General features: G+C 41.7%; 1 protein-coding gene across 1 annotated transcript; it reads left to right on the forward strand.

Annotated features, from left to right (window-relative positions):
* The first annotated feature begins 38,218 nt into the window (after nt 1–38,218).
* On the forward strand, nt 38,219–58,515 carry IFNGR1 (interferon gamma receptor 1). Its single transcript, XM_037148805.2, has 7 exons — nt 38,219–38,411; nt 47,968–48,082; nt 49,265–49,428; nt 51,002–51,171; nt 53,028–53,208; nt 55,790–55,917; nt 57,350–58,515. The coding sequence occupies exons 1-7, from the start codon at nt 38,330–38,332 to the stop codon at nt 57,920–57,922; spliced, it is 1,413 nt and encodes a 470-aa protein (XP_037004700.2). The 5' UTR covers nt 38,219–38,329; the 3' UTR covers nt 57,923–58,515.
* The last annotated feature ends 659 nt before the right edge of the window (nt 58,516–59,174 follow it).

Genomic DNA, 59,174 nt, shown 5'->3' on the forward strand with positions numbered 1-59,174 from the left:
TGTGTGGAATCTAACAAGCAAAGTAAACTAACAAACAAAATAGAAATAGCTCTGGCTGGTGTAGCTCAATGAATTGAGCAGTGACCTGTGAACTGAAAGGTCGCCAGTTCAATTCCCGTTCAGGGTACATGCTTGGGTTACAGATCAGGCCCTAAGTTGAGGGTGTGTGAGAGGCAACTGCTCAGTGTTTCTCTCCCACTCTATCTCCCTCCCTTCCCCTCTCTCTGAAAATAAATAAATAAAATTTGTTTAAAAATAGAAATAGACTCATAGATACAGAGAACAGACTGACAGCTTCCTGAAGGGAGGGGGTTGCAGGGCTGGGTAAAAACGGTGAAGGGAATAAAGGGAAAAAAACCCTCATAGCCACAGACAACAGCATGGTGATTCCCAGACCTCCTCTCTCCTCCCAGAGACAGGAGGTGGGGGAGGTAAAGGGGGATAAACAGCGAGGAAAGGAAATCTGATCGGGGGTGGCGAACATGCAGTACACACGTGTTATAGAATTGCACACCTGAAACATATCATTTTATTAACCAATGTCGATCCAAAAATTCAATTCAAAAATTGTTTAATTTGCCTTAAAAAAGAAAAAAGAAATCATTGATTAGCCCAAAGTTGCAAAGATTAATCCTATGTCTTCTTTTAGGATTTTATAATTTTATCCCTCCCATCAGGTCCAGGGACGGTTTTGAGTTAATTTTGGTACATGACATGAAATGGAAGTCTATGTTCACTCTTTTGCATACAGATATTTGATTGTCTCCACACTGTTTTGTAAAGATTGTTCTTTCCCCACTGAATTGTCTGAACACCCTGCTGAAATCAATGAACTATCAATGTATGGGTTTATTTCTATACTCTCCAGGGTATGCTTTCCTGAGACCAGCACAAAACTGTTTTGATTACTATAGCTTTGAGGTAAGTTTTGAAGTAAGTATAAATTCTCCAACTCTGATTTTTTTCAAGACTATTTAGCTGTTCTGGTCCTTCGCATTTTTACATGAATTTTAAAATCCAACTATTCCTCTGGACATTTGTTACTTATGTGTTATTTTTATTTATATCTTACAAGTTTTTAATTTTTTTAGTCATGATTTCCTTTTCTTTATATATTTTCTCTGTCGTTTAAGATTTTAAAAAATCTGGGGGATGCTGGGAAGATGGCGACGGAGTAAGATGGAGCGGATACTAGCTCCTGTACTCATGGGTGAAAATCCTGGCAGATCTATGGAAAAACAGCACAATAAACCATCGGTTACCCAGCATTTATGAAATTAAAAGACCAGAGATTGTGACCGACGCTGAAACACCAGACGGCGGCAGAGTCAGCTACCGGAGCTGGGTCTCACGCGGCCCCTGTACTGCCGCCAGAGCAACAGGCCTGGGAGCCGGGGCCTCAGGTACGGAAGCCGGACACTCCAAGCCCCTGTGACGGTCCTGGGAGACAGAGGAGTCAGGAACCAGAGCGGGGACACCCTTGTGCCGATGCCATAGCTACTAGCCTGGGCAACGGAAGGGTCAGTTGCAGGAGCTGGGACACCAAAGGCCCCTGTGACGCCGCCATAGAGACAGGCCTAGACCCTGAGGAGCCATCTACGGGAGCCGGGAAGCTCTCAAATCCTGTGTCGCTGCCATAGCGACGAGACTGGACGCCGGGGAGCCAGGTACGGAAGCCCGGACACTCCAAACCCCTGTGACGCAGCTGAGGAGCCAGCTACGGGAGCCGGGAAGCTCTCAAATCCTGTGCCGCTGCCATAGCGACGGGACTGGACGCCGGGGAGCCAGGTACGGAAGCCGGGACTCTCCAAACCCCTGTGACGCAGCTGAGGAGACAGCTATGGGAGCCGGGAAGCTCTCAAATCCTGTGCCGCTGCCATAGCGACGGGACTGGATGCCGGGGAGCCAGGTACGGAAGCCCAGACACTCCAAATCCCTGTGACGCAGCTGAGGAGCCAGCTACGGCAGCCGGGAAGCTCTCAAATCCTGTGCCGCTGCCATAGCGACGGGACTGGACGTCGGGGAGTCAGGTACGGAAGCTGGGACTCTCCAAGCCCCTGTGACGCAGCTGAGGAGCCAGCTACGGGAGCCGGGAAGCTCTCAAATCCTGTGCCGCTGCCATAGCGACGGGACTGGACGTCGGGGAGTCAGGTACGGAAGCCTGGACACTCCAAACCCCTGAGACAGCCCGGGGTGGCAGAGGATCCCTCTACGGGAACTGGGAGGGTCACAACCCCTGTGCTGCTGCCATAGCAAGGGGATTGGACACTGGGGAATCAGGTACGGGAGTTGGGACTTTCTAAGCCTCTGTGCCACTGCCATAGAGACAGGACTAGACGCCGGGGAGTCAGGTACGGAAACCGGGACACTCCAAGCCCCTGTGACGGCCCTGGGCGGCAGAGAGAGCCAGATACGGGAGCCAGGACATTCCTAGCCTCTGTGCCACTGCCCTAGTAACGGGCCTGGGTGCTTGAGGAGGCGGCTACTAGAGCCGGGACATTCAGCAGTGGTAGGCGACCAACGCAGAGACCAGTGCGAGGACCAGCGTGAGTGTAGGTGGAGACGAAGAACATCAAGAAACTTCAAGGAGTCTGTACCACTGAACTTCACAAGGAACATACCACAGAAGTTTACACCATAAAACCAGTGTTTCAGAACAGATCAATTTTGGAAGCAGAGACTAACAAGAAGAGTCTCAAACAATGGGAAGACAAAGAAACAATCCCCAAATGAAAGAAAAAGCAGAAACTTCAGAAAGAATGTTAGATGAAATAGACGCTGATCAACTATCAGACAGTGAATTCAAAGCACTGGTTATTACGAAGTTCAAAGAGCTCAAAGAGCTCACAGTGAGCTACCAGAAACTACAGGGAAATTATAATGATCTCTCTGCAAACTACAGCAACATCAAAAAGGAAATGGAAACCATCAGCAAGAGACAAGAGGAAATGAAGAATACAATTTCCGAATTGAAGTACACAGTAGAAAGTTTCCAAAGTAGGATAGATGAAGCGGAGGATAGGATTAGTGAGTTGGAGGACAGGGTAGAAAGCATCTCACAGAAAGAGCAAGAAAATGAAAAGAGGCTCAGAAAGAATGAAGAGGGATTAAGAGAAATGCAAGACAATATGAAACGTAATAATATCCGAATAATAGGAATACCAGAAGGAGAAGAAGAAGAACAAGGGATAGAAAACGTATTTGAACGAGTAATGAGAGAAAATTTTCCTAATTTGATAAGAGAAAAAGTCTCACAAATCCAGGAATCACAGAGAGTCCCAATCAAGAGGAACCCAAGGAGGCCCACCTCAAGACACATCATCATCAAAATGGCAAAATTCCAAGACAAAGAGAGAATCTTAAAGGCAGCAAGGGAGAAAAAAGAAATAACATACAAGGGAGCCCCAATAAGGTTAGCTACCGACTTCTCAATGGAAACACTTCAAGCAAGAAGAGAATGGCAAGAAATATTTCAAGTAATGAGAACCAGAGGCCTACAACCAAGGCTATTTTACCCAGCAAGGCTCTCAATCAAGATAGAAGGCCAAATAAAGAGCTTCCAAGACAAAAGAAGTCTAAAAGAATATGCCTCCACCAAACCAGCTCTACAAGAAATACTAAAAGGACTGCTTTAAGGGAAGGAAGGATAAGAGGGAGACAGAGAGGAACACAGGTACAAAAATGGCAATGAATAAGTACCTATCAATAATAACCTTAAACGTAAATGGATTAAATTCTCCAATCAAAAGACACAGAATAGCTCAATGGATAAGAAAGCATGACCCTCACATATGCTGCCTACAAGAGACTCACCTCAGGACAAAAGACCATCACAGACTAAAAGTGAAAGGCTGGAAACAAGTTTTCCAAGCAAACGGACAAGAAAAAAAGCTGGGGTAGCAATTCTCATATCAGACAAAATAGACTTCAAAAAAAAGGCTGTAAAGAGAGACCCAGAAGGTCATTTCATTATACTCAAGGGAAGAATCCACCAAGAAGACATTAACATTGTAAACATATATGCACCAAACATAGGGGCACCCAAATATATCAAGAAAATCTTAGAGGACTTCAAGAAAGATATTGACAGCAACACAATCATAGTAGGGGATTTGAACACCCCACTATCAAAAATGGACAGATCTTCCAAACAAATTATCAAAAAAGATATTGTGGCATTAAACAACACCCTAGATGAAATGGACTTAACTGATATATATAGAACCCTTCATCCCAAAGAAGCTAAATACACATTCTTTTCAAATGTACATGGAACATTCTCAAAGATAGACCACATGATAGGACACAAAAGGAGCCTCAACAAATTCAAGAAAATTGAAATCATACCAAGCATCTTCTCTGACCACAAGGCACTGAAATTAGAAACCAACCCCAAAGAAAAAAACCCAAAGCACCCAAAAACATGGAGACTGAATGGTATGCTATTAAACAATGAATGGGTCAAGAATGAAATTAGGGAAGAAATCAAAACATTTCTGGAAACAAATGAAAATGATCGCACAACAACCCAAAACTTATGGGACACAGCGAAGGCAGTCCCGAGAGGGAAGTTTATAGCAATACAGGCCTACCTAAAGAATATAGAAACATTTCAAACAAACAACCTAACCATACGCCTGCAAGAACTTGAGGAACAACAACAAAGACAGCCTAGAGCAAGCAGAAGGAAGGAAATAACCAAGATTAGAGCAGAATTAAATGACATAGAAACTAAAAGCACAATTTTAAGGATCAATGAATCCAGGAGTTGGTTCTTTGAGAAGATAAACAAAATAGACAAGCCTTTAAGTAGGCTCATCAAGAAAAGAAGAGAGAGGACACAAATAAACACAATCAGAAATGAAAAAGGAGAGATTACAACTGATACCACAGAAATAGAAGAGATTGTAAGAAATTACTATGAAGAACTGTATGCCAAGAAATTTGAAAACCTAGGGGAAATGGACACATTTCTAGAAAAATACAATCTTCCAAAACTCAGTGAAAAAGAAGCAGAAAATCTAAATTCACCAATAACAGCAAAAGAAATTGAAGCAGTAATCAAAAAACTCCCATCACACAAAAGCCCCGGACCAGATGGTTTCACAGGAGAATTCTACAAAGCATTTAAGGAAGAGCTAACCCCTATTCTCCACAGACTATTTCAAAAAATTCAGAAGAATGGAAAACTCCCAAATTCTTTTTATGAAGCCAGCATCATCTTAATTCCAAAACCAGATAGAGACACAACAAAGAAAGAAAACTTCAGGCCAATATCGCTGATGAACATAGATGCTAAAATCCTCAACAAAATATTGGCAAATCGCATCCAACAACATATCAAAAAGATCATACACCATGATCAAGTAGGATTCATCCCAGGAATGCAAGGATGGTTCAATATTCGCAAATCAGTAAATGTAATACATCATATAAACAAAAGCAAAGACAAAAATCACATGATCATATCAATAGATGCAGAAAAAGCTTTCGATAAGGTACAACACCCATTTATGATAAAAACACTCAGCAAAGTGGGAATACAAGGAGCATTTCTCAAAATAATAAAGGCCATATATGAGAGACCTACAGCCAATATCATACTCAACGGGAAAAAACTAAAAGCTTTTCCACTAAGATCAGGAACAAGACAAGGTTGTCCACTTTCACCACTTCTATTTAATATAGTATTGGAAGTTTTAGCCACAGCGATCAGGCAAGAAAAGGAAATAAAAGGCATCCAAATAGGAAAGGAGGAAACAAAACTGTCACTGTTTGCAGATGACATGATAGTGTACATGGAAAATCCTATAGACTCTACCCAAAAACTCCTCAAACTAATTGATGAGTTTGGCAAAACAGCTGGTTATAAAGTCAATATCCAGAAATCAAAGGCATTTTTGTATACCAACAGTGAATCAGCAGAAGCAGAAATAAAGAGAAAAATCCCATTTGATATAGCAAAAAGAAAAATAAAATATCTGGGAATAAACCTAACCAAGGAGGTAAAAAACCTGTATGCAGAAAACTACACAGCCCTGAAGAACGAAATCAAGGAAGACACAAACAAATGGAAACATATACCTTGTTCATGGATTGGAAGAATTAACATTATCAAAATGTCCATACTACCCAAAGCAATATACAGATTCAATGCAATACCTATTAAAGTACCAATGGCATATTTCACAGACATAGAACAAACACTTCGAAAATTTATATGGAACCATAAACGAGCTCGAATAGCAGCTGTTCTTTTGAGAAAGAAGAACAAAGTAGGGGGGATCACAATACCTGATATCAAACTGTATTACAAGGCCACTGTAATCAAAACAGCCTGGTACTGGCATAAAAACAGGCACATAGACCAATGGAACAGAACAGAGAGCCCAGAAATCAACCCAACTCTCTACAGTCAATTAATATTCGACAAAGGGGGCTGTAACATAAAATGGAGTAAAGATAGCCTCTTCAACAAATGGTGTTGGGAGAACTGGACAGCTACATGCAAAAAAATGAAACTTGAGCACAGACTTACACCATACACCAAAATAAATTCAAGGTGGATAAAAGACTTAAATGTAAGTCATAACACCATTAAAGTCCTAGAGGAGAACATTGGCAAGAAAATCTCAGATATTTCACGCAGCAACTTCTTTACTGATATGTCCCCTAGAGCAAGGAATGTAAAGGAAAGAATAAACAAATGGGATCTCATCAAAATAAAAAGCTTCTGCATGGCTAAAGAAAACAGTATTAAATTAGCAAGACAACCAACTGTATGGGAAAACATATTTGCCAATGATACCTCAGACAAAGGTTTAATCTCTAAAATATACAAAGAACTTACAAGACTCCACTCTAAGAAGACACCCAACCCAATTAGAAAATGGGAAAAGGACTTGAACAAACACTTCTCCAAGGAGGACATACAGAACATTCAGAGACACATGAAGAGATGCTCAATATCATTAGCTATCAGAGAGATGCAAATTAAAACCACAATGAGATACCACTTTACACCAGTCAGGATGGCTATCATAAACAAAGCAACAAACAACAAATGTTGGAGGGGTTGTGGGGGAAACGGGGTCCTTAGTTCACTGTTGGTGGGAGTGCAGACTGGTACAACCATTATGGAAAACAGTATGGATTTTTCTCAGAAAAATAAAAATCGACCTGCCTTTTGACCCAGCAATTCCACTGCTAGGATTATATCCTAAGAATCCTAAAACATCAATATCAAAGAACCTATGCACCACAATGTTCATAGCAGCACAATTTACAATAGCCAAGAGTTGGAAGCAACCTAGGTGCCCATCAGTAAATGAATGGATCCAAAAATTGTGGTACATATACACAATGGAATTCTATGCTGCAGAGAGAAAGAAGGAGCTACTACCTTTTGCAACAACATGGTTGGAACTGGAAAGCATTATGCTGAGTGAAATAGGCCAGGTGCTGAAAGACAAATACCATATGATCTCACCTTTAACAGGAAGCTAAACAACAAAACAAACAAGTAAGCAGAAAAAAAAAACCCAAAAAACAAAGACACTGAAATAGAGAACAAGGGGATAGTGACCAGAGGGGAGAAGGAAGGGAAGTTAAGGGGAAAAAGGGGGGAGGGATTTGGAGGAACAAATAGGAAGGACACAGGGACGAGAACTAAGGGGGGGGGGAGGAAATGGGAGGGGGGTGGGGAGCAAGGGGCAGGGGGAGGCTGGGATGGGAAAAATAGACAAAAAACTGTACTTGAAAAATAACTAAATAAAATTTAAAAAAAAAAAAAAAAAAACAAAAAGACAAAGACATGGCCAGTATAAAAATTTTTGAAATTTATTGTAAAATGGTATTTATGAATCTGTCAAACTTATTCTAGGCACAATATTTTTCTTAACCATCTGTATACCCATTGAGTTTTGTAAAAGAAAATTTTTTTAATTAAAATAATTAAAAAAAAAAAGATTTTAAAAAATCTTTCAGGTAAGTAATTAATGTTTCAACAGTGACCATCTTATCTTTTAATTTTTTAGTTTAAAACCTTTTGGTTCTAGATAGAAAGTTTTATGTGTGTGTTTTGTCACTGAATCTTCTTGTGTTTCCTTACTATTTTACTGACTAACAGCTTTACTGAGACATAATTCACAAAACATAAAATTCATCCTGTTAAAATGTGAAACTCAGTGGGTTTAAGTATATCTCCAGAATTACGAAACAATCTAATTTCAAAGTGTCTAATTGCAGAATGTTTTGATAACCTCAGAAGCCTGTAACCAGTTCTTGACAATTTCTTGATAAACTTGTTTCTTTTATCTTCTTTCATTTTAGTATAACCACCACTTTGCCTTGAGCTATTTGTTTATTCAAAACTAAAGTGTATTTAGGTTACTTGTTATGATTCATCTTGTCTCTGGAGAAATCTTAAAACTTTTACAGGGAAGTGGTCAAGTATTTGCGTAGAGTTGAAGAGGCTTTGCTTCTCATCGTTTAAAACCCAAGTGTTTCCTTTCTTTTAAGGTCACCCCAGGCTACATGGCAAACCTGTACCTTTGCTATACATTTCAGCATTTACATTTTAGGAAGTGTTTGGGAGGGGAAAAAACAACTTGCTTTCTTGGCCCTGTGTTTTGCCTCTTTCCTTTTATATAACAATTGCATTAATAAACGACTTCCAAAAGTATTGTCAGGGACATTGGAAAAGGAATTTAAGCAAAGTGTATCTGTGTCAATAATGAATAAGCCTCTTGTCCATCCCATCTGAAAACTGCTCTGAACTCAGCCATAGCAGCTTTCTGAGTTGCTCCGGCCCGCGGAGCAATCAACTGGAGCTCGACCACCTACCTAGAACAAATGGGTTGGGCGGACAAGAGGCACGAAGAATGGCAGCAAGACAAAAGATTCTGATCAAGCTGCAAACTTTATTTTTCCGAACTGGGTATATATAGCGGGGGGAGGGAGAGATTAGGTTGCTTGCTATTGGCTAGCTTGAGACAAAGAAGGGCCCGCTTATTGATTACTTGGGTGCAACTGGTACTCGTGGACACCTCATGTGCCTGTAGCTGATTGGCTTGTGGAGCGCATGCACACCTCATGTACCTGTAGCCGATTGGCTTGTGGAGCGCACAGGTTCCTGTAATCAATGCAATGTTTTTAGCTAGAAGCCAGGTGTAAGGTTCCCAACACTGAGTTAAGTCCACGGCAGCTTTGGCAAGAGCAAACAAAACAATGAATTCAAACTTGGAGAATGTCCTACTCTCTGATTATTTCCAAAATCTTTAGAAGAATTTTGAACCTCTTTATCATGTGGAAGCACAGTAGCAAAACCTCAGTTTTTGAAGTTAGGCAAACCAGGTTAGAATTCCACTCAGCAGCTGTGCTATGTCAAACCCATGAGCAAACAGACGTAGAGTCTGTGAACCTCAGCTTCCTCTTCTTGATGCTTGTAACACAATTTCTTCCAGAGCTCACCAGCTGGACAGGCGGATGAAGTCACGTCAACAAGAATGACATATGCTTCCTGGCAATTGTTCCCTGCAGCGCGCACAGGACTTAGGCTCCCCTGTGAAGTTCCTGTGCCCAACATGCCTCCAGGTGTGTGTCTCACAGGTACTTACTTGCAGACAAATGCTGCTCACTAACACCATGAAGGGCACTGCCTCCACCACTGCACTGGGGCTCGGATCCATCCTTCTGCTCCCCAGGGGGGTTCAGAACGGGACTCAGAAAAGGCCTCACGATGGCCCCTGTTGCTGCTTCTCCAGTGAATGCAGACAGCAGTTGAGGGTCTCCAGGAACCTGATATCCTGATTCTCAAAATCTCTACCCTGATCTGAGTTTCTATCTAAGGTCAGGAAGTCTATGCAAACCACCTTTAGAGATGTGGGTTTCCTGCCCCAGGGTGCATAAGAATCACCTGGTGAGTTACGGAAAATGTAGACTTCTGAACCTTACCCAGGTCTCTGAAATGCATGCGCAGTTTTCAAAGTCCACAGGCCACCTGGAAAACACCTCTCCGGTGCAGTGCTGATTGGACAATGTCAGACTGAAGCACCCACAACATGTTCTCAAAGTCATTTCTGCACCTTCCCTCACACAGCAGGGTGCTGTCCACACTCCAGGTTAGCCTCTGAAGGGCCAGTCTGTCATCAGGGGCCCATGTGGCTCAGGCTCTCAGTTTATCAGCCATGATTTAAAAAATATATTCAGCCCTGGCTGGCATAGCTCAGTGGATTGAGCGTGGGCCTGCGAACCAAAGGATCGTGGTTCAATTTCCAGTCAGGGCACATGCCTAGGTTGCAGGCCAGTTCCCAGCAGGGGACGCACCAGAGGCAACCATACATTGATGTTTCTCTCCCTCTCTCCTTCCCTTCCCCTCTAAAGGTAAACAAATAAAATCTTTTTAAAAAATACATTCAGTAGTGAGCAGTCTGAGATGCAAATGGACTGGGTCGTGCATTATCATCTTTGTTCTCTTAACTTTTTTCTCTTCCCGTATTCCCTGGACATCTCTGCTCACTATGCATTTCTGTTCAAAGCTCCCTGCAATTCTGCCCCTCCTGTCCCCTGCCACTGCAGCTGCCCAGCTCAGGCAGCGTCACCTCTGGTCCAGACTTTTAAAACCAACTCCCTACTCTTCTCTCTGCTTCCAATCCCTTCCTCACAGTTGAAATGCAACCTCTAGTCGAGTGATTTATTAGAAATGCAAATCTACCACCCCTTCCTCACTGTCTCCCCGTAATACTGTTAGAAACTCTCATATATGAAACTGACGACACAGGAGCTGCTCAGCAGAATGAGATGGATTGGTGGGAAAAGGAGGAGCAGATCTCAGCCTTCCTGGACCCCCCCCCCCCCCCCCCCGCCAGCCCCGGGCAGCAGCTCTAAGTAACCACAGAACCACAGGGCTCCACGAACACAATTGGAATACCACATCTCTGAATAGTAAGTCTGTAATTACCTGCGTGGCAACAAAGGCCCCCAGTAACCTAGCCTCTACCCCCCTCTCCAGCTTCATCTCCCCCCATTAATCCCTCCAAGATACATAATTTTTTGTGGCTGGGCTGACATGATGGCAGTCATCAGCTATATGCAACTTTTTAAACTTAAATTAATTGAATTAAAAAATCTAGTCTTGCTGTCAACTAGCCACCTCTCCAGCACTCAAGAGCCACTGTAGCTGGTGGGAGCCAGGATGAGCGTCATAGATGCAGGTCTCTAGGACTCGAAAGTCCTAGAGAAGCTAAACTGATAGCAGTTCCCCAAGCCTGCACACTTTCTCGCAACCTAGAGCCTTGGTACGCTCCATCCTCTCCACCTAGCACCTTCCCCTCTACGTGGTCTGTTTGGTAAATTCCACACACTCTTCAAGATTCTGCCTGAAGGCTCCTGTTAGAGGCTTTCCCAGAACTTTGCAAGTTCCTGTCTGACTCAGGAAAAACTGGAGCACTCTTCCTCTCTGATCCCTGGTACTCAGAAATTCTTTTAATACAGTACTTTTCACACAACTTCGTAATTATTTGTTTGGCTGTATGTATTTGATATTAGACTGACACTTTAACTCATCTTTATAACCAAAGCAATAGGTATCTATTATATTAATGAACTGATTGATAAGGAAGGGGAAGTAATCAGATGTCCATGCCCATTTAGGTGAAAAATGACAGTAATCACGGCCATGGTGGATGTGGTAGGCAGCGCAATGCTCACCCCAAAGGTGTTCCCATCTTAGCGGTCAGAACCTATGCTGCGTATATTACCTTTCAGGGCAAAAAGGACATTGCAGATGCCACTAAAGTTAAGGACTTGGAGATAGGGAGATTATTATGGTTTATTTAAGTGGGCCAAGGTAATCATTACAAGTGAAAGAGGGAGGCAGAAGGGAAGATTTTACTAATACAAAGTAAAAAGGATTCAACCTACAGCTCCTGGCTTTGATGAAGAAGAAGAAGACAAGGATCCCAGGAATGTGAGCAGCCTCTAAACAATTGGAAACGGGTAAGTGAATTCTCCCCCAGAACCTCCAAAAGGGGGCACAGCCTGACTTCCTCTTGCTTTTAACCCCCTGAGACCCGTTTCAGACTGCTGTCCTCTGGCACTGTGAGGTCAGAAATCTGTGTTGTTTTAAGCTGATGTGTCTGTAGTCATTTGTCAGAACACCAAAAGGAAACTAATACAGTGGAGTTGGAAAGGGAAGGGTGTTAGAACAGAAAGAAAATACATTTAGCGAGGAGACTTCTAAGTGCTGGGACCCTGGGGTCCAGGGAAGGGAGAAGACCCTAGTGCCACAGAGCAGGGACATCATCGCTGACCCCCAGGTGGAGAGGCTGTGCCCCGAGCTCGAACACAGGTGTGAGGAGGTGTTTCACGGGCCCCTGCAGCTGGTGAGCTCACTGCAGGCAGGAAGACAGGTTCGCTTGACAGGCCCAGTGGCGCCACGACCTTGTCTAGGCTTTCTCCTCTCTGAGGGAACAGAAAATGAGCAAATGCTTTTTATGAGCCCACAGGTGTCTAGCACATTACACGAGCTAAATAAATATTGACAGTGTGTCGCCCAATCACTGGGGAAATTTTACTTTGTGTAGTGTCAGTGAAGTTGCATTATTACTCTGTCTGTAAATGCAACAGATGACCTTCTGTCCAGAGAAGCTATAACTATATACTGCCTATTTCCCAATCAGAGTTTCAACATGAACTGAACAGTTTTCAGTGATCTGACTGTATTTAAAGCATCCGTCTAGCAACTACCTTCTATTCCAAACAATCCCTTTGGATGCAGACATGAAAAACCAAGTCACAGTCCAGCCGAACATCCAGGCTGTAAAGCGTCAGGGTTTTCTGACCGAAATGTCGAGGGCAGGATCGTTCCTATGGCCACACCTTACCCTGGGGGAAAGTCTCACAGGATCAGGTGATAATTAACCACGTCTTGAAGGCTAAGGAGGTGTCCGTCAGGTAAAGAAGGTGGAGCAGGGGTGGTTTCGGGAATGTAAAGAAAGGGTGGCATTGTGGACAGATACTCACCGGAGCCACATTCCAGGTGTGGCTGTTCCAGGGACCTGTGAGTCATTCTCCCTGTGGGGTCAAGAGTGTAAGCGATGGGAAGGAGGGAGGTGCGGAGAGTTCCCTGGAAGGAAGGTGGGGTGCAGGTGTGGGAGGGACTCTATTCAATGCTGCTCTCAAAACCCCCTGGAGGATTTCAAGCAAGGAAGAAACATGATTGAATTTGTATCTTAGAAAACACAAGCGGCCATGGCTGCTGTGGCTCAGTGGATTGAGTGCCAGCCTGTGAACTGAAAGGATGCCAATTCAGTTCCCAGCCAGGGCACATGTCTGAGCTGCAAGCCAGGCCCCATTTGAGGGCATGCGAGAGGCAACCCAATCAGTATGTATCTCACACATTAATGTTTCTCTCCCTCTCTTTCTCCATCCCTTCCCCTCTCTCTAAACATAAATAAAATCTTTCAAACGAGCAAATGAACAAATACAAGCTGACAGTCATGCACCCAAGAGAAAGCTGAGGCCGGAACTGACAAAGATGAAGAGGAGCGGTCATGTGGTCTGGGTGGTAACAGGGTATAGCTAGGCGGGTGGGAAGCCCAGAGCTTGGTTATCAGTTTGCTTAAGGAGAGAGAGGGAAACAGTTCTGTGTCAATGACAAGAAGGTGGGGACACTCGGAGATAGGAAGCTGGATTGTGGACAGGTGGGGTCACAGGTTGAGTCACAGAGTGGCCTATGTGCCCATGGCAGAGCCTTCGTTGGCGGTCAGGTGTCTGTGCTTGAAGCTCAGCAGAGAGGCCTGGGTTAGAGCTGGCGACTGGGAAGATGCCAGTGAGTGAGCACCAGTGAAGCCATACTCAGCAAAATGAACAGCTACCAGCGATTGCTTCTTCAGTACCAAGAACCGCAAGAAGGAGGCCGTCATATTCATTACCAAATTTGATCTTTACAACAGTCCTGTGGTGCATATTGCTATCACATTTTACAGCTCAAAAATCCAGTGCTTGGAGAGGTCATGTCACTTGATTTACCCACATCACAATGCTTACAAATGGCAGAGGTGGGACCCATGTCTTGTTCAGCGATGACTCGTACATTGTGCAATCAGATCCCAGTGATGGCCACTAACTAGGCTTTTTGTGGTGAGCGTTTTGCAGCGTGTGCAAATACTAAGTCGCTATGTTGTACACCTGAAACTAATATAATGTTACATCTCAATTACATCTCAATTTTTAAAAGCATTTTAACTCGTCTTTATAACCATTATTATATTAATGAACTGATTGATAAAGAATGGAGAATAATCAGATGGCCATGCACATTTAGGTGAAAAATTTTTTCATTTATTGAAAATATTTCCTTTGCTGTCAGTGAATTTTAAATGGTAGATTTATATGCAGAAACCATCAGTGGCCCAAGAATCAAGAGATCTAGGTTCTAAATACTGTGTTATCTTGGTTACTCACTTAACTTCTCTGGGTCTCAATTCCCTGATTTGTAAAACAAAGAGGTTAGACCGTAGGACTGCTGTGGAAATGTCTCCCTGCTCTAAGTCCTCCACATCTGTGCAGGTTCTAATCTTTAAGGCTTGAACAGGCATTGGAACAACGAAATAAAAAAAGTAGAGTGAATTATGACATGCTTCACATTCCAGTTCTGCTGCCTTGGAAAAGTGACTTAACCATAGTTTCTGAATATAATAATATCTATCCTGCAGAATTACAAGAAAAGCATACATGAAGCACCTTCAGTTGTTATTGCAAATGAAGTTTACTTTTTACTTCTGATGGGTTCTATGACCTTTCTTTTAAAGAAAATTGTAAAATAATACATAATAGTCTCAAGAAAAGTGAATCTTTGTCAGAGTTTTTCCAGGGAATAATAACTTACCCTCCACAGATGTCAGGTTTTGTCGTTCATTGGTGTCTCTCACTTAGCCCCACCCAGGCAGGCAGAGAGCCACATTTACTAAGATTTGCCCTCTTGCAGAAAAGAACGTTAAGTTGAGAATTTGGGAGTCCTTTTGGCTCATCAAGTAAGGGCTAAGAGGGGCAAAGAGAATTACTATCAGTTGATAATTTATATCTACAATTTCATAACTTTTGTTTCAGCTTCCATTCAAAGAGGCATTGTCATTAAGGTTTAGGGAACCAAATGTGGGAAGTGAACCCATTAATATGATAGGCTACGAGAAGGCTCATCTCAGAGGGTTTTGCTATTGATTCAGTGCACTTTTAGAAAAATGGCATGGGAGAAATAATTTTCCCAGATATTTTCCCCACGTGGACTCTAAACCCTGAAGTCCCACACACATATAAGCCTGCTCCCTTCTGAATAACTGACAGCAGCAGGGGTAATGCTTCTACTGGAATAGGGAAAACTAGATTTTTGAAGACAATATTTTCCATTCCACTGCAGAAAATACAGGTACAATTTTTCCAAATTTTGAAATCAAACACTTAAATCAGAATTTTTCACTTAAAAATTTTTTTAAATTTTATTTTTAGACAGAGGGGAAGGGAGGGGAAACAAGGGAGAGAATCACTGATGTAAGACAGAAACATTGACCAGTTGCCTCTTATAGGCACCCTGACCGGGGACTAAACCTGCAACCCAGGCATGTGCCCCAACCAGGAATTGAACTGGTGGCATTTGGCCTTTGCAGAGTGATGCCCAACCAACTGATCCACACCGGCCAGGGCAAAACTTTTCACTTTTTGATTGCATTGCTTTTACTGAAGTTTCCAAAATACTTCATTATTTATTCCACTCTTAGTTTGTTATAGCACTAGCAGAGCCAAATTCTAACCACCAAGAACTGCAGTGGAGAAATACTGGCAATTTTATTAAGAAAGGTGCCACCCAGGAGAATGGGAAGCATGTGGGCTACAGAGTGTTCAGGGCAAAACCACAAGACCCCTGGGTTAGGAGGTTGGGAGTTGTGCTGCAAGCTGAGTGTTCAGAGGTGAGGTAAGGGTGAAGAATCACTGCTTCAGGTCTGGAGGAAAGCTCTGAGGTCACTGTACCTTAGGGCCTAGGTAGAAACTGAAACATAAATTAGGTCAACGCGTTATCTTTAGCCCATCAGAGGTCTGAACCACTTCGTGACCATTGTCAGGTTCCGGCCACTGCCCTCCTCTGCCTTTGGGGGGTTGCTGAGCATCAGGGGCAAAGTCCAGGTCTCTGAGGGGGATAGAGAAAGAGAGAAGGGTACAATTTCTAGGACTAGATTTTAAAACTCTAGATTATACCACAATTATATACAAAGGCATAATTAGGCAATAGTAATAACCGACAATTACTGAGTGGGTTTCTTTGTCAGACAGTTATCTCAGCTCCATATACGTATTCAGTCATTTAATCATTACTGGAAACCTACTAGGTAGGTGCCTTTTCCAGATGAGGACACTGAGGCATAAAGAAATCAAATCACTAGACAGCGGAGCTAAGCGCATGTTCTTCAGCACAGTGTCTGAGGGGCGGCTGCAGCTGACCTGGCCAGAGCTCCATCCCTGCGCTCTGGTCCCTGAGCAACGAGGCACCTTTGAGAGAGACCGTGGAAGCCCCAGGGCTGGCTGCACAGAACAGGGTTTGAAATTTACAGAGCAGGAAACACACTAGCACATTTGGGGGAATATTAGAATTGAGGATTTCATTTGATATAGGTTTTCTTAAAATCAAGAAAAATGGGGGTGGGGGGATACCATGGTTTAGGTCAGGAGTTCTTAAACTTCAGAGTTTTTATTGAAAACTCTGAAATCAAAGTTACACTCTTGGGCATATGTGTCCTCTGAATGTCCCAGATGTTTTTGCCTGTGAAATCGAATTCCCCTTTTATGTCCAATTAACAAGGGCTCGGGTGTCCATGTTACCCAACGTGTTTGGCTAACCAAAGACCAGTCTTTTCTGACTGCCTGGCATAAGGCGCCTTGGAGTTTCCAGGCAGTTTTGCACGTGCCACAGATCGTCCTGGTTGTGGCTTGCCACTTCAACCAGAACTGTAGCTCCAGAGCAAAGCTCCTCCCTTCTGCAGATCACCCCTCGCCATTTTAAGAGAATAATCGATGAGTGGAATCCTTCTCTTAGGGAAACTGGGCAGCTTAATAACAGTGCAAAACATTGTTTAAAGCCACAGACTTTGAGATCAAACAGACCTGGATTTGAACCCTGCGGTTTGAATTATTAGCTGTAGACAAGTTGTTTCAGTTGGACTAGGTTTTCTCATCTATAAAGGGAAGATTACAATCTGCACTTAGCCAGATTATAGTGAGAATTAAATTCAGTAAAGCATGCACCTGAAACATAGTGTACTCTCTGAAATGGCCATTCTTGCTCAATTATTAATCCTTGCAACAGAGACATCTAAAGTGGTGCAGAAACTGAAATTCCACAGGACCATTTCTTTTACATCTACATTCAAGAATGCCAAAGACAGCAATAAAGTGACATTAGTAAAGGCAATTTTAATTTCACAGAGTTACACTAATTCAGACCAGATAGTTTAATTTATGGTGACCTAATATGATAAAGGCCTAGAACTGAAGTCAGACAAAGTGTGGATGGTTAATGTTTTACTTACACTGTTGTCACCTATCAGTTACCTGCATTGCATGTTTTTGCATGAGTTAATTAGGTGGACTCCAAACTGAGCTTCCTGGTGACTTCATAGGATACAAATATTCTTCATTGTTCACTGAGACTAGATCCTCAGATTTAAGGTTCCAGATGTGCGCATGGCACGCTTCACTCCGTATTTGGAAATTATGGAGGATGTTTTGCTTGTCAAATACACAGGGACTTATTTCAATCTTGCAAGGAGGTAGAAAAGAAGGGTAGTGAAAGTTCACTTCTGGAGAGCACTTCTCCTATTTCTTTCTAGAATATCACCGAGCGGGACTGTACATTTTCTTTAACACGGGCTAAGAGAGTTTTCGCTTCGTGATAAAAACTTCTGCATTCAATTTTGCAAAGCTCACTCACAAACACTTGGTGATATTTTGGTCAAAATTGAGAAGTTAACACATTTTTTGAAATGACGAATCCCAAACAACTACTAATTGTTTTTTAAGATTTTTATTTATTTATTTTCGGAGAGAGGGGAAGGGAAAGAGAAATAGAAGGAGAGAAATAGCGATTAATTGATTGCCTCTCACTCACATGCCCCCAGCTGGCGACCCGGCCCCGCAACCCAGGCACGTGCCCTGACTGGACTCGAACCTGTGACCAGTCTTCAGTTTGCAGGATGATGCCCAACAGACTGAGCCGCACACACCCAAACAATTGCTAATCTTGTTAAAAGACTTGGTGAACATTAACCTGAAGAAATCTCTTCTCTCCCCACAGAGCACAACACTTCAGCAACAGGAAACAATGCTATCCACGGGGCGTGGGGCCTGCTCCGACTGCTCATCAAGTTAATATTTAAACCGTGGGCATTTACTCAGTAGTTCTTATATGGTACCTCATACTAGTTTAAGTTAGTGTAGTATATGTTTTTACTGATAATTCTCAAACATAAGTGTTCCTCCTAAGAGGCAGGTGAGACAGTTCAGATCAAGGTTGCTACAAACATAGCTTAAGCCACTATTACCTATGAGGAAATTAAGATGCATAAGGTATTCTAGTTCCTCGAAAGATGATAAACTAATGTCGACACCATCGTTCCACCCTAAACTGAGCTCAGAAAGGCCATAGTGAAAAGAAGAATTGAGTGGGCAGTCCACAGAGTCTGAGGAACCCCAGGTGAGACAGAGGGGCTTGACCCACGGGGTGGAGCAGAAAACCACGTGCCACCAGCAGAGGACTGCCCGCTGGGAACTTTCCTGTGGCGCCTCGTTCTGTGTCCCATGTTCGTTGGCTGGATATCACTAGTCAGGGTCCAAAGATCTTGTCAGGGGCTGTGACGTCACATCAGGACAGGTGAGGAACCGGTTGCCATGGGGATGATAGGCAACAGGCAGACAGGATCCTTGCCTTCTGATCCTTGTCCCTCAGCCCTGCCCAGGCCGCCCCTGAGAGCCAGGAGAGCCAGGGAGGCAGCTTTGGGACAGGTAATGCTGGGCCGAGGTTCAGAAAGGTCCCCTGAGAGATGAGGTCATGGGATTTGGAAACACAGTAAACAGAGCCTCACCTCAGAAGTCTCCGTGCTGAGGGAAGTCCCCCCTTGCTCACTCCTTAAACGCACTTGGAAGGGCAAACGCCAGAAGCCCAGCCGTTGTTTCCTTCCCAAATGCACACAACTAGCTCAGGGCAAATAAATAGCAAGAGGGCTGATAAGCCTTAAGCATTTCTCCCCACTGGTCAATTTTCCCTTATGTATCTTGATGCTAAACTGAGTTTCATAGCTTCTTGAGCTTTTCTTTTTACCAAGTGTAATGTCTCTATTTTGACACTTAGATATTTGTTGCTCTAAATTCTCAACCTAAAATTGCTACCTTTGGGTCCTTGTTTTCCTGGTATGTCTCTTTTCATTTATTCCTTTCAACTTTTCTATATTCTTTTTTTCCTACAAATTTTGTGCATTTCAAAATATAAGTTTGAGCCTATTAAATGAAATGTAATTACTATTGTATTGTTAACTCACATAATTCTGTAATTGCATTTTATATTCTCTATGAGTCATACTTTCTGTTTTTTTCTGTTATACTTCTCATTAGAGAGTTCAAACCTTCTTGTCTTAAAGTTCACACATTTTAAATCTGTCCAGTGAGTACCTCTTATTTTCTAACATTTGTGTTTACATTTATTTTTTTCTTTCAATTTCCCCGTAGAGATCTATTTATTTTCCTAGAACAAGTTACTCCTCTCTCCTCTGGTTCTGCCTCTATATTCTACTTCTTCTCATTGGTTTTACTCTACAGTTAACAGAAAAATAATGGAGCAGAATGTTTTTGCACACTTAGGGGAGGAATGAATACTTTCAATGAGATCCAAATACTAAAAGTCATAAGGTTAAAAAAAGATAGATTAACTTACAATTAAATTCAAGACTTCTTTCCAATGAAGAATATCACAGATAAGATAAATTCATTGGTGACAGATTGGGAGAAAATATTCATGCTACTTAAAGTCCAAAAGGGATTTGTGTCTACGGTAGAGAAGGAATAGGGATGAATCAACAAAAGACAGGAAACACAATAGAAGACTGGACAAAGGATATAATACGATTTATAGAAAGGAAATACAAAATGTTAGCAAGCATATAAACACATGCTCAACCCTACCATAAACTGCAGAATTAAACAAGATTAAAGTTTCTATAAATTAAGATAAATTAAACGTCAGGTAGACAAAAGTAGGTAGTCAAAATGATGTTAGATTTCAGTAAAAAACAAAGGGAAATGAGAATGATTATTACACTGCAGGTGGACGGTAGCGTTTTAGCAGTTCAAGGTAGTCCCCAGCAGATGGACAGACTGTGAACGGTAATCCGACTCATGGGGACATTCCTAGAGTGACCTCCACGGAGGTCCACAGACATGTGCCCTGCACTCAGGAACACCTGGACGGATGGAGCAGGAGGCTGAAGGCACTGTGAGTGCCCAGTACCGGGGGGACAGGTCAGCAACATCGGGCATGAAAATGTTATGCAGAAGTCAGAAAGAACTGAATATAATCTTAAAAACAGAGCATTGATGCCCTGGCTGGTGTAGCTCAGTGGATTGAGTGCAGGCCTGCGAACCACATGAATGCGGTTCGGTTCTCAGTCAGGGCACAGGCCTGGGTTTCAGGCCAGTTCCCAGCGGGGGACACACGAGAGGCATTGATATTAATATCAACCATACATTGATATTTCTCTTCTTCTCTCCTTTCCTTCCTCTCTAAAGATAAATAAATAAACAAAATCTTAAAAAAAAAACAGAGCATTGAGTTTTAAAAGTAAGAAGATCCCTAGCACAATACTATTTAAATAAATCAAAACCACTTTCATGTAAAATCAGCAAAATAACTCTTGTAAGCTAGACGTATCTGTACATCTAGATTTACCCATTTTTTAAAACCAGGTAAAAGTGAAAAGGAACATAACCTAAGGCACCACAATGAAGAATGTGGTGTCTCACCCATCTCTCAGGTCTGAGCCATTTAGAGACAGAGTTCCTTGAATGAAGAGGTGAGAGTTCCCCTGAGGAAGGACTGTTCATCATTAGCAAAGTCATGGATTATAAATGTTCTTCCTAAACCTTCAACAGAGAAGCATTTAGTTCTCCACAAGGCTGACTCAGCACCTTTACCCAGCTGACTCAGCACTGGGGAAAAGAAAATCCCCAAACTTTGAGGATGTTATTAGACACTGACTCTGAGTTGCCCCTAATCCCTGTGTAAGCAGAACCCCTTGTTCAGGTTTCCTCTGTAGAATTCTCAGAAGATGTGTCTATCACATCCCTGTCTTTTCGTGAGTACCGGGAAGATGTAGGAATGTCTTGTTTGGAACCCTCAGTTCTCACTCAAACCCATCTTTTAAACATAGCACAACATGGCAGGCCCTTTGACATCCATAGGAGCTACAAAAGAAGGAAAAGACATCAATTCGTTTGGGTGACAAATTACTTTCACATCTTTGATGTGCCAGGTACTGTTCTAGGTGCTGAAAATACAGAAGTTAGTAAAAATGGACAAAAGTAAAGGGAAGAAAGACAATAATAATAAGTAAAGTATATAGTATACTGTAACTTACAGTAAAACAGGCCGGTATGTGCCTTAGGCCTTCCATATGTTTTCAAATCTTGTTTTTAAATAAAAAGTAGTGTTTGGATATAATTTTTTAAGTTGGGATTTGTTATAACTGTGTTTTCTGTAAATCCAACCTCTGAGAAAGGTAGCTGTGAAGAGACTATTCAATATACATTAGAAAAAACAATGAAACTGGAGTTGAGGTTGAGAGAAGAAAGTATTTCCTGATCAAACAATATCTATAGGATTTTATCCAGGAAACTGTGAAGTCCTTCATAAGCAGGTACAATCTCTCTTTTACTGTCTTATGGGAGAAAGAAAAAAATTAATGAAAAAGAATAAGAACCTCTGAGAATGATCTTAGAGTCAAACCTGGAAGAGAGCTAGAAATACTGCAGGAATTCAATATTGAGCAGCCAGAAAGTTGTGAAAAAAGTGTTAGGGATTTGCTCATGACTGAGTAGAATTCTCAAAGCCCTGAAACTATCGTAATATGGGAAAGTCTGGGGCATGGAGTATTGAGATTTAATGAGAAATTAAAGAAGTATTTTTTACAGTGAAGAAAAGAATGAATGTATAACCAGTACTTATTAAACAGGTAAGGGAACATTAATTATACTCAAATATTTATGTTTCTCTGATTCTTGTTCTAATTTTTAAATTATACTGATAATAATCATGCTGTGACTAAGGCTTTAGGATTTCCACAGAAACACATGACAGAAAGAAGGCAGAATTCTTATGTGAATTTTAGGTCTAATTATTAGAGCTAAATAATAGTAGTGGTGTCAAACTCATTTTCACTGGGGGCCACATCAGCCTTGAGGTTGCCTTCAGAAGGCCAAATATAATATTAGGACTGTATAAATATAACTACTCCTTAACAGTTAAGCGAGAGCTAGGCGCTGCCTCCGGGTGGAAACAAGGTGGAGGGCTGGATTTGGCCCGCGGGTCTTGTGTTTGTCACCTGTGCTCTGATATAATGATTCCTCATTTGGACCAGGAACCAAGGCTCATTTTAATAAACATGTACTGTCAGCACCAAACTGGTAAATTCTTGCAAACACAGAGTGAACCCCCAAGAAGCCACCAGAGTTCTATGGCTTCTTTCCCTCCAACACTTGACTGATGCACACTAGAGACGGCAGGGGCAAACAGCCTGGTCCCTGCCACACGGCGAGCTCTTTCGTTGCCACCTCTCTTCCCTTCCAGCGGCTGCTGTTCTCCTACATGTCCTGACCAGCCGCTCCTAGCAGGCCGTCAGTTTTCCTAGAGTCCTAGGAGAAACTTTTTCTCTTCTAAATCATAACCAGAAAAACGATCCATGTCCTCAGGATACTGAGTCAATAGACTTTTTTAGCGGCTGCCAGAACATCTATGTGGGACATTATTCCAAAATCTAAACTTTCTGTCTTTTGGAATGAAAAAGTTAAGCAAGTAAGAATAAGAGCATTCGTAGCCTCTCTTTATCAACATTTATGGCTGATTTTAAAATAACAAAAAAAAGTTCTCCATAATAAGTCCTTCCATCAAACAATAAAAAATAAAACCGTCCTCCAGTTCTTGATAAATGAGCCTTCAGTGTAAGGATGTGGAGCCTCTCTTTAGAGGCAAAGTAATGGAGACAGCAAATCTTGTATGCTCTGGTCCCGACAATCAGAATGGGCTGCCAGTTGAAAGCATTTCTCATTCTATCGTAAGCTGAGAGAACAGCTAGGCAACAATTCAGAAACATGCTAGTTATTCTCAATATTGAAAAATTCCCATTGTTAAACCATGCTTTAGGCTATTCAGAAATGCTCAACTCCTAGTAACAACAGAGAAATTTTTCAAGGAGTCAGCATAAATAAAGTCCCTTGTGCAACTTCCCCTCAACCAAACCGCAGTCTCAGCCTGAAGACTCACATCCTTAAATGTGAGCAACTGAAAATAATAGATTCAGAGCTGGGAACTATGGGGAAAGGGACAATGTTTTTGAAATGTAGCTTATGTATTTTCTGATATGGAATACCTTTTGATAAGTTATAGACATAATAAATAGTATTTATTTATTGCTTATTATGCACAAGACACTGTACTACTTTATGTTGGTTATCTCATTTATTTTTCCAAAAATTCTATGAAAAAGATATTATTATTATTACCCTCTTTTCACAGGTGAGGAAAGAGTAGTTTGCATTGCTCATAAATGACAAGAATAAAAACCAGGTCTGTGTTTTTATTCTTGTCATTTATTCTTGAATAAATGAGTAGGACTACATCAAACTAAAAGGCTTCTGCACAGCTAAAGAAAACATAAAAATTAAAAGGGTGTTCACAGCAGCACAATTTACAATAGCCAAGTGTTGGAAGCAACCTAAGTACCCATCAGTAAAAGTGGATGAAAAAACTGTGGTACATTTACACAATGGAAGACTACACAGCAGAAAGAAAGAAGGAGCTCCGACCATTTGCAACAGCATAGATGGATCTGGAGAGCATTTTGCTAAATGAAATAAGTTAGATGGTGAAAGACAAATACCATATGATTTCACCTATAAGCAGAACCTAATCAACAAAATAAACAAGCAAGCAAAATAGAACCAGAGACATTGAAATAAAGAACAAACTGACAGTACCCAGAGAGGTGGGAGAAGGGGGAATGGAGATAATGGGGAAAGAAGGGGAAGGTTCATCAAGGAACTTGTATAAAGGACACATGAACAAAGCCAAAGGCGGGTAGGATTGAGGGTGGGAGGTGGGGATGGCTGGGATAACAGGGAGTGGTGGGAGGAAAATGGAGACAACTCTGCTTAAACAATAATTTTCTTAAGAAAGAAAAAAATGATAAAGGAACCAACCACATAGGAAAACATACTTGCCAATGGTAGCTCAGACAAGAGTTTGATCTCCAAAATATATAAAGAACTTGTATGGCTCAACACTGGGAAGACAAACAATCCAATAAAAAAAAATGGGCAAAGGACCTGAACAGACACTTCTCTGAGGAGGACATACAGAGGGCCTATAGACACATGAAACGTGCTCAGCATCACTAGCCACCAGAGATACAAGTCAAAAACCACAATGGGATACCACCTCACACTGGTCAGAATGGCCATCATAAACAAGTCAACAGACAAGTACTGGCAAAGATGTGGGGGAAAGGGAACCCTAGTGCCCTGTTGGTGGGAATGCAGACTGGTACAACCACTGGGGAAAATAGTATGGAATTTCCTCAAAAAACTAAAAATGAAATTGCTTTTTGATCCAGTGATTCCACTACTGGGATTATAAGAATTCTGAAACACCAATTCAAAAGAACCTATGAACCCTAATGTTCATAGCAGCACAATTTACAGTAGCCAAGTGTTAGAAGCAACCTAGGTGCTCATCAGTAAAGGAGTGGATTAAAAACTGTGGAACATTTACACAATGAAATACCACGCAGCAGAAAGAAAAAAGGAACTCCTATGTTTTGCAACAGCATAATTAGAACTGAAAAGCATTATGCTAAGTGAAATAAGCCAGGCAGCAAAAGACAAATACTATATGATCTCACCTTAAGAGGAACCTAATGAACAAAACAAACAAATGGAAAAAATAGAATCAGAGGCATGGAAACAAGGAACAAACTGACAGGGACCAGAGAGGAGAGAGGAGGAAGAGAATGGAGGAAAGAAGGAGAAGGATCTAGTCAAGGAACATGTATAAAGGACCCATGGACATGGACAAAGGGCAGGGACTGACTGTGGGAGCTGGGGTGGGCAGGGCAGTGGAGAGCAAATTGGGACAACTGTAATAGAACAAGAGTAAAATTTGTTTTAAAGTACCATTTCTAGATTTATTTATAAACTACTTCTTCTCTCTTTTTTTTTTCCTCTTCCAGAGAAACATCACGAGGGGAATTATGGGTACTGGCAATGTTGTTTCTTCTGAGAGCTAGTTACTTAGGTATATTCAGTTTTTAAGATGAATAATTATGTTTTGTGATATATGTGCTTTTCTGTGTATATTACAATTCACTAAAATTGTTTTAAGAAAGTGTATTATAGTTCTTTTCCAGAAGGAGGCAAAATTGGATATTTTAAAGATCCTAGACAACTCACTAAAACTATGTGCAAACATAACATTGTCCAATTATGGTGGTTCCCAGAAAGAAGGTGGTTGTGGGGCTAGGTGAAAAAAATCGAGGGATTAAGAAGTACAAATTGGTAGTTATTATACAAAATAGTCATGGAGGTGTAAATTACAGCACAGGGAATAAACAGGTGGACATCAGTACCCCAAAAGGCAGCTTTAGAGTAGCAAAACTTTGCTCCCCGCCAAGGGCATGGTATAGAAAGCAAAACACAATGTTGGAAAATACAATTAATTTTAACTGATGAGCATTTTTAACAAAAATGTGGTTAAAATTAGTAAGAAACATGGCCAGTGGTAAAGGTACAAGGAAGTACATGCATCAAAAGGGAGAAGGGAAAATAGAAACTCGGTGTTTATTTTCCTTCTTTCTTTCGCTTGTTTTCAACATCAGGAAACTCTCATTACCCTCTTGAAAAATCCCCCAAATATAACTTGGCTTCCTCAGTCTTGAAACAATGACTGATCTATTTAGCAAAGCTTAAAATTTCCTCTTCCCACGATCCAAGTAAGGAAGGAAGCAAAGTGAATTGGACATTGTTGAGCATAATTAACCAGGGATCAGAAGCCTGTTTGCTTCAACAGAAAGCTACAGCTTCACCCACTGCAGGGAACACGGCATTGCAGGCCAAGCGCTAAAATGCCCTCTTTCCACTTCCAGTACAGGTTTGTTGAGGGGGAGGGAGAGGGAGGCAAGCACATGCGCAATAGAAGTCAAAACGGAGCAAGGAAAGGTGCTTGACCAGAGAGGTCCCTCAGTCTAAGTAGGGGTGGGCCCATCAGAGGCCCAGCAAAGTTTGGAAAATTAGTTATTTTTAAAAAGCTCCTGGTCCTTCCCAGACAAGCCCAAGATCATTGAATCCCAGGGGAACAGAGAAGCTCGCTCTCTCTCTCTCTCTCTCTCTCAACAGAGATTACGGAAGACAATGCAAGGACAATGTGAGACCCTGCAGAAAGAGGAAAGAAAAGGGGGAAAGGACTTTGCTAGTGGGCCATGAGGAGGTGCCACATGATTTTGGATGAGGAACTGGAGATCACGGCAGTGACACAGCTGAGGGCGCTGGGGACTGCCGGAGACCTGCGCAGTTGAGCATGGATTACTGGCAGGGACCAGGGGCCTAGCTGAGCTAAAGACTTCTATTTCTTTTCCCTGAGATACAGTACCCTTGACCGGCCTGGTTAGGCAAACAGGGGATGGGAGGACTTTGTCAGTGTTTTAAAGAGACTTTGAGATTTTTTAACGGTGGCATTCCACCATTTCTCTAAACCTGTGTAACTTTTGAATAAATCGTTCCTTTCCTTTTTCCAGCATTGAGAGCCACGGTTCCTAATACCTGGTGATGGGCAAGACCATCCTAAAACAGAAAGACCCTGGGGGAGAGGGACTTGTCTCAGTAATAGTATCTGGGCTCCCCCACGGGTCCATTTGGTAACAATCCAGTGGCCTCTGAGAGGGTGCATAGTTTTTGCGGCTCCAAAATATACTTTTTGGAATACCGATCATTTTAAGATGGTTATTTTTTAATTTATTTAATTGTTGTTCAAGTACAGTTTTCTGTCTTTTACTCCCATCCCAGCCCACCCCTAAACTGGTTATTTTTTCAAAAAACAAAAGACTCAAAGAAAAAAAAAAACTTTGAACCACCACTCTTACATGCCTGAAGAAATTCAGATAGAAAAACCTGTCGGGAGGCTAAAGAAGAAAAGCTATCACCTGAGCACCATCATCTGAGCTGAGTGTGGCAGACAAGGAAGAATCTCGAAAAATCTATTTGATTCCCTTCTGGGTCTCATTGTTTCTGGGTTTCCTGGCAAGAATTCATCTACCAGACATTTCTCCTTCTCATCCACCTGTGAACTACCTACTTTCCCTTTAATGTCTCAGCTTTCTGACGTCCTCCGCTTAGTCCAGAATGGCATATAAGCCTCAACTGCCTGATTTGTCCTCAGGTCTCATATTTTCAGGGAGTCATCACAGGTAAATATGTCATAAAATTGGTTATTTTCTCCTGTTAATCTGTCTCATGACAATTTGATTTTTAGACCAGCCAGAAGAATCTAGAAGGATAGGAGGAAAACTCTCGTCCCTCCGCTATAATGGAATGAGGTGGGAATGAATGCGGTGTCAGATGGCAGACTGTTGCAGTAGCAGAAAAGAGCCTGAGACCAACAGGTGACCCCAGGTATGCAGAGAAAGTGGCAGACACGAAGGACATCATTTTCTGGTCCAGTAGATTATAATGAGTCACATACATCATTTTAATTTCTCTCTCTCTCTTTTTATGCTTAAAGTAGACACATTAAGTATAAAAAGATATAAAGGAACAAGTATAATTAATTTTGATAATACATTTCATTTAATCCATTATATCCAAAATATAATCATTCACATGTAATCAGTATAAAAATATTAGCTGAAAATATTAGTTCTACTTTTCTTAACACTTAATCTTCCAGATTTAATTTGCATTTTGCACTTACAGCATATTCTATTTGGACTAGCCACATTAAAAGTGCTCGGTGGCCATATGTAGCCAGTGGCAAATACAGACTCCGAAAAATCTCTTTAGATGTTTTACTCTTTCTCATTTTATAACCTCCAAACCAGACTTGGATTTTTAGATCCAAATCGTCATCTTTAAAGAGTAGATTGTATGCCCAGTCCATTTTTTGTTTCGAAATCTTCCATTTGAAAGAGAAGTCTGTTTATATAAATGAGGACCAAAGCAATGTTTACAGTGAGTTTTCTAGCTGAAAACTACAACCAGAGTTCAACAGTCCCCACAGCCCAACAGCCTCCACAGCTCCTCTTCACTGCTGACTCTTCAACACACGCCTGCAAAGCCACAAAGTTGAAAAACCAGATCTTTTGAAGTGATAATGAAGTAATGATTAGAATTTCACACCTTCTAAAAATGAAACTCATCGTTATAGCTATCTAAACTTCTAGGCTCTCACTCAAAGCCTCCCTAATTTTTTCAACAGAGAAAATGAGAACAATGTTTACCATCAAAAAATTCTCCTGGTTTTTCCTAGAAGAAATACATAGATGTATTTCTCACCCTCATCTAGTGAGAAGTGGAGCCCATGTCCCGCAAGGCAAGTTCATGACACTTCCCACCCTTCTCATTTCTCCTGCCTCAATTTCCCATTGTCCTGTGTTATCACACCCAGAATGTCTGGTGTTCCAGACACCAATTTTCTTCCTGAAGTTGATAATACTCACTCGTTTTCCACTGGATTGTTTCTTTCCAGAGGTAACTGGGGCAATTTCAGCTGTGGGACTAGGCAGCCAGGTCTTTTCTCACTGTCCCAGGCCTGCTTCTGTGTCAGTGTCTAACTCCTTCCTCACCTGCCCAGGGACAAGTTCTCCCAAACTGAATAGGAAAAGCCGGTTCTGCCCATGTCGTCAACCAACACCCGAGTGAGGGGGAAAATCTATGTGCCCATGGATGGTATTAGCCTGAGAAAGTGCTCAGAATCTGTCTTTGTATTTAGTGTCTATCTTGACAAAAACAAAAAACAAAAGAATCTTTTTCAGTTTTGCAGAACAAACAGGATAGCTGTGATGGTTAATTTTATGTTAACTTGAGTGGGCCACAGTGCTCAGGTAGTTGGTCAGACATTTTTCTGGACATTTCTGTGAGGATGTTTTTTTTTATGAGATTTACATTTAAATTGTCAGACTTCGTGTGAAGCAAAACCCCTGTTGGCTATGCAGCAGGGGAAGTCTGGGGTAGACGTTAAGGAGACAACCACAGTGTTCACTCAGATCCTCACACCTTCTTAGGCTTGGTCAGAGAGAGCTAGCTAGCATCATAGTGTATTAAGTCACCAGTTAAACTTGGGAAACAGTAAGCATCATTGTATAAGTCAGGATTCCCCATATAACAGAACCAATAGGGGGGGGTGGGCCTTGGGCTGGGGAAAGAGAGCCAGAGATTGGTTTTAGGGAACTGGCTCATGTGACTATGGATTCTGGCAAGTCTAAAACCTGCAGGGCAGCCAGCGGCCTGGAGATCCAAGGAAAAATCAATGTGCAGTTCAGAGGCTGCACATTGTGCAATCAAAGGCTGTCTGCTGGTAGAATTCCTTCTTGTAGGGGGAGGCCAGTCATTATTCTATTAAGACTCTCAACTAATTGAATGAGGCTCCAATAATGGCCTGGCCATGCTGCCTATCATGGATCCTCCAGCACCAATGTAAGGCTCCTGAACATTCTATGATGCACCCAGCAAGTCCCTAATATTTTGTGATCATCCAAGGCTCGTTTGTTTTCACGCAGTCTGGTGAGTCAAGTGGTTTCACCCACCACCACCTGCCAGTCTCGGTTTCAGCCCCTCTAAATAATGAAAGTTAATGGCAGGAAGGTCAAAGTGGGGTGGGCTTGCATATAGAGTGTGTTGGGAGTGAGGGACAGAGCAAAGAGGATAAAACTGTTACCAGATGATGCTGAAAAAAAGAGAAATACTGGCTGATTTCTAAAGCACTTCCTCTGTGCCAGGCACTGCATTATACTCACACACACTCGCTGAATTCTCACATCTGCCCTATGATGTGAGTATGACTATCACGCACATTTCGCAGATCAGAAAATGACACATAGAGGTATAAGAACTTATCCAAAGTCACAAAGCTAGTAAATGATGGGGCTGGGATTTGAACCTAGGCAGTCCAGTTTCCCACACCCTTGGTTAACCCCTGTATTCTCTGGCAAAGAAACTAGGCATATACATAATTAGGAAAGGACATCTTTGATGGGATTCTGCTGGAGACACACTGAACAATTTTGCATTCCCCATTTTTCCCTGTGTTTTCGTTATAACCATTCCTCTCCTTTTGATGCAGTTTAAAAATCATGCCAATGTCTCCACTCAGGTCATTATTAACTTATTCTTCCCTCTTCCAGCCCAAGGGGTAGTGTTGGCTTCATTATATCTTGATCTCAATAAGCAAGCTCCTTTATAGATACAGGGAACAGACTGGTGAAGAGTAGGCAAAATTGGTAAAGGGATCAAATGTACAAACTTCTGGCTATAAAATAAATAAATCATAGGGGTGTAAAGTACAGCCTGCTGGCTATAGTTAGTAATACTATATTGCACATTTGAAAATTGCTAAGAGAGTAGACCTTACAAGTTCCATCACAAGAAAAAAGATTTGTAACTATGTATAGAGATGGATGTTAACTAAATTTATAATGGTGATGATTTTTCACAATACATACCAATATTGAATTTTCATGTTGAACACCTGAAACTAACATATCATTATATATTAATACATCCATTTTTTTAAAGCACACTTCTGTGATGGTCTTCTACCAGACTGCTGATGTACTTGACTAAGGAATATGGAGTGGGGGCACATAGCTGGCAGGTCTGTGGGTGCAGGAGCTATAAAAGGCAGAAATGGGGGAGATGCAAGCTGATGATGCCGACCAGTTTGTTACTTACAATCACTGAAGTCTAAGGCAATAAACATTTTTTTGGATCAGAGACAGTCATTTCTTATTCATCTATACAAAAAGACATACTGTTAAATTTTTTGTTTTCTTTTCTTCGCCACCACTTTGTGGTTGCTAGGTGCCCTGGGTGAGAATAGAAACTAGTTTCAGGATTTAGCTGTAAATAATTTCCTGATTATTCCTCTTTTCAAACAGGACTGACTACTCTCTGCTGGGTTCTTACCTGAGCTGGCAAAATTTCTATTGCAGGACAAAGGTATAATGCCATGTTTAGTCTCTCTCGGAGTAAATTCCTTCAGAGAGAGAATTATAGCTTATTTTCTTTAAATTGCTGTGGCGGGATGATCTAGCAAATAATAATGCACAACTGGTGTTTATATGCTTTCCCATCAAGCCTGGGGCTGAGCACTGCTCACAGTCGCCTCGCTTCACCTCTACAGAGATCCTGTTCGGTGCACGTCATTCTATCTCCACTCACAGGTAATGAAGTGCAGGTGCAGAGAAGGTGAGTAACTTCCCCAAGGTTACTGTTAATCATGGCGGACACATTAAACCCAGGCGGTCCAGCTCCAGAAGCTTCCTGCTCTTTATTGTACTAGACTGTCTCTCCCATAAAATGCCTGCTGATGGATGGCCTGAAGGACAGGCTGTCTCGTTCACTCCTAAACTATGGCTGTAACAAGACGAACACACTTATCCACGATACATTTCCACGTAGGGAAAATTTTTCTATACATAATTTGAAATCGTGCCTTAGTCTGTTCCAGCCACTCTAACAGAATACCATAGGCTAGGTAGCTTATAAACAACAGAAACTTATTTCTTATACTTCTGAGCCTCAGAAGTCCAAGATCAAGGCACCTGCAGGTTCAGTGGCTGGTGAGGGCCCACTTTCTGGCTCATAGAGAGCCATCATCTTCTCACTGTGTCCTCACATGGTCAAAGGGCAAGGGAGCTCTCCGGGGTCTCTTTTATAAGGGCTTTAACCCCATTCTTAAGGGCTTCACCCTCATGACCTAATCACATCTCAACGGCCCCAGCCACAAATACCATAATTGTAGGAGTTAGGACTTACATGAGTTTTGGGAGACACATTCAGTCCATAGCAAGTAGTAAAAATTTTATTTTCATTTTTATTTCTAGTCTGAAAAAATCACACATTCTTCATTCACACACTTAACATGTTTCAATTCTCTTTAATGATAGCCTGGTGGCAAGCTATCATTAAAAGTTAACTTGAGTAATGGATGACGTGAGGTAGTGGTCCTGAACTCAAATGCCTACAGGAACCCAGAAGGCAGCACAAATTAAGCAATGTGTGCAATACTCAAGACGGTGGCCTCTGTTTCATCTGGGAACTGTGGGCTCTACAGAAAATTTTCATTTCTGTACAGTTAAATTTTCTGAGCAAATTTTACTGACATTTGGGATCTAAGCTAAAAGAACAACCATGGACTGAATTTAGAAGTGACTACCGGACAGGAATTCCAGAGAGATTTACCTCCCCAGTCCTGCCTCTGTGTGTGTGTGTGTGTGTGTGTGTGTGTGTGTGCGTGTGTGCGTGTGTGTTTTATGTCAAGGAGAAATGAGGACTCTCACTCCGCCCCATCCCGGGACAATGGAGGCATTTCCTGGGATGTAAAGCTGGATACTCGAGTCTTACCTTCCCTCTGGAGAAAGGTATTTACAGCCCGAACAGTAAGAGCCCAGGATCCTTTTCTTTTTACCTCTGCCTGCAGATTACGGATCTGTATACCTAAATGTTGAACGAAGATCAAGATGGAGAGAAGCCTTAAGCTGAAGCCTGATGAACCAGTGCAGTTCTAGGTTCTCAAAGTAGGTGGACTCTGGGTATGTAAAAAGCAGCAAGAGGGCCCTGGACATTAGGGTGGTGAAGGAAAGCACTTAGACAAAGAGGAAGAAGCCCTGAGAGAGGAAGCGTGAGCTACTGAAGACAAACTGCCTGCTTCTCCACGTGGCTTAGTCCTTTTTTAGCAGCAAGTTTCTCTGGACCAGTGTTTTATGTGATGTGAAGAGTGTTTTCTAGAAGACCATGGTCGCATTCCTTTATGAGACTGACCACACGTGACTGCCCCACCTAGAAAGGGTGGGCTCCTTTAGTCACAAGGACAGAGACACTCAGATTACCCTTAGTGACAGGTGAGTCTGGTGAAGCTGTGTGGGAAAGTCAGAAGAGGAAGCAGTCACCTGTGAGCTGGTCCTTTGGGGCTGCAGTGAGGGGACACTGTTCAGGGTACAAAAAGTGCTGCCAGGTTTCTGGCGGCAGCTGCAGCTCCAAGACCTGGGCCACTCGTTTTCTCCTCAACAGGGTTCTTCTTTGCTTACTCTCCTAGTGTCCTACTTTCTGTCCTTGAGTTGGTGGTTTCTTCTTTTCTCTTTCCCCCCTTCCCCTCAGCCAGCTTCCCTTCCACTGTGGTTTGCATTCCAGCTCTCTGAAAGTGAATTTAGCTAGATTGGCCTGGCACCGAGAGAGAAAAACTTCACCTCAGTTTATGGAAAACCAACCATGGCTTAAATCAGTAAGACTTTATTTTTTGTTCTATAACAATAGTCCAGCAGTAGATCATTGCAGACATTGGCACAGCTGCTCGAGGCTAAAATCAACACCTCAGGCTTATCTTTCTATTCTTCCATTTAGCTGTTGATACTTTTATCCTCAATCGTGTTGCCTCCGGGTTGCAAGATGGCTGCTGCAGAACCAGGCAGCACGTGTCCACACTGAAGGCAGGCAGATATGAGAAGGGGCAAGGGCAGCAAGCTCTCCTATTGTATCTGTTGCACGTGCAAGCATGCACGCAGGAAGACTCCTGCTTAGGTCTCATCCACTACAACTGTGTCATAGGACTATGCTTAACTCCCACGAATGCTGGGAAAGTGAGTATTGAGCATTGAGAGCATCTATCGTGAGAAGCCCACAAGGTGCAAAGATAGTGAGAAAGGTTATTAGTGGTCACCTAATGGAAAGTGTCTGTCACAGTCATTATCTTGCATATGGCATCTATCTTTGGCAGTGCTCAAAGATAAGCCATCTACTAGAAGACTTTTTGCAAAATATTGAACACTCATTCAATATTAATGGAATGATTAGACACTTGTCTAGGTGCAGTTGTTCTCTTTGGGTAATGCTGACTGCCATATATTACAAATATATAATACATATTTGTGAATGATAGTAAGTGCTGTGGCAAAAACAGAGCTAAGAAAGGGGCAGTGTGGAGGCATGGATAGAGTGAGAAGGGAGATTGGCTATAATTTATAGAGCATCAGAATTTAGAGCTAAATGCCACAGACTTTTCATTCTGCCTCTTTTGAAGGGAAACTGGCAGGCGTTTCTGCTCCAGTGAAGAGGAGAAGGAAATGCACAGCACCAGGAGACAAACATACACAGTTTTCGCTGCACACCCAGTCCTGTCCCCATTCAAATAGTTGTCCTTTCAACTTCCTTCCTCTGGGCTGTGTTGAGTGTGGACTACAAACTGTAGCCTTGCCCCTGAGCAGCACTTCAGTTTGCACGGCTCTGGAATTATCCACCCCTTACCCCGCACTGGTTTGTAAAAACTGGACAGAGGAAAGAGTAGGACCAACTTATACTGGGATATTCTTCAGCCATTAGGCACTGGGTTTTTACCAAGGAAATGGGCACTGCTCATTTGCTTTCTGTGTAGCTATATAAAATCTATATATTGGATTTTTAAATATATTTTACTGATCATCCTCCTACCTCTCTTACTAACTTATGACTCCCCACCCCACCCCTCAGCTTTATCCAGGCTAATTCTCCCTTATCCTTCACCTCATAACATAATTGTAACTGCCTTAAGAATTTTCTTAAAACTTAGACTAAGCTAAGTCTCTGTTTACGCTCCTGTAAATCCATTGCCCTCCTTGATAACGATGACCACACTTTCAATAACTATTTGTGTAATAGTTTGATTAATGCTTGTTTAATCCCTCAGTAGATGTGAGTTCCAGGAGGGCAGGCGTTTATCCGTCTTGTCCAGGTCTATATCTCGGTGTGCAGCAATGTTGGACAAGCGCACAGTGGCACCCAATAGTACTTAGTGAGTTAATAAGTATCTTTAGTCTACAAGTGACTCGCACAGTGCTTCACAAGGACAGTCTGCTGTAGTAGGGGCTGACCCTGAAGCCCTGCGCAGATCCCCCTTCAGAAATAGAAGGCTTAGTCTACGGCCATACCACCCTGAACACGCCCGATCTCGCCTGATCTCGGAAGCTAAGCAGGGTCGGGCCTGGTTAGTACTTGGATGGGAGAAATAGAAGCCTTAGCCTCTCAAGTCCCCATCACTGGCAGAAACCCTCAGCTCTCGGCACTCTTCGGAGAATGCCTCAGTTAAAAAAAAGAAAAATGGACATCCCCAAATCATGTGCACTCTCAGGAATGATTTGCATCCAATGTCTGACCAATGCTGGCAATTGAAGGCCCAGCTAGTCATACCAACTTGTAGGGGACCGGCTTGTCTTGGCCTGGCAATGTGACTCAGCTCTGTATGGAAAACCTACAGAAGCGAAGTGGTGGGCAGGAGCCAGACCTTCAAACCGAGTTTTCCTGTGGGAATCAGGCCTAGAAAATACTCACAGACTGTTATGGCTTGTTCTTGCTAAAACTCCCTCACCCTGGTCTAAAGCAACAAATGTATATTGTTTATCCTCAAGGTAACTTCCAAAGCCTGTGTGAGCTCTCCCAAGGACAGAGCTAATCAGCTCATTGCCACCCCCCTCTGCATGTTATTTTTATTTCTTCATTGTACCTAAAATGTAGACAATAATGTTCTGTGTGATAGATAATAAATCTTTCTATGATGTAAGACCCAAGGAAAACAATAAAAGCCTGTCTAGGCAAGGGTCGTGGCGCTCCCCTCTTGAGGGAGTGGCCGAGGCACCATAGGCACTCTCCCCTTGAGAGAGTAGTCGTGCCTGTTCCCTTTTTCCACACAGGATTGTTGTCGCCTGTGCATTGATTCTCATGTTAACCACAACAGGCGGACTCTGCTGGACAGAGTCTGCAACACCAACTCAAGATAACTCTGAAGGGCCATTGCAGACCCAGGGGCCTCTGAAGCCTTTACAGCGATCACAGTTCAGCTTCTGCCTCTGCCCAGTCCTGTCTCCTCCACCTCTCTTTCAAGAGGCTACCCAAAAAGCATACAAGGGCATGTCTTGTGTCCTAATCTCCCCCCACAGACTGTTTCCTGGGTCACCCAACCTGTGGCGGCTGCTACAAAAATGTTTATTGAACTGAACTGAGTATTATGTTCTATCCTACTCCATAAACTCCTAAACAGCAAAGATCAGCTCTTATTTATTTGTGCATTCTTACAGTGACTGGAAGGGCCTTTCCTATAGTGAGCGCTATGATGCCCCAAAATTCAGATGTTGAAATTCTAACTCTGAAAGGTGATGGTATTAGGAGGTTGGACCTTTGGGAGGTGCTTAAATCACGAGTGGGATTTAGTGCCCTTATAAAAGAGGTTCCCGAGAGATCCCTTCCTCTTCCATCATGTGACATTACGACAGGAAGACTGCTACCTAGAAGAGAGCCCTCAGCGGTCCATGATGGCATCCTGATCTCAGACTCCTGGCCTTCAAAACTGTGAGAAATAAAATTGTTTTTCCTAAGCCACCCAATCCATGACATATTGTTATAGCAGCCTGAGTGTACTAAGATAGTGGTATCATAAACACATCTAGCAAAATATTCCCCAAAACTTATACTAGATGGAGCCAAGGTCTGCCTATTCAAAGTGTGGCCCTAGAACCAGTGACACTGACAACCCCAAGTATCTTGTTAGAAACATAGTGTCTCAAGCCACGACCTGAATCAGACCTGTGGAATCCGAATCTGTATTTTAACAAGACCCCCAGGTGGTTCACCTGTACATTGAAGATGGAGAAGTACTGAGCTAAGGGATTTATTTATAGAAATAAAATGACCTAGCTAAAAATTCCTCTCGAGTTTGTGCAGTACTTTCATATGGTTTTTCTCTCTAAAATGTTGCTTAACGCTGGTGTTTCATGCATTCTTTCATCCAACAATTACTTATTGAGCACCAACGGTTTCAGTCCTATGGAGCCCAAGAGAATAAATATCAATACGCATATTGTAGACTGTAGGGGAAGGTGCTAAGTGCCATGAAAAATTAGTAAGCCAGGATAAAAAGAAAGGAAGGTGGGCTGTAATTTCAAATTTTTGCAAAAGAGCATGATAAGCAGAGACTTGAAGCAGGTGAGGAAGTTAGCTTTATGCACATCCACCGTGGCTGGACAAGAATGGGGAAGATGGGTAGTTAACAGCATATGTGAACGCGAGCAGATCTCATGAGAAGCTACTGAATAAATTGCTGTTTGATATTTAATTGCTGCAAAGCTGTTTCCTGCCACTCTTCCCCCCACCCCCCTTACCCGCCCCCCAACCCCGGCCAGGAATAATGTAGATTTTGGCCAAGCCAAATTGACTCGGGCTGTGTAAGTTTGCACAAAACATTTCACCAGTGAAGCTTCAGGTTCCTCAAATACAAATGCAGGGATTAGAGAAGGCACGTAAACTTTCTGTTGTAAACTCTCAGGTTCCCAGATGCGTTGCCGGTTAAATCTAATGGAGTACAATGATTGTGCCTGGGTTGTGGCCTAGGACAAAGTTCTGCAACCCAAGAATACTGAGGAAATAGGAAGTCGAATCTCAGTACGTGGTGTCAAGATGAAAAAACCTTTGGACCCGCGTTCCGCACATCATCCTGGGAAGCTGGCCTGTCCTTGCCTTCTGGTTCTACTCTCCCGCCCACGATCCCTTCCCGTGGGTGTCACCCGCCCTGCCAGCCAAAGCTCGTCTGGCCCGGCCTCGCGGCCCCGCCCTCGCCCCGCCTCCCCCTACAACTGGCCTGCGGGGGCTAGTCCCGCCTCCGGCTTCATTGTCCACCCCCGGTTCCACGGGCGCTGGTCCCCGGCGGCGGAAGTGACGTGAGGCCCAGGCGGGAGGGCCGCGCCGGTGGACCGCCGCAGGCGCTCGGGGCGGCTCCCGGCGTCTCGGGAGCAGGATGGCTCTGCTTCTGCTCGTCTTCATCACTCAGGTCCTGAGCTTGGCTGAGACGAGCGCCGTGGGTCCGAAGCTGTCCTCGGGTACAGTCTCTTGCGGCGGGGCCGCGGCTGGATGGGGGCGGGGAGGGGAGAGAGGAAGCCGCCCTCGTCGGGAACCCCCGCCTGGCGGGGCGCTGGCCGGGTTCGCGGACGCTCTGGGGCGTCGGGCCCTATGGGGGCGGCGGCCGGGAAGGCGACCCCGGGTCTCCGCGGTTCCCTCCGGGCTCAGTTCCCTCTGGGCTCTTCCGTTGTTGCAGAAACGACAAAACACTCCTCTCAGTTCTTCAATTCTTCTCATTTATTTTTAAATGTGTGGGTTTCTTGGTCAGCATTTGTAAACTGTGGCCACAGGTCTTGACTTAATACTACACTCTTAGGGGGAACCCAGAATCCTTAGGAATGGGAGCGAAGTTGTTCTTTCGCCAGCTGAGAGTTAAGCGTCTGTCACTGGCCATCCTTGTCTACGAGTTGCAGTGCGAGCCATACTTGTCAGGTGGCGAGTCTCTTCGTGTAGCTTAGTTCCTGGAAGCAGTTTATTTCGGCCTGCTTATTGAGATTTCCCAGGAAACAGATGCTGAGAATACGCTTTTCTAAAGCTCGGTGTAATGGTGATTTATTCGGACCTCTAATAAAATCAGTAAACCCTTCAGCAAAAGGGATAAACCTAAAATATTAGAAACTCCATTAGTCTTGAGTGTCTCCTCGGGATCCACCGCTAGCACTCGTCCGCAAGCAGTCAGGGAGGCCCACCTCCATCATCCGTAGCAGACTGGGTCTGAGGCTCTGTATTAGAACTTACTCCATGAGCTCCTTACTGTTAGGTGTGCCGCATCTATAGCCAGCTCTCCTTTGGCTTGTTCTTTAAGAATCAAGCAAACACACAGTCATAGTCTTTGGGGAACGCATTGTACCAGGTGTTGGGAATACAAAAATGGGAGTTGCTTAATTTCTGTTTTCAAGGATCATGATTATTTAGCTAGTGGTTAAGTGCTAGGCACTGTTGTTCTCACATCTCATTTGCAAGGCAACCCTATAAAGAAGACGCTGCTGATATCTCCATTTATGGACTAGAAATTGAGGCATTGAAAAGTCTACCCAACTTGTGGAGAAGTCGCCGGTGCGCAGTGGGGAGCCTGGGATTTGGGCTGCAGGCTCCAGGCTCTTAACTACTCTGCAAACTGCTATTGACAGGTCAAGTTCGTCATCCACAAGAGTAGCTGTAGTAAGAGCTTGAACATAGGGGAACTTGGCTCTGACCGGGAGAGTCAGAGAAGACAACCCCAGAGTTGGAACTGGAGGTTACAGAGGTTGTTGTGCTGCGAAAGAGGTGTGAAACAGCATGTTGAATTAGTGGCATATTAATCATTTTATTGAAGAATATGTGTGTGAAGTGGAGAAGTAGGAACCAGTTAATGAAGTGCCTTGTCATGGTCACGTGTAACAACAAGGGGTAGAAACACAGCTTTGCCTGACTTAGGCAAAAAGAGGAATTGATTGGCGCAGGGATTCTAAGCAGGAATTAAATAGAAAGGTAGAGATGCCAGCCGGGCCCCAGAAAGCTGAGCCAGGAAATCGAACTGCCAAGACTCTCTATTTCTTATTACTGACTCTCAGCATTGACAACTTTCCTTAGTTGGCAGCAGTCGTGGATGTTGACAGCCTTTGGGTTTTGAAATTTTGCAGCTTCTTCCATCCTAACAAAATCCCAAGCGAAGGCTGTGATTTGCCCAGCTTGGGTCAGGTGCCAACTTACTCAGGAAGTACATTGTTTCAGAGGATGGCAGTAGGGGAGTTCCTAGAAGAGAAGGAACATTTCTGAGAGAAGTACAGGTGCTGAATTAACAAAAGAATATGCTCAGTGTACCTTGCTCAAGTCAGTGGGCAGCCATTGGGTTATTTTAAGAGGAGAAATGATTTTCGTGTGGGATTAGATATGCCACTTAGAAAAACCATTCATCTGGTAAGAGAGTTTGGAGATAGACTCAAAGGAGGGAGTCTAGTTTGGTAGCTGCTGAAGCCTGGGAGGAGTCGATTGGAGGAGGCAGTTGAAATGGAGAGGTCAGTTGGACGAACATATAGAAGAAGGCTGACTCAGCAGGACTCAGTGACTGGATGTGCAAAAGAGGAAGAGGATGACTCAAGTTCCTGGCATAGTGTTAAACCAACTGTCAGGCTCTCCTTTCAGAGTACAGGGCCCTCCTGAGCATGGTGCCTCTTGGAACTGCACAATTTCGACATCCTTGAAGCAGGCCCTGGGAGTAGAATTGCTTGCCCCTCCGCCATGAAAAGATCTGCTGTAGCCTTCTGTACGCCAGCATTTTGTAAACACAGCTGTTGGCAACACCACTGTTTCTCAGTGCATTTCCAGTACAGTCTCGTCTAGTTTATCCAGTGCATTTCTCTGGGTTCTGTTGTGTTCTCTTTGCCTTTAAAGTTAAAGTGCAGAATCATCAAAGTATAGGAAGAAAACCCACAGGGACATTGTGTCTGCCTCTCAGCTTCCCTGACTCCTCAGTACCTGGAGCTTAATACACACTCAGTGTGTTAACTCTTATTAGTGCCAATTTTGACTGTATGTTTGGAAGTTCATCATAGATGAGGGAACCTGGTAGGAAGAGGGAAACAAGCAAAGGATTATAGCCAGAGTGTGAAAAATCCAAATGGTTGGGAATATATTACAGTATGGTCTTTCATTAATATTTCTTAAGTGCACTTATGGGGAAAGTAAGTCCATGTGTGCCATCTAATAACTAGTAGTACTTCACTTTTCAGACACTTTTACATACTAAAGTAGTGTATATATTTTAAGTGAATCAGTGCCTCCTAGTGGTTAACTTCTTCCAGTTTGATCTCCCACTCTGCTTATTATCTGAAGACACTGCACTTGAGCACAGATGCAGGACTCTTAACTCGCCTTCTCTTCTTTCTCAGCTACACTTCTACCCAGTCTCCGATTTGAGGATAATGCTCTGCATGTGTTTAAATTTTTCATTACTTTCTTTAGATTCTGTTTTTATTTATTTCAAAGATTTGAGATATTTCAGATAATACATTTTCATTATACTTAGTGAACAAATAATAATAATTTCTCATTTTATTCTGATTCATGATTCATATGGACTTTGCAATTTCCATATTTCAGTTCTATATGAATAAATACCTAAAGCACTAAAGAGAAAAATAGCCCATTTAAAAAGCTATCTTGTAAAATTTGGCAGCACACAGCAATAATGCAGCTGTTGTATGAACTAGATGAGTAATTAATTAATGGTTCCATTGTAATGAATGAGAATGAGAGTTGAACCAGAATTAAATGAGTTTCTGACAGGAAGAAGTCAGTTTATTTATCATTTCCTTATTAAGGAACTGTCCATTTTAAATGTGCAATCTAAGGAAACTATTTAATACACTGTTCAGATTTTGCAGTGGCCACCATTTAACTGAGATAGTACAGTAAGTTGGGCAAAATTACATGGAGCAGGTGCTTGTGAAATCATCAGAAAACAACCATCTCCAATTCCTGTTTATATATGGAGGTTATTTCCCCCTTATTTTATTAAACTGTCATAAAAATAACACTTAAGGAGCTTTTTTCACTTCTCCTTCCGATAGCAGATATATTTTAATATAATGTTTTAAAATTATATTTTATTAATTATGCTATCACAGTTATCCTGATTTTTCCCTTTTCCCCCCTCCACCCAGCACCCCCCCTCCCTCAGGCAGATTCCCCACCATTGTCCATGGGTTATGGTATAAGTTCTTGGCTACTCCATTGCCTATAATGTACTTCACATCCCCATGGCTGTTCTGTAACTACCTGTTTGTACTTCTTAACCCCCTCACCTCTTCATTCACTCCCCCACCCCCATACCTCCCTCCCATCTGGCAACCATCAGAATACTCTCTATATCCATGATTCTATTTTTGTTCTTCTTGTTTGTTTATTTTTTTATTCAGTTGTTGATAGGTTTGCATTTTTTTGCTATTTTGTTGTTCCCAGTTTTGGTTTTTTTCTTTGCTTAATTAAAAAAAAATCAATGAAAGTTTACATGTTGTCAAGACTTTAGATAACTTTTCTAAGCCTTTGTTTTGTCATTGGTAAAAAACATGTATAATAATATTTCCCTCATAGGGTGTCTGTGTGCTTAGCTGAGATGATGCATAAAAAAGTCGAACACTTCCCTTGTCATATAGGAACTTTCAGTAATGTGCGTCATCATTTTTACAAATATATTTTAAAGTAATAAATTATTTAGTTACATCTGAGAAATTGTGTTGAAAAGAAACCTCATCCAAATCAATAGGAGAAATTTAAAATAGGCTCAGCAGCTAACTTGTTCTTCTTCCTTTTCCTTGCACAGACTAAAAAGGCCTATTTTATTTTTTCAGTTCCTAAATTATTTCTCAACTTAGAATGACTTAGTCCAAATTAGTCTTGAGAAATGACTTACTGCCAGAGACTAGAGTATGTCACTTCCAGTTAGAATTCATTGGCATGCCAGGCAAACCCACGCAGATGAAGTTGAACAAACAGGCAAGAGTAAAACCCTGTGCTCAGGTCAGAGAGTGGATCAGCAGGTGTTTATTGGGTAAGCCTCACTTGGTGGTGGTTTGAGTGAAAGGTCTGAGGGGGTTAGTTAAGTACAAGTTCACTATAACCCACTGTCCCATATGCCTGTCTCTTTAAAAAAAGAGAAAGAGAGGGGAAAGAAAGTATTTCATTCACATCTGTTACATCACATCTGGGCTCAATATTTTAAAAGATAGAATGAATGAGAAAACCAGGAGAGGTGCCAGACAGACAGGAGTAAGAGAAGACTGCAGGGATACTGTGGTGCTTGGCCCAGCTGAGGAACAACTATGTAAAAAGTAAAGTAGACTTGAAGGATTTTTGGTGTCCTCACTCAGAGCCTTAGTTCTGAAACTTCTGCGGGTACAAGAAAGTCGTATGGGGATGTAATGTACAGCACGATGACTGTAGCTAACACTGCTATATGGTACATTAAACGTTTTTTAAGAAAGATGATAGATCCCAGAAGTTCTCATCACAAGGAAAACATCATTTGTCTTTTCTCTTGCCTCGTATTGAAGTCAAGTCATGCTGTATGTTGTAAATAATGCCATAGGTTCATATGTCCCAAGAAAACAGAAAGAAAAAAATAAAAAGAGAAGAAGTTGGGAAGCATTGAGAGAAATAGCCATTTTACCAACATTATAAAACCATTCAGGAGGTAGATTGTGAAAAATATATATTCTGAAAAAAGTGTAATAGTCTTGATTTGATACTTTTCACTTTTTTTTCATCTGGATTTCTCATGCCATTTCTCGGTTTGCACTGTAAGAAGAAATCTTTGTGAAAATACCTATGGCCCTGCATCTTCAGTTTGGGGGTGTTAGGTGTTTTATCTGCGAGTTACTCATTCAGGAAGGGGTCTGGATGCTTTAACTTGGAGCATTTATTTTTGAGTTGTGATGTCAGGTGACTTCAGATCTACAAAAACAGTTTCCTCACTGGCCTCTTTATTCTGGCCCCTTCACTTCTTTTTATTGCTCAGTTTGCCCTTCCCATACAAAGGTTGGTAAGCTAATTGTGGAATGTCGTACTCTGTCTACAGAGCACAAGGAGGGACCAAAAAGAACCTTCGAATTTATTTATAAAAAATTGCGTACTTACTCGTACGTGTTTTAAACTGCTGTCACCTACAAAGTGCTCTCCGTTTGGTACAGTACGTCTATCGAGACTTTTTTCCACCACTCAAAGCAGTTCTTGAACTCGTGGACTTTGATGCCTTTCAGTGTTTCTGCTGTTTTTTGTTTCACCCCTTTCACATCAGCAAAATGCTTCCCAGTGAGGACTTTTTTCATCTGCGGAAACAAAAAAGTCACTCAGGAGAGATGGACAAGATCAGGTGAATAGGAAGGGTGGGGCACCGGAGTCATGCTGTTTTTGGTCCAAAACTGCTGAACACTCAGCTCGGTGTGGGCAGGTACACTTGTAAATCACCTGTCATGAAATGGGCACTTTGAAAGAGTCTTCAAAATAATTTCGCTGAAGTTGAACACAGCTTCTCACAACAAACACTAGCTGGTGCACTGATACAGATGGGTTCCTAGAACACTCACCTAGTGGGGGAAGCCTGTACTACAAGGGACCTGCCCTCCAGAAGATAATTCTGGTATTTTGGGATCCCCCCTTGTATATGGGTAAAATTAACACCTTACCTGACAGATGAGGACATCTGAAATAACTAGTAGTATAGCAGAAAAGAACCCAGATTCCTTAATGCCTCGCCAGGGAGTATTTTTCTTACTAGAACCAGCCCACTTGATATAAACCTGAGTAATCATCATCATCATCTGAGGTGCTTTAAAAAGTGTGCGTGTAGCTCTCAGAATTTTGGAGGAGGATGGTAAGTTATGTTAGGAAGCCACTGAACCTCGGCCATATTGCCATCATTGATTTACTTTAAATCATGTTTCATAGAGTTTTCCATTTTGTATCACATTACTAACTGTATCTCATACCTTCATGTTTATTCATATAGAAAGGAAGGGAGGAAAAGCAGAAGGGGGAGATGTGTGTATATATGCATTTTTCCTAGGATTGGTAGACAATAACCTTTTACACAGACCAGGGGACAGTGGCTACTGTTAATAACCAGGTTACAGTTTTGGTGATGTCTGTCTGATGAAAAGATGTTCAAGTCACTTCATATGGCTCACATCTTACCAACCTAAGTTTTCTGAAATTGTTTAAAAGAGCACAGGCAACAAGAAATACTGGATTTGTTTTGTTAAAAGCCCTGCACACCCAGAGAGCAAAACATTGATGAGATTGGGATGGTCAGGGGCTCCTTCTGTCAGTCTTTAGGCATCCCGTTCTTGCGCTGTGGAAAAGGTACTGAGGGTGTTTAATGGAACTGGGTGTGGGGTTGAGAGTGGAGGTGGTGGTGGTATTTTAGAGTGAAATTAGCCATCCCTGGTGTAGCTGGTTCTTTAGACATTGAATACAACCTGTGGCATCATATGTAGAAAATTCTAGTGATTGAGGATTATTATTACAATAGGCAGTGCATTTCTACATGAACGATGGTGTGGAGATTGCCTGACGGAGTTGGGGTGTTGGGTGGAGAGGGTTAAGGGGGGGGGAATTGGGACAACTGTAATAGCATAGTCAATAAAATTTTTTTTTAAAAGCTTCTCTATGGACTTTGCAAAAAAACAAACTCCTAAAACATAAGAATTTATTAGCTCATATTTGTGTTTCTCTTATACTACATACAGTACTACTTCAGTAATTTAAAATGAGTCAGAACTTTTCTATACCTTTTTCAAAAAATTAGAAATCTCCCAATTTAAACACTTTTTAAATTTTATTGATTATGCCATTAGAGTTGTCCCATTTCCCCCCTTCATTCCCCTCTACCCTGCACACCCTCTTCCACCCACATTCCCCCCTCTTTAGTTCATGTCAATGTGTCATAAGTTCTTTAGCTTCTACATTTCCCACACTACTCTTGCCCTTTCCCTATTTTCTCCCCACCACCTATGATACTTATTCTCTGTACCTTCTCCCTACCCTCTCTCCTCCCACTCCCCTGTTGCTAACCCTCCATGGGATCTTCATTTCTGTGGCTCCGCTCCTGCTGTAGGTGTCCACTTAGTTTGCCTTTGTTTTAGGTGTGGTTCTTAATAACTGTGAGTTTGCTGTCCTTTCACTGTTCATATTTTTTATCTTCTTTTTTTTTAGATGAGTTCCTTTAACATTTCATATAATAAGGACTTGGTGATGATGAATTCCTTTAACTTGACCTTATCTGAGAAGTGCTTTATCTGCCCTTCCATTCTAAATGAAAGTTTAGCTGGATAGAGCAATCTTGGATGTAGGTACTTGCATTTTATGAGTTATAATACTTCTTTCCAGCCCCTTCTTGCCTGAAAGGTCCTTTTGAAATATTAGCTGACAGTCTGATGGGCACTCCTTTGTTGGTGACTGTCCCCTTATCTCTTGCTGCTTCTAGAATTCTCTCCTTCATTTTACACTTAAATCTTAGCCAAAAGGCCGAGAAGCGATTTTCTCTCCTTCATTTAAATATTGGGTAATGTAAGTATGATGTGCCTTGGTATGTTCCTCTTTGGGTCCACCTTCTTTGGGACTCTCCAAGCTTCCTGGACTTCCTGGAAGTCTTTTTCCTTTGCCAGATTGGGGAAGTTCTCCTTTATTATTTGTTCCCATAAATTTTCCACTTGTTGTTCTTCCTCTTCCCCTTCTGGTACCCCTATAATTCGAATGTTGGAATGTTTAAAGATATCCTGGAGGTCATAAGTCTCTCCTCATTTTTTTGAATTCTTGTTTCTTCATTCTTTTTTGTTTGGTTGTTTCTTTCTTCCTTCTGGTCTACTGAATTTATTTGAGTCCCAGTTTTCTTCCCATCACTCTTGGTTCCCTGTGCATTTCCCTTCATTTCACTTAGTGTAGCCTTCATTTTTTCATCTAATTTGTGACCAAAATCAACCCATTCTGTGAGCATCCTGATCACCAGTGTTTTGAACTGTGCATCTGATAGGTTGGCTATCTCTTGGTCGCTTAAAAGTATTGGCTCTGGGACTTTGATTTGTTCTTCTGATTGAGCCATTTTGGTCAGGTATGAGTGGCAGAGCCTTAGGTGTTCACCAGGGCAGGGCAACCCACGTGGCTGAGTTGTGATGCTGTATGTGGGGGAGGGGTCAGAGAAGGAACAATGGCGCTTGCTCCACTCTCTCTTGGATTTTGGTCCCCTCTGCCACTTCCCACAAGCAAATTGGGCTTTTCTGGTGCTGGTTCCTGGGTGAGTGGGCTTGTATATGTTATAGGACCCTGTGGGTCTCTCCAATTAACTCTTCTGTGAGGCTGGGAGCCTCGCCCGACACCTTGACCCCCAAACGTTTTTTGAATCGGTGCTTTTAGGCTTTATTTCCCTATGCTGGGGCCCTGGGCTTCGAGGTCTGTCTCACTGACCGTTTTTTGCCTGGTTTATCTGTGGGCGAATGTGTGTCTGCCAACCACCTTGCGTGTCTCACTGGCTTTGCTCGATTTGTCCCTGTACCGGGTCTGACAACACTGCCTCCTGCTGCAGGGACCCCTCTCTCCACTGGCTGCCAACTCCGCCCCTCTTACCTGTCTAGATGAATGGTTCCTTGTCGTCAGACTGCTACAGATCAATTTTCTGTCTGTTCTGGGTATGTTTTGGTTTCTAAATCTTTGTTGTCCTTAAATTTAGTTGTGCAAGGAGGCACAGTGTCTCTATCTACGCCTGCATCTTGGCCGGAAGTCCAAATTTAAATACTGTTATTATTCTGATGAACTGTACTTTTTAAAAAAATGTATTTTTCTCTTTGGTTAACATAGCTTCTTATAAGGTTTGCTAATGCTAATGTTAATCTCTTTCTAATCTTGGCCGGAAGTCCAAATTTAAATACTGTTATTATTCTGATGAACTCTACTTTTTTAAAAAAATGTATTTTTCTGTTTGGTTAACATGGCTTCTTATACGGTTTGCTAATGCTAGTGTTAATCCCTTTCTATTGTTTACTTAACTTTTTGAATCTCTTACAGTGCCTGTGCCAACCAACGTTACTATCGAGGCCTATAACTTAAATGCTTTCGTGTACTGGGATTACCCCACCGTGCTGCAGACGCCAGTTTTTATTGTACAGGTTAAAACCTACGAGTGAGTACTACTCTCTTATCCTTTTCATTCTGTTTCTGTGTAGGTCCTTGCACATTCCATAACTCTGTGCTGAACTGCTTGTAGGTTTCCGGAAGTGCTCGCTAAGGATGCAGATCAGTTCTTTCCAGAGTGCTTCCTGCCCCTTAGTTCTTGCTGTGAGAATTGCAGTAGACTAGTATCACTAACTTCCCAGATAGTAAGGTACAATAAATAAAGCTTAGAGTTCCGTATTAAAACTAATGTCATCTTACTTTCTATGTAGTATATACTTATTGTTGAGTAAAAAGATAAAAATGTCAAAAAAAATGTCGGTAAGTGTCAGGAGTCTTCATGATGTTTTGGGTTCTATAATTAAGTAATGATGTATGTGCGTGGAAACTACAGTTTAAAGAGCAGACTTTTTAAAATCCTTACCCAAGGACATTTTTTCCTTTGCTATTAGAGAGAGAGAGGGGAATATTGATGTGAGAGAGAAACATTGATTGGCTGCCCTCTCGTACGCACCCTAACTGGGGACCAAACCTACAACCTCGGTAGTGCCCTGATCGGGAATTGAACCTTTGACGTTTTAGTTTATGGGACAAAGCTCCAACTAAGTCACACCGGCCAGGGCTAAAGAGCAGATTTTTAAAAATTACACGTGGAAGGTGGTTGTACAGATCTTGTCATTTGAATTGAGCTGCTTTATTGTAAAGAAATAACAACAAAACAAACAAGCAGAAAAAAAAAAATAAAGACACTGAAATAGAGAACAAGGGGATAGCGACCAGAGGGGAGAAGGAAAGGAAGTTAAGGGGAAAAAGGGGGAGGGATTTGGAGGAACAAATAGGAAGGACACAGGGTCGAGAACTAAGGGGGGTGGAAATGGGAGGGAGGTGGGGAGCAAGGGGCGGGGGAGGCTGGGATGGGAAAAATAGACATAAAACTGTACTTGAAAAATAACTAAATAAAATTAATAAAAAAATATTTAACAACCAAAAAAAAAAAAAAGAAAGAAGTTTGCTATTAAACAATAAAAAAAAAAGAAATTTGTAGTATTTCTAACCAAAGAGTAAGGGTTTCCTTCCTAATCCGTCCAGCTTCTCCATCCTATTCTTATTTAGCTCTTTCTACCAGCTCCGTGCTATGAACAGAAAGCAAAGCATAGACAGAGATGTGTTTCTTTCTTTTCCTTCATTTTAGTACGGGAGAATGGAATACTGCTTGCAATACCTCTCATCGTCAGTGCAACATCTTTCACATGATCGGTGATCCAATAAATTCTGCCTGGGCCAGAGTTAAAGCCAGGGTTGGACAAGAAGAATCGGCCTTTGCAGAGTCAAAAGAATTTATTTTGTGCAGACAATGTGAGTAGAATGTATACACATCTGAATTTTAAATTTGAGAGTACTTACACATGTCTTCTATATATATTTGCTTTTTATTAGCAATTGCTAAAAATTATTATAATGTCCTAGAAACATTTGGAGCAATTTAGGGAGTCCTCATTTTCCTCTTGTCTCTAGTCCCCAAAATAGGGCTGAGGTGCCCATCACTTTGCCCCTATTAAATAATTACATTTCTGCTCCATATAAATGTGCAGATCAGCGCTGTCAAACTAGACTCTGCGCTGCCCCTCCCCTCCCTGTCGCTCAGTCATTCCTTTCTAAATTTTATTCCCTGAGGACTTTGGTAGCTGCTTTTAGCTTTCCTAGAGAGGAAATCCCCTTAAATCCTCAGGGCCTGTGGGGATTTTAATACCAACTTCAAACATTCAAAAACTATTCCAATTCTATAATCTCTTCAATCCCAGTCATTTTAAGCTCTTCGTGCTTCCAGCATCCCATTGCTGTAGTGTACCCAATCTTTATCATCACTTCCAGCTCCAGAGTCTTCAGTGCCAGTTCCTCTTTTCTGACTAACACCCTACCTATGGCTCTTAAACATACCCTCATTCCTGAGTGAAAGAAGCCTTTAGTCACCTGCCTCCTCCCTCAGCTTCTCGTCTCTCAGTGCTGTGCCCTCCCAAGTCACTGCCTTCCTCGTTCTGCCTCTGGCTTCATCTCTTCGACCACTACGTCCCGCTGCTCCTGCTTTTCAGACTGTGCCTACTTGGTCTCTCCCACAACCCTTTCTGTACTTGCCCTTGAAATAGTTTTATTCCCCAAGGTCACGTTTTTTGTCATCTGTTAACTGTACCCTTTGCATGTCATGCTTTCCCCACATAGATGTGTTAAAGGCGTACTCTATGCCAGAATATAATCTAGGCCCTGAGGATACATTAATGAGTAAAAACAGACTTTCCCGGCACACAGTAGGTATACAGTAAATGTGTGAAGAACAGTTAAATGATTCACCAACAAAGTCCCAAAGACACATGATAAATATTTGTTGAATGAATATCTAATTCTGATTTTCACAATAAAAAATTGAATGCATTTAGTGAACTTTTAGACAGCCTTCTTGCCAGACATTCATAGGTGCTGAAGATAAAAAGTGTTTCTTTGAGGCTTTAAAGATAACTAAAATGCCTGTTTAGAAATGTTTCTTAGAAAACCATTTTTTAAAAATGTACAGAACCAAAATGAAGGAAAAATAATTTAATATTTTTCCTTCCAGTGTGTCAAGGTTTTCTTTTTTTTTTAAACCAAGATTCATGACCAGCTGTCTTGCCGTAGGATTCAAAATGAATTTAAAGTGTTAAAGAGGAGTTTATACTAGATAAGAATACTTCTTGACTGAGGAGATATAGTAAGCATTTTTTAATTAAGGATATTTAGTGTATCTTCCCGATCTTTTTTGAATGGTTTAAATGTGGTGCTGCTTTAGAACAGCAACAAAAGGAGTGGGTTGATTGATTTTGGTGATCTTATAAAATGTACTGTAAAGTTCCAGGGCCAACTAATTCTACTTCTTTTTTTCTTCTCCCACCCCCACCAGGGAAAATTGGACCACCTAAACTGAGCACCAGAAAAAAGGGAGACCAAGTCATTATTGATATATTTCACCCTTTAGCCAGTAACTATGAACAAGAGCTGGAAGAGGAATATGATGTAGGACATTGTGACACATTCACATACAATGTGTATGTGAGAGTGAATGGGACTCTGGTATGTGGTTTCATTTCAACTGTTTCACAATCGAAATTTTTCCCTCATTAGCGTAAGTTGTTTATGTAGTGTAAGAAAGTCAGTTGGTGGTGGAGTTAATCACTAACACTGCCCAGGTAAACACCTTTAAGAGGTTTTTTTTCTTAGCCTTGTATAACAGCTTAGCCCCAATCTAGGATATTAACCTGGATATTTTCATTTCTTAACCGGTAGGCTGATTAAGACTAGCTTACTCTTTCTCATTGGTAGTAATACAAAATCACATGTAGCTCTAATTGGAGTCAGTGTTTTTGAGAGAAAAAGCTAATGGTAGTGCTGTGCGGATATCATTACATCCTGGCACTGGTTACGCAGACCACACTTTTATCAGAATCATTATGTTCCATCCGTTTGCCATGGTGCTGCCTTTCCTTTATCTAACAACACCTGCCAAGTGTGTGCTCTGCGCCTGCCGGGCACCAGGAGAGAGCAGTGAAGAATACAAACAAAACTCCAGTGATAAGTGCCATGGAGAAAAAAAGCAGGGAAGAGAGTTGGGCAGTGGGGTTAGGTGCACAGTGATTTTCTGTAGGGTGGCAGGGCAGACGTCCCCTGCTGGACGAGGCCTTAACTGGAGCAAGGGCTGGCGGAGCCTCTTCCTGCAGCTCCCCGGATGAAGATGAGGAGAGTGTTTCAGACAAAGGGCATGGCAAAGGGGCACTAGGCACATGAAGGGAGCAGCAGGTCTCCACTGAGTGTGGAAGCAAATGCGCTCAGAGAGGTCCCTGGGGGCCGCATCTCTCAGGGCACTGAAAGGATTTGACTCTTATTCTAAGTGAGATGTTGCTTTGCACCTCTGGAAAAATTTAAGCAGAAGAGTGACATCTGATTTAGGTTTTAAATCATCACTTTGATTGCTAGCAGAGTTGTTCCTAAAGTGAACATCTAACCACAGTACATCACTGCTTAAAACCCTTTAACAAATCACCATCAGCTACAAAATAATGCCTAAATTCTCCTTCCTGGTATGGCCTGCAGGCCTTCATGACTTGGCCTCTTACATCCTTTCCAGCAACCCCATCCCCCAATTTTTTCCAGTTTTTGTTTTCATTCAGGCTTTGGTGAGCCACTTCCTATTCTTAGTTCCCTGTAAGTAGTGTGCTCTTCGGTAGAATGTCCTTCTTCGCCTTCTATGGCAGATTTTTATTCACTCAGTGTTCACTGGCATATACCTTCCCTTTGACTTCTTTTCTGACGCAGTGCACTGTTTCCTTTCCTATGGCCTGGTTATGCGTCGTTCATATAGCTGCCCTCTCATAGTACTCAGTACTCTATGACATTTCCTCCTCATCCCTTCTGCACCGTATAGTAAGTTATTTGAGGTCAGGCACCACTGTTGTGCCTTTGAGTTTTCAGGCCCTAGCACAGGTGACCCACGCACCTCAGCTGGGTGAATGAGGATCGGCTCCCAGAGATTGCTTCTACCCCTTCTTCATATTACTGCCACGAGATGCTACAGCCTTTGCGTAATATCTTTGTTATTCTTCCTGTAGGATGCTTTAATCTCTCACCGGCTGAGTTTTTAGCATTATAGAAATAGGACTAATGAATATTTGTTGACTTAACTAGCAGCAATTCCAGCTAATTGTGTTTGAAATTTATAATCCCTGTAAAGAACATTTTGATGGACTCATAGCAGCATGCTATGCTGAAGTAACCAATTGACTTACTATTGGATACCGGCACTGTTTTCAGACTTGCTCAACATTCATCGCATGGGTGTTTTTTCCCCTGTGTTTGGGCAACGTGAATACGGGGACTGTGTTTTCCAGCCTGAAAGGAGCCATGTGTTTTCATTATTTCCTTTTTCCATACAGGTCATTCTGAAGGAAGATCATTGCAACGGGACTTGGTGCTACTTAACTGTCCCAGTGTCCTCACTCACTCCCGAGTACTGTATTTCAGCAGAAGGGATCTCTGAGGCGGTGCTATGGCCCTTTAAAACTGAAAAGTCCAGAGAACTTTGTTTTTCCATTATTGATCATAACAGCGTAGGAGGTAAGTTCTTCCCATTTTTGCCTAAATATAGGGAGTGATAACTAACATAGGATAGTGTGAAAAACGGAAGTTTTCAATTTCAGTACTCTGCTTTTCTTACTGCTTTTAGAGAGAGAGGGAGGGAGTGAGAGAGAGACATCAGTGTGAGAGAGAGAGATCAATTGGTTGCTTCCTGTATGTGCCTCCAACCAGAGATCGAACCTGCAACGTAGACATACACCCTGACTGGGAATTGAACCCACAACCTTTTGGTGTACGGAGAGATGGTCCAACCAACCAAGCAACCCAGCCAGGGCATAATCTCTGCTCTTTTAAAACTAGTTCCATTCCTCAGAGAAGTTCAAAATTGTAAAGAAGACTGCCTGTCAGTCATTAAAAGATACAAAACAACCAGTTTAGAAAGCCATGTGATAACCTTTTCATGCAAGAAAGATAAAGTAATTAATACGTAAAACTGTGCATAATTGTGTACATTTCAGGGTTATGCATATAAGCCAGTTTTTTCAATGTAGCAAGATGGTATATATTCAAGGTATACTGTATAGTCATGTATGTTCTATATGAGCACAGTAAGTTTAAAAACTGAATAGTGGGAATACTAATGGTTTAAAATTTTGTGATGTGTCAATTGCACGAGCACTGGAAATTAATATTAAAAAATAAATATAGCCCTGACTGATGTGGTCCAGTGGGTTGGGCATTATCCCGAAAACTGAAGGGTTGCCAGTTTGATTCCCTGTCAGGGCACATGCCTGGGGACATGTGAGAGGCACCATGTTCTCTCCTATATCTGTCTTTCTCTTTCTTTCTCCTCCCTTCCTCTTTTCAAAAAAGTAAATAAAATCTTAAAAAAATAAATACAGATCCGTTTAAATAATGGATTGTGGGTCACTTTTTTTAACATTTTAAAATAATGATTTCATCCTTTTATTGCATGTGGTGGATGTACATAATAACAGGACTTTGGAACTGTCATTCTCAGGTGGCAGGTGCTGTGACAAAAATTGGGGCCTTTTTTGACATTTTGAAATTTAAGTATTCATTATAGATAGTATATAAAATATAAAAAGCCAGAAGAAAACAAAATTACCTGTAGTTCTACCATCGAAACAAATACTTAGTTCTCATAGTTCAGTGGGGTTTTCCCATCCTGTTTTTTTCTATATAACCATGATGATATTATGTAGTATATATAATTTGGTATACTAATTTAAGCATATATTATAAATATTTTTTCATATTATTTCACATACTTTATTAATATTATCTTCCAATGTGTATAGAATATTTCATCATTAGATTGTATTCTACTTAATGTTCCCCAGTTTTTAGACTTTTTGATTATTTATACATTTTTCTCTATAATGTTTTGATGACTTCATGTATATATCTTTCTTTAATTTTTAGGATATTTTTAGAATATATTTTCTAGGTTAAAAATGTACAAAAGATTTTATGATACAAATATCTTTTTAAAAATGAAAATCTGGGCTGAAAAATCAGACCAAACACCTAAAATGTAGTACTAATAATACCTTTAAGGCCTTTATTACAAGGATTTTAAATGGGTGACTTAAAATAATGCAGAATATTTTATGCCAGTTTGCCTAATGCTATTTTAAAATATTAAATCTTAATATACAAAATTTGAAAAGAATGCAAATGACCCAGACTTATCTAAGGAAAAAAAAGCCTAAATGATAAACTGGGCTGATATTGCAGCCACACGGTGGCCCTGTCCCCACCTGCCTGTCTATGCTCATGAGCCCAGTGCTAGTTTCATTATATAGTTGTTTTTTTATCTTTTTACTGCTGTAATACGTTAATTGTTTTCACATCCTGTAACAGGTGTGCTACAAGCATTCATTTAGTAGTGACCTCCAGAATTAATTTTTCATGAAAGGTAATGAAAAGCTGTGAAAGAGGCCAATCACCCCCATGACAGGTAGAGTGCTGTTAATTCGCGAGGGGAAAAATGCTGAAAATAAAAGCAGCCTTAGAGGAAAATACAGAGCAGTGGCAATAGACGTACAGGCCCCGAAACGAGCCTCCTGAGGGAGCGGGGACTGTGCTCCTCTGCAGCTTTCCTGTCTGTGTGTGCGCGTGCACATACATCTGTGTATCTTCGGAAGTGCTTGCAGTCTTCAATGTAAAATGTAACTCAGTTCTGTGGAGCGGGACTGGATTATTATAAACACTTTATAGAATTATATTTTAATGATTATAGAAATATATTTTAAAAATTCTTCTTTTGCCTCTTTGAGATGAAAGTGTAACTCTGGAAACCTGCATTGGCACTGTAAGGAAATTGTTAGGGAAAAAGCTGTTGTAGCTACACGGTGCCTGACAGCGTGGTCCCAGAAAGTCTAGGGTTGCGGAGCTGGGAAGAAGATGCTGTTGTGGAGGATGGGGATGTAATCTTTTACTCATCTCTCCCGACTTTGGTGCCAGCACTCCCGTACCTCTCTGACCGTGCTCCCCAACGCCATCTGTATACAGAACCTCTGAAAGACTTTATTTGATTATAGCAGTAGTCCATCTTCATTCCAATTTGTGAGGGTTTTCTTTTTCTTCTTTCCAGATTCTGTTTGGATTCCAATTGTTGCTGCCGTCCTACTCTTTCTGGTACTTACCCTGGTAATTGTGTGTTGTAACATCAAGAAAATAAATCCATTTAAGAGAAAAAGCATCATGTTACCCAAGTCCTTGGTAATGAATTTAAGTATTGCTCTTTAATTATATACACTAAAATGTTGATTTGAACATTTTTTATAGTTTCTTAAAAATTTTTAGAAGTAAAATGATGTTTAGCAGCATGTCACCTATGGAAAAAGTTACTTAACACCACCATACATTCAAAACCACATACTTTTCACCACACACCAGGTACTTTTTTATACATGTGGCAGAAGTACAGTTAGACAAGTCTGTTTAAGGAACTTAAAGTCTGGTGGGAGGAAAAGGTAAGTATTCAGTGTGTATGCAGTGTGATAGGTTCAACAAAGGAATTATGTATGTGCCATCGAGGACTTTTTGTCCTTAGGCTGTGCTGTTGCAGTGTAGAGGGACAGGTAGGAGTTTATCCAGGTACCAAGGGACAGTGTGTGCTAAGGTCCAGCATCAAGAAAGCATGGCCTTTGAAAACCTGCAAATACAGAAACATTTCACTGTGGTTGGAGTATAGAAAGCAATATGGTCAAAAGTAAGATTAAAATAGAAGTTTGACATTCTAATGTCTAACATTTAAAATCCTTTTATGATGAAAAGGACATTTAAATACTAATAATTACAGCTTTTTGAATCAAATATGACAGGAATAATATCTGTGACATTCAAAGGGCACATTTAAATTTATTACAAACACATTACACTTAAATAAAGTAGATAAGAACTATCAACAAGTAGTAGACAATTCACACATAATATTCATTCTTCCTAGAAATTAAGCACACAGCGATCTCATATTATGCCATTTTACACCCACTGGAGAAGGAAAAATAAACCTGAATGTCCTAGAGCAACAGCAATTGTACAACTAGTACGTGATGTTAAAAAGTCATATAGCCCTGGTGAGAAGATAAGCGTGCAGTGGATATATAGCTTTGTAGTTCCATAAACATGCCACATTTGGGACTCAGTAATTCCACTCTTAAGAATTTTTTCTGAAAGATAATTTTCTAAATAAAAACATATGTAAGAATATTTATTTCACCATGTTCTATAAATAGTAAAATTTGTTAACACTTTAACATCTACTGTTGGAGAAATTGTTTAATCATCAATATAAAGAAATTAGATAAGTGAATAGAAATTATGTCTATGAAGGTACATGGTAAAGATACTGTATCAGTAGCTGGACTCCCATTACAAATGTAATGGGCATACATGTGAAAGGTAATACACCAAAATCAACATACACTGTTGAGATAGTCACTTTTAAAAAATCATTTCTGATCTTAAACTAGTATATTTTCATTAAAAAGAAAGAAAAAGCAACCATCAGATTTTATTATACTGTTATTCTAAACGTGCCATTTAGTGGTATATTTAGTTGTCCGTTAACCCTTAGACCATTTTTTTGAAGACGGGTGGGTGTATAAGTTTAATAGCTGTTATTTTTAATCTGATTCCTCTTCCTTAGGTATCTGTGGTAAAACATGCCTCTTCAGATGTAAAATCAGAATCAAAATATATATCACCCATCACCTACGAACAAATTGTCCCTGAAAATGAGAAGGTGGTCTGGGAAGAACAGTGGTCTCCAGCAACAATTTCAAGTACACAGACTGAAGACGATCCAGGGAAAGGAGAACCCAACGACCTTTCTAGTGAGACAGAAGTGGTGATCACTGAAGAAAACACTTCCGACATAGCCCCTGGTAGCCCTCTGACCCCAGTAAGGAAGGCGGATTCTGCCCATTCAAGTAGTAGTAACCAGTCTGAACCCTGCAGCTTCACTTTAAACTCTTACCACTCCAGAAATGGTTCTGATAGTGGTGTTGTGGAATCGATCAGTTGTTCATCTGACTCAGAATTTCCTCCAAATAACAAAACTGAAGTAAATACGGGAGAGCCAGAGCCCGTAATGCTGAGAAGCACTACCACCTCCTCTGGTTATGACAAGCCCCACGTGTTGGTGGAGCTGCCTGTGGATGAAGGTGGGAAAGAGTCCTTGATTGGCTATAGAGTCACAGCAGGTTCTGAAGAATTTTGATAAGATCAACCAAGATGCACCAGCCCGAAAGGTTCTGCTTGTCCTGAACAGTTTTCTGCTTTGATTTCATGAAAAGATCATGATTTCAGAAATTGTGTCTTCGTTGATATTAACCAAGGGGAGTGCCTTGGTTTAGGTGAAAGTGTAAAGAGCCTATTTGGCACCATTGCCTTGATCTGAAAGCTGCAGTGACTTTAAAAAACAAACCACGGTTGCATGTGAACCTTTCCGTGTGCCACAGAAGGGTTAGCGATAACAGCGAATGCTCCCTCATAATCCTGCTTCCTGGGACAGGAAGTAATTCCCCGGGACCCTTTCTAACCACTTCAACAGACATGATGGAATTTTTCCTTTTCTCTGGTTTTGTGCAGTTTTATTTCTGTTTTTATTTGGAGGTTCATGTACGGTATATAGTATTTTTAAATGCTTACTTTCAGAAGAAATCCTGGAAGCTTTCAAAATTTCATTGACCGTTTCTTGGTCCAATTCAAACCAAGAGAAGTAAGAAGGAATATGTAAATATTGTAGAAACGTGTATAATTTTTACGGAACAATGCATTTAAAAGCTTTTAAATAAAGATTTTAAAAATTTATTTTGTATTCACTTATTCAGGCACTTAGGCAGTTAGTCACCTGGAACATTTTTAATCCATTTGCTTGTTTCCATGATTAATGCTAGAGAATCACTTTCTAATTATTCATATCTAATCTGTAAATTAGTTCTAAAAATAGCTGAATCCTTAAAAAGATGGTCCTTTTGTGTCTATTTAAGTATTTATCATGTAGGTTGCAGAACCCTGTTCCAGGCTCTTTGGCAGGGGCATGGGGAGCACGTTTATTTCCAGAGCATGTGGACCGAGGAGTCTCCAACGTAGACATGGTCATCGGAGCCATGCATGTGGGTGTGGGAGCCCCCAGAAGCCTCTGCTGTGAATGGGGAATTCTCCATGAGGGGCAAACAAGAACTAGTTAATGTCTATCTACATGAGACAAGGAGTTCTTGGAAATACTAAGAGGATAGGAATTTTAATACTCTAATTAAGAATTTTAAATTGATATAGCTTAGATGAGTAAATTAAATAAGTTATGGAAAACGATTTCTCAAAAGTGAAAGTTAACATGAGGTGCTGTTTTTGTCTTTCTTGAGTCATGGCAGTGGCACTCCATTGCTCCTGTCACATGGCATTCTTCCCTTGGTGTCCATTTCTAAACCTGTAAAGACTGGCTTTCGGATTAGGGCCACACGGATCCA

This window comes from Artibeus jamaicensis, unplaced genomic scaffold (assembly GCF_021234435.1).
Source record: "Artibeus jamaicensis isolate MK-2021 breed Jamaican fruit bat unplaced genomic scaffold, CSHL_Jam_final contig_387, whole genome shotgun sequence".
NCBI lineage: Eukaryota > Metazoa > Chordata > Mammalia > Chiroptera > Phyllostomidae > Artibeus > Artibeus jamaicensis.

Coding starts and splice junctions, on each gene's coding strand:
- IFNGR1 (XM_037148805.2), top strand. CDS start 38,330: ATGGCTCTGCTTCTGCTCGTCTTCATCACTCAGGTCCTGAGCTTGGCT. Junction 38,412..47,967: donor GGGTCCGAAGCTGTCCTCGG/GTACAGTCTCTT, acceptor AATCTCTTACAG/TGCCTGTGCCAACCAACGTT. Junction 53,209..55,789: donor TGATCATAACAGCGTAGGAG/GTAAGTTCTTCC, acceptor TCTTCTTTCCAG/ATTCTGTTTGGATTCCAATT.